At 32.4% G+C, this 72,089-nt stretch overlaps 1 protein-coding gene and 1 long non-coding RNA gene across 2 annotated transcripts; one reads left to right on the forward strand and one right to left on the reverse strand.

Moving 5' to 3' along the window:
* Nucleotides 1–1,748: 1,748 nt before the first annotated feature.
* On the reverse strand, nucleotides 1,749–6,319 carry LOC134695705 (uncharacterized). Its single transcript, XR_010102832.1, has 4 exons — nucleotides 6,198–6,319; nucleotides 4,332–4,446; nucleotides 3,181–3,240; nucleotides 1,749–1,835 (listed from the first exon to the last, which is right to left on the reverse strand). It is a non-coding gene; the product is annotated as an uncharacterized LOC134695705 (long non-coding RNA).
* Nucleotides 6,320–18,688: 12,369 nt separating this feature from the next.
* Nucleotides 18,689–40,359, forward strand: LOC134697745 (uncharacterized). The gene is made up of 9 exons (XM_063560031.1): nucleotides 18,689–19,188; nucleotides 32,604–32,775; nucleotides 34,285–34,388; nucleotides 34,999–35,124; nucleotides 36,017–36,199; nucleotides 36,936–37,048; nucleotides 37,500–37,638; nucleotides 38,815–38,823; nucleotides 39,566–40,359. Exons 1-9 carry the CDS (start codon nucleotides 19,122–19,124, stop codon nucleotides 40,048–40,050), a joined length of 1,398 nt encoding a protein of 465 aa, XP_063416101.1. The 5' UTR covers nucleotides 18,689–19,121; the 3' UTR covers nucleotides 40,051–40,359.
* The last annotated feature ends 31,730 nt before the right edge of the window (nucleotides 40,360–72,089 follow it).

The raw sequence follows: 72,089 nt of genomic DNA on the forward strand, positions 1-72,089 counted from the left end.
ATTGCTCCGATCATGATAATACTAGTATTTGATTTTACATTTTTGATCGCTGCTCGTAATTGACCGCGTACCAGGTTGTCCTTAAAAGTAATTTGCTGAATAATTGTAGAACCAGTAGTCAAAATTAGGTAATATGAAAAATTATCTATTATAAAGGGTAAATCTCTTACGTGTGTGTGGTTTCACCTTTTTCATTTCAGGACCTTTCTAAAAGTTTAATGTGCAGCTTCAAGATTTTTTTTCATGTTCAAGTGAATCACCAGCCCAGTAGTCAGCATTTCGTTGTTGGCGCATGGAAAGCAATTATATGGTCCTTTTTATAAAAATTATTCTAGTTGACAACACTTACAAAATTTCAAAAACTAAAGATTTTCTTATTCCAGGAATGTATTTCCTAAGCCGTATTTGTCACAACTTTTTTTGAAATTTGGGTCCTCAATGCTCTTCAACTTTGTACTTGTTTGGCTTTATAACTATTTTGATTAGATTTTATACCCAGTTTTACGGTCCACTGAAGATGGAAAATGATAGTTCGAGTGGGGCATCCGTGTACTTTGAACACATTCTTGTTTTTGGTATCCTTCTTATATCTGTTTTGTACGAGCAGGAATAATAGTCGAAAACGCTTCTTGTGCAGAGAAATTGGTACCGTCGATGTTATTACAACCGCTTTGTTGATACCCATGTAAGTGGAATATCACTTGCTCAGGGGTTACACATTAGGTATTGGCATTAAAAGAAGTTAAGGATATTTTTCATTGCTGATACAATTAGGTATATATCTCCCACTTACAAAGCAAATATTCCTTGTTCGGTTCTGGTATATTTTAGGTCCTCCTATGGTATTATCAGCTTTGCGACGATTGTATAAGGTTTTGGATTTTCAGGTTTTGAATTTCAAGCATCATTGAAAGCACATCAGTTGTTGAAATACACATCTGGTGCAATAACATGTGTACGGTTAGATATTTATCAACTGTTGCATTGGCATATCCTAATACGAATATTGTTTGATTGAAATATGCTGTTATGAAAGTTTAATTTATAGTAATTTTTAATTAATGAATATATCCCTATCATGCAAGGCTACGATTCCCTGTACGAAATGTATTCTTGATAATTTACCAGCTTGTTAAAAAGTATGCTCAGCGTGTTGGTATAGTACAAAACAGGGGTCCAGTCTTACTGATTTATAAACTGATTCCCACTGGATGTTCTATACTTCATTATCTGATTGGTTTCCTTTTTTTTTTTCTTTCATTTTTTGATTTTACATCCTTATTCAAGATATCTTTAAAATATTTCTGAACCTGCAGGTTATGTAAGCAAGAAGGTTATTGTAATGAAAGATTTTTTTTGCTTACTTTCAAAATAGGTATAGGAAGATGTGGTATGAGTGCCAATGAAAAAAAAACTCTCTAAAAAAACAATTTATAAAAGTTAACAATTATAGGTCAAGGTATGACTTTAAACACGGTACCTTGGCTCACACCGAACAACAAGCTATAAAGGGTCCCAAATTTACAAGTGTAAAGCCATTCAAACGGGATAACCAACGGTCTAACCTACATAAAAAACGAATTTTGTCTCTTTAGTGATCAATATTCGAGGACAAAATATTTCAAAGTTCAAAACCTAACACAAACTTTTAAAAGAGATGATAAAACTAAAACAGTTAAAGTTGAGCAAATACCAGAAAGGCAATTAAAGCTATGCACAAAAGAGATCATACAAGAACCGCTGAACAACACATTTAAATGATTTATTAAAGTTAACTTTCATCATTCTGCTCATCAGTTTCTTTCTTGTAATTTGGTTTCTCATCATGAACTCAACTGAAAAAAATAAATAAAGTAATAAAATCCTTTATTTTTGATGAACAAGAAATAATCAGAAATTAATTCATGGTTGGATATTTGTAGTATATATGTGACCCCCCCCCCCCCCCACACACACACACAATCACAATCAGCCTTAAAGTTGTAGTAGCAGATGCACACCTTTAATTCTCACCGTAAAAGATTCCGTTAATTTGTTTTCAAGGAGTTGAGACAATCTATATTTTTAAGCAATTGAGAGGATCTAGTTGACGAATGCCAAAATCAGTTTTTTTTTTACATGCGATTGTAAATACGGGATATTAAAATTCCGATATGGACCTCAGTAATACTGAATTGGCACTTTTATTCCTAGTTCCCTCTGTCTGTCACAAAATCGTATAATAACGACAAATCAAGAACTTTATTACATTTTTTTTTTTTACAAAATGTACAAAAGGCAAGTCATGAAATAAAAGAGTGAGATTTATTTGATTTAATTGATTTAAGTATAAAATTGAGACTGCAAACTGCTTCTACATGTACTCTTAAAGCCTTATTAGAGTTTGTTCCCTTGGGTATAGATGAAATTGAGATTAAGCATATTTTCATGGTTAAACCTTATACAAACCAGTCTAATTTGTTTTCCGAAACGATTTTAGTTCGAGATTTACGCATACGAATATAATACCTTATAGATTTTAACTACTTTAAAAATGGCTACAACGAAAAGTAATTATGATTCAAGAAACATTCCTCAAAACAAAGACTGTTTTCACATTACAAGTCGACTTAAGCATTGAAGCTACCATTAATTTCCAAAACAGCACCTGAGAATTGAACATACAATGGAAGTCACCTGTTAAGCCTGTTGTACATGTATTTATCGGAAGAGAGAGAGCGACGGGACAGAGAGAAATGATTTTTTTTAACATGGAGATCATGCCCGACATTGAACAGCAGTTTACACACATCTTAACATAACAATAACCTTGTGTGCATATCCATATGACATGGTTCCTGTGAGCCTGACCTCATTTGCATGGTTTTTTTTGGCGAATGTTTAATTTATACGATTAAAAGACTCAGGTCCATGTCTCATACGCAATAAGCATGTGGTAAAATTTCATTGTTCATTTAAGATGTGATACCTGAAATAAAATCATTATCAAATGAAACGTTCAACATAAATTCTGCCCACGATCAGTGAAGTACGAGATATTTCAGTGTGTGCGCATTGACTCTTTCTTTTATGATATGTACTGTTTTACGAGATTTGTGACTAAATTCAATGTTTCTTGATGCAGCAAAAACCTGTGGATTTTTTGGCTGTGGATTTATACTCAGTAGATAAAGTACCTACCAGATTACCTGATGGTCTCCGACATAGAAGTTGTGATTACATCCTCCACAATAGTTTGCCCTTTTCAAAGAGAATATTAACGTTTAACATATTTATACGACACATTTGGGTTCAACGACATCGGTATGCTAATACCAAGTCATGTCTCCATGGGACATGTACAATACTTAGCCGAGACTTCTCGATTCACATGCAGAAGAAGGCAATACTGTAGAATCTCTTAGATTTCTCCAAACACGATATATTAACAATGTTTGGTATTCATAACATGCGTAAATACCATTGAAGATATGATATCTCAAAGTTATTGTTATAATTTCATTCGGTTGGTACCTCTAATAATGTGGTTTCTACCGTTATCGTCCTTGCAAAAATCATAAAATATTGTCACTGGACGTTAAACAAACAATATCACGTTTAATCCCGCTGCAAATGTTTGCACCTGTCCTAAGTCAGGAATCTGATGTACAGTAGTTGTCGTTTGTTTATGTAATATATACGTGTTTCTCGTTTCTCGTTTTGTTTATATAGATTAGACCGTTGGTTTTCCCGTTTGAATGGTTTTACACTAGTAATTTTGGGGCCCTTTATAGCTTGTTGTTCGGTGTGAGCCAAGGCTCCGTGTTGAAGGCCGTACTTTAACCTATAATGGTTTAATTTTTAAATTGTTATTTGGATGGAGAGTTGTCTCATTGGCACTCACACCACATCTTCCTATATCTAAATATCAAGTTTTTAATAGAATACTAGTAATACATGTATGGATTTCTATCAGTATATTGATAATACCCAAGAGGTTAATACGCAGCTTAATTTTGGAGGTCTTTCCCAATAATGAATTAAGGCTCTGATCATTAATATTAGCAAATATGTCATGATTGATCATATTATTTTTTCTGCAAAATTAAAAATCCTTCGAATCACGACACAACACGTCATACAAATGTCTGCAAGTTAACTTCGATGATAATTAATTACCTGTTTTTATAAACATCATGGCTTTTGACACTCCTCTTCCCTAAACGTAATTTCTTTGACCACAGTAAAATATTTACCATTCCCAAATATAAAGATGTGTCTCAGGTTAATTACGAGAATGAGGTTACCGTGAAACGAATATCTCATTTAATTGAAAAATATCCAAGACTCACCTGCACAAAGCATCCGGGTTTCCAGGACATGTTTTACCCAAACATGGACTTACGAAACAGTTCACAAGGTTAGCACACAATGTGTCCTTGAGGAAAAACCCTTTCGCTAACACAACTGGAAAATTTATGTAACAGTAATTATAATACAGAATATTACATACGATGTGACATTTTTTTCAGTAGAGATATACATGTTCTTTTCAACTGAGTTTAAATGTGCTTATTGCTGTGTGCTTGTTTGTTCTAGATGGCTAGATGTATAGGGGAGCTCGAGGGTTGCCAGTGATCTCACTAAACATGTTTAAACCTGTCACATTTTTGCGCCAGTCCAAAGTCAGAGGACTCTGGCTTTTTTTAGTCTTGCATCTAGTCTTTAGATGCACGATTGTTTTATTAGTTGTTAGTGGCTTTGAACTATCTGACAGTAACTGCAAGTACTCTCAGATCATAAATTAGTGTCTTTTTGTTGTTGGATATACAAGTACCCGCCCACGTCACTCTGTGTTTTTGTTAGATGTATTTCTATTTATATCCATCTGATTAGTTTAGCCTTTTTCGACTGATGTTTTAGTTTGTTCCAGCGTTGTAGTGTTATACGCGTTTACATCAATGTCCCAGTTTAGGGGAGGGTTGGGATCCCGCAAACATATTTAACCCCGCCACATTCTGTATAATATATGTGCCTGTTTCTTGTCCTTACATATTTGTTTTTTGTTATTTTTTTGTACATGAATGAGGTCGTTAGTTTTCTCGTTCGAATTGTTTTACATTTGTCATTTCGCGGTCTTTCGTATCTGCTCATTGGTGCAGCTCTACGGTGACCTATAGTTTTTAATTTCAGTGTCATATGGTCTCTTGTGGAGAGTTGTCACATTAGCAAACATACAACATCTTCTTTTTTGATAATGTATGTCTTTTTTTTAAATTTTAGTTTATTTTCATGTTTCGGAGTTTAGTGTGACTTCTAAACAATTTTGTCAAGGGACCAGCTGAAACCCGCCTCTGAGTGTGGGAAATTTCTTTTATCTGTGTTTGTGAGTAATTTGTAGGAAGAAGATTGTGTTAAGATGTGCAAGTTTGCCAAGCTGCATCATTTTGTCACGGAAGCTAGCCATAGCGATCTTGTATTCTGTTGGTGTCTTCAACATGTAAGTTATCATGTCTATGATTAAAGTTCTTTTTTTATGTCAAACCTTCAAGAACTTTTATGGAATTTTGACAAAAGTTTCTAAAATCAAAAGATCTAAAGAGAAAAAATATTCATCTACAGTTTTCAGTATTTTACTGATAGATGAACTTATTTTGTTTTTGCAATCTGCCTTAAGTTCAAGTATTGCAGACATCAGTACATTCGTTCAATTTTCATTAAATTGATGAAACATGGACAGAAATTTTTTTTTGATCAGAAGGCAGTCTTTTATTTTTGTTTCTATAGAATGTTATCAAATTATCACTGAAGGGTTTTTTAATAAATTAAAGGTACTATGCTTCCCTTTTTCCTTATTCGACAGACAAAACCACTTTGTTTGTTTGCAGTTAACATTTACAAAAAATGTAATACAGATTGGGATTATGTTTTTATAGGCATCAATAACTTCTTGGATTGTTGTGATTAGCATTTTTCAGCTTCTTCAAGATCAAGAATTCAGTAGCATCTGAATAAAAAAATCTTGCAGATAAACCGACTTAGTTTTTGGCAGTCAATATCATACATTTTTATTGACAGCATCAATCGCAGTCGAGAAACAGGTTTCCGCGGAACCCTCTATACAAAAATTTCAGATTATTAATGGAGGGTTTTCTTTACATTTCACTTAGAATGAAACCGTTCTTAATTATTAAAATGTAAATAAAGTTGTTTCTTACCAAATGACGCTATAAAAAAGTAAAGCAGCAAGTATTTCATTCTCTCGAATCTTTTAGCCAAGGAGCGGTTAATTTTCTTATCTGTTTGTCTTAACCTGACCTTTTACTATCTTTCATGTCTTAATATCATCGAAGTTGTGTTGCCACCTTATGACATTTTACAAACTGTCGTATTTATTGGAGTGCAAAATTTGCAGGAAGATAGTATTAAAAGTTAATTTTTAGACATTTTTGTTTTTGATTTGTTGTAATCGTACAAAATCCAAAATGTAAATGTATGGTTTTAATATATTCCTATGTATTTGTCAATTAAATATGAATATATCTAATAAATCTGACAAACTATAAAACTATAATCATCCCATTTTGGCTTTTCATTCATATTTTGAAAACATCTGCCGGAGAATTGTCGAAGTTTATATTTCAATTACCAATCATTATACATGTACATGTACAATTTCATTTTACGAGTTGGTTTAAAGATTCATTTTGAGGAAACTATCAATCTCTTGTTACTGTGACCTATATTATGTACATGTACTTCACTGACTCCGATTAGATTGAAAATGAGAGGTCCGATCTCAGACTTGATCATTTACTGGGATATAAATGGAGATTAAGGGTAAACGCATATACTGTAACAGCATCCGAACAAAGCAATGAAACTAAAAATATATCTTTTGATAGAGTTTTTTTCTTAATATTGACGAATTCGTGTCTATACAATATGTCGTTTTTTAAATCCCATCAAATCTTGACAAAACATTAACAGAAGATATAACAGAGTGAAAAGATATGAAATAATTAAATCAATCCATAACAAAATGACCACACGCACAAAAAATATATTTTTGTGCACAAAGGAGCTAGGATGTAACAGGTGTTAAAATGAGTTTAAATGCTACATCTCAGATCCTTTGTTCTAACAGGGGTGATGAGCCGTATCACTCCAGTTTGAGTTTCTTTGTTATGCATGCTTTCCAATGTCCTGTTACATTTTGGCGGGAATGTCAAATCCACAATAAAACTTATAACTAATTATTATACGGAAAAGACTGTCTATCTAAATTTACGTAGAAAAAATAAAGTGTATACGCTGGGATTCGAACTAAAGACCTTTAGCATACATTGTATCAACTCAATGCACATAACGCTACATCAGAACGACTGGATTCCAACTAGCAGAACAATTTTTAATATACTTAACCGTGAAGCAAGATATTTTTTCATACGTGGGGCGAGTTGGCAGACCTTTATTCAGTGGAGTTTAAACCCTTTTCGTAAATAAGTGAGTTGTCAAACTGAGTGTTCAATTTGATTTTACACTTTTTTCAAAAGTGGGCCGAGTCGGTTAACAAGAGTAGGGCGATTTATTCATAAGGTGGCGATCAAGTGTGGACCGATTGCCCAGTGGAGGTCATAAAGGTACACATTATAAAGTAATACTTTAATTTTGGATGTAACGCGTGTTCTGATTGGCTAACGTTATTTTGTTATGAGCCCATGGACATTATTTAGTCATGTGACAGTGACGTCATCAACGGTTTTCCATGGTTTTCTACGGTTTAAAATGGAATTTAGAATTAAATTATAAGAAATGACTGTAATATTTTTTCTGTCTTCGAAATAACATAAAAAATGTGGTGCGCACTGTTAAATAACCCGCTACGCACGTTATTCAGTGTGCACCACATTGTTTATGTTATTTCTACATAGACAGAAAAAATATTACAGTCATAATATAACTTAAATATATATGGAAATTATAATGGTTGTGTGGCGTTCTAAACTAGATATTATGAATTGTAAATGTTTTTTCGTCTAATCTAAAACAGCTGGGATGTAAAATAGTTATCTATTCGGACTTGGTGTTCACGGCCGACACTCGGCTAACCGAGAGATAAGTCGGTTAATCTATATCGAGTATGCGGCTATATCGGCGGTGGGTCTGTTAATCAGGTTGGCTAAAGTCTGTTAATCAGGTGTTATCGTGAAAATCAGTGCAAGGTCAGCATGTTTCATTGTATAACTTTTTAATTATATTTATATCATAAAAACTATTCATGTCTGACAAAATGATTTGGAGTACTGAATCCAGTGGTTTAATTATATTTTTTTTAGCTTCAATAAATGATCTATAAAATGAAAAGGCGAGTTACTCATCAGTAAATTTATACACATTTTACACACACAAAATGTACACAAAAATGACAAGTTGGTTGAGTTTACTTGCATGCAATCTTTTGAATATCGAAAAAAGACTGGCATTATGTTTGTTTACCATATTAACATCAATATGTGAAGAATCAAGACGAAAAACTGTATTTTGGTGACAAATCAATTTTTGATAAAAATATGGTCTGTTAATGGGTCGGATGTATGAAACTCGGTCTGTTAATTGGTCTGTTAAGAGTTATGAATGACATTACAAGTATAATTTAATTGCTATATGGGGTGTTATCTGAATAAAGAGATAGGCCCAAGATTAGTGGCTAGAAAAAATGGAAACAACACATGAACAATGAAACATTAGTTTAGACAATGGAATCTGAAAATTGATAGAAATGGTTTTAAAAAGTGTAAAATCAAAGTAATATTAATTTCATCAAAGAATTGTCGCACATACATGTAGCATGTGGATTCTGTTACATTGATATGAATGGCACCAATTTGTCATTTACATAGTTGACAAGTACATAAATCAGAGATAAACTTCGTAATGTTTTGATTTTTTTATCAAATGAACTGAAATATAATGCAAACAAATATAGACAGACCTTTCAACATCAACCTTTCTCTACACCACCTTGAAGGTCACTCGATAGAAAAACAAGCAAGTTTGCGGACTGCGAGTTGGCTAAATGACTTACGATATCATAGGAACACATTTACAGGAATATAAAATTGTTTTGTTGTTACACATTAAATCAGCACTCCACCCTTATATAAAAAAAACTTACTAATGTCTATTTCTTGTTTAGAACCACGGTTTAGAACGCCAGACACGCTTTCGTCTACGAAAAACTCATCAGTGACGCTCGAAAAAATTGTTTAAAAGGCCAAAAACAAAGTTGAAAAGCATTGAGGAAATACAACTATAATACCGGCGTCTCACATCAGCGTATAGCTCCGGCGTGTTAAAAATCATTTACGCTGCCAATATTCTTTAAGCGTGTATTGGGCGTACTAGAAGCGTACCTAAGGCTAAGCGTTTATCCGGCGTTCAAGAAACGTTTGTTATATGTTTTTTTATGCTGCATAAAAATTTCCTCGGGTTGTAGCGTTCATCAAGCGTATTTACTTTCCTTCAGTGGCTAGAGGTATAGTGGGAGGGTTGGTATCTCATAAACATAATTATCCCCTCCGCAATTTTGCGCCTGTCCCAAGTCAGTAGACTCTGGCGTTTGTTAGTCTTATATGATTTATTTTAGTTTCTTGTGTATAATTCGGAGTTTATTATGACGTCCATTATCACTGTACTAGTATACATATTTTTTAAGGGCCAGCTGAAGGACGCCTACGTGTGCGGGAGTTTCTCTCTACATTGAAGACCCATTGGTGGCCTTTGTCTGTTGACTATTCTATGGTCGGGTTGTTGTCGCTTTGACACATTCCCCATTTCCTTTCTCAATTTTACCTTTGTATTTCGACGTACTTCAAACTTATGCAACGCGCTTTGACCGATTGCTAAGCGTTCCTATGGCGTGCAGCTAACGTATACCGACTTTGTCAGTTTTCTCTGTACGTTTGGTGCACGCTGGTCTATCCGCCAATGTGTGACGCCGGCATAAGGTAATCTATTCCTGAGATAGAAAAACCTTAGAATTCCAAAGTAAACGCATGGAATTTAACCAGCTGAATTGTAACACATGACAGATTCATAGATATTACAGACTTTGAACAGACAAAACAATAAGGCTGATTGATAACTTGGCGTAAATAATAATAAATTCATGCGAATTCGAGCGGCCAATCCGTCCATATAACGCTTATTTGAAGTTACACACACTTTTAATGAAATGCAGAGAAAAATAATTTAAAATAAAAGTACTCTTTCTATAAGGATACTGTTGCACCGTATTGTAATTTTTTCGTCATAAGTACATCTCATTCTTTTCAACGGAAAATATAAACTCAAGGTAGTAGGACTATTGCCGTGGCTAAATAACTCTTAACTGACACGATTTAAATTGTCCAACCCATTAACAGACTGTATTCCCCTAATATTCATTAAAATGTGGTATAACTCAATATATATAACAATTATGAAATATTTATCAATGACAATTGATTTTTTAGAACCAAAGTACTACTTTGTGTCCTTTAAATCATATCTAAAAATGGTTTTTGGCCTTTTATCTAAAATATTGCTATGCGTACAAGCATAAAAACCACATACTTGCACGACGCCTTTTCGTTTTACTTAAAATTGCGCAGGCTATGCATTTTTTTTAATGGTGGAAAATGTTCTATGATAGATATCATTTTGTCAGACACATCCTACATACCTTCTTTAAAGAGGCACTAGCTACGAGATATATAAAAAAATCTTATTTTAAGTAATATTTTTTTTTGTTTAATCAATAATGAAAGTGAATTAGTCGACCTCTTTAAATCCGTATTCATGTGAACTTAAATTTAACCCCTAGCTAGAGATCGACAACGCATGCATTATACATGTACGTGTACAGGTTATTTACAGAAACAGAATGTCAACAATGAAAGTGAAATTTACTACGGTAAATCATTTGGTTACTGATTCGATCTATATACAATTATTCTTTTCTTAAAAACAATGTTTAACATAAATTTTTAATCTATAAGATAAAATCAAACCGACCTATAAAAATCCAATTGCACGTGTTGGTTTAATCTATTCATTTCGTTATTTATGTTTACATCGCTTATATGGTCATCTGAGGTCAAATCAAATATATATAGTTAATTAGATGGCGTCTGGACTAACATACATGTACACACGAAACGAACCTACATATTATCTACCCCATGCTCTGTATACTGTTTATTTTATACTTTTGGCAGTTCGGATAAATGTTTTACATTGTTATGAATCTAATATGAGAACTTGAGTCAAATCGGAGACCATGGATTTGACAGCTAGTGCCCCTTTAAGACAATATTTCATAACTTTGTAGCATGACATCAAGTTTGTCTTCGTCTATGGAAAAATGTATATAGACAATATTTCACAGATTAATACTATTAAATTTTGTCTTGTTAAAGGGAGGTTATTTTTTGTGTAAATTGAGACAATATTTCACAGATTAATACTATGAAATTTTGTCCTGTTAAAGGGAGGTTATTTTTTGGGTTATATTTTGTGAGTATTGAGACAATATTTTATAGACAGATTGTCATGGAATTTTGTCTCATATTTTAATGTTAAGGTACAATATTTCATAGGACAATATTCTGCTTTACAAGATCACCATCTGGCCTCCGAATGGGATAACTAATAACTATTACGGCAAAAAAAATATAGAACTACCTTTAAATGAACGGACTTTAACATAATTAGGAATAAGATATATAGAGAATAATACATGGCAAAATCCGTATCATATGTCGTATGATCCCGAGACATCAATATCAGCCCGAGGGCAAACGCGTCGCCAGTAAACTTAATTTGCGACCATCAAATCCCCAATTGATGCCGTCGGAGCTTAAAATACAATACAGTTATCTCCTAAATGACGTCATTCAAAAAATTTGACCTATTATGAGGAAATTTAAAAAAAAAAAAAAACTGACTTTATGTAAAAAAAAAAAAAAAGAAAAAAAAGGTATGCGATACGGGTTTTACCATGCGATACGGGGTATGCGATACGGGTTTAGCTATGCGATACGGGTTTAGCTATGCGATACGGGGTATGCGATACAGGGTAGGTGATACAGACTGGAAAAATTAACCTTTATTAGATATACAAAATAGCTGTATTTTGTACTAAATATATGATAAATATAAAGATGATATCAAGTTGTTATCATTATAGTTTTCCTAATAGACTCGTAGAAGAGGTTCTATAGAAGAAAAAATGCTGGACAAAACGTGCAAAATAAAGAGTATGCAAATAAGGAATAAAGAAAAATAGTCAAAAACATAAAGAATGGAGAATGAAGGAATGCAAAAAATGAAAAAAAATAAATAATGGGCAACATACATTCAAGAATACAACAAAAAAAAATTAGTCTAAGTTTTAAATTGTCAACAGTAATACACAGATATCATTAATTTTTGTAAGTGTGTCCGTTATCTACATGTACATTGTATTATAATAGCTTTAATCAGTGATCAATAAATAAATACTAGTATATATAGATAGATAGATGATATCATGTAATATCATGTAAATACATAAGTCCTGGTGGTGACACATCTACAGAACAACGAAAAAAATATAGAAGCATTCAAAATGGCTACAGCTGAAGTTAGTCAATCTTGTACAAATTATTACGATATAACAACATGTACAATTTGTTTAGAACAGTTTAATATTCCGAAATATTTAGGCAGCAACCATTTGATTTTTTTTTTGGGGGGGGGGGCTATGGGTTTTTTTTTCTGTGCAAACTTTTTTTTTCGCCTTCGGCCAAGAACAATCTATTTTTTGAGCGACAAACCGAAAACAATTTTTTTTCTTTCAACTTAAGCATTACATATAGTGGCAGCTGAGGGTAAAACAAACATTTTTTTTTTCTCAGGGTCCAAAACAAATTATTTTTTTCACCAAAACCTGGAAACAAACTTTTTTTTTCCAAAATAAACCATAGCCCCCCCCCCCCCCCCCCCCCCCGAAAATCAAATGGTTGCTGCCTTACCTTGTTTGCATACACTTTGCGAAAGTTGTATAGCGACATATATTACTTCCGCGTTTGAAAAAGACAATTCAAGTATTTGTTGCCCAGTTTGTAGAGCTACAGTTCCTGCACCTGCTGAAAGAATACCACCAGGATACTGGGCAAAACAGATGCCTTTGAATTTTCTCCTTGTCGGATTAATCGAAAAACATAAAGTAGAACGTACCGAAAAGATATGCATGTCATGCGAGCGACTTGATGTTAATACGAAATCAGAAGCGTCTTCCGTGTGCATTGATTGCTCTGACGCTCTTTGCGCAACATGTACACGGTGTCATAAAAGTAACAAATTAAGTTCATATCATGAAATTGTTCCAATATTAGACATTTCAAAAGACGGTTATGCTTTGAAATTTTTTAAGAATATGTGTTCCGAGCACAAAAATAAAGAGCTGGAATAATTCTTTGCTGATCATGATTGTCCGTGCTGTCCAATATGTGATTCAGTCAAACATAGAAAATGCGAAAATGTAGTGACTATCGAGGAAGCTGCTAAAACATTCAGAGAATCAAACATCGTAAGCAAGACTACAAACGAGGTTAGGGCTTTATTGGCTGATATAGATACTGTGTTGGAATCTGACAAAAGTTCTTTAGTTGATATGGGCGCTACTTATAACACCGAAATGCAAAAATGTGATCAATTTTGGAAAACATTGCAGCAACAGATTGAAGAACTTAAAATTAAATGGACAGAGGCATATCAAAACACATACCACAGTGAAAAGGCTAAACTCAAGTTCTCCATTCGTGATGCCGAGAATAGAAAGAAAGCTGTCACAAATACTAAACAAATATTGTAAGCTACATTGAAAGAGGCTTCGGATGTTCAGATAATGATTGAAATTCAAAAACTAAAAAATTATAGTGAAAAACAATTAAGCAGTTTTCAAAGCACTCAAAATACATACACAATAGAGTTTCAATTTATTAATAGCGTACATGTAGATGACATTGTCAAAAATAGGCATCAACAATGATAAAATACCAAAAGTTTTATATTTTTCTAGCTCCATATGTGTTACAAAAGATATGAAACATGAAACTTTGAACAAATTTGTAGCGGAAGTAGATTCTGGTTCTGATTGCAGTTCTTCTTCGAACACAGGTAATTCAGAGAGCATTTATTGTAAACGTCGGAAAATGGGACCACGAAAGTTGAAAGTAATGAAAGAAGAGAAAAAAAGAAAGCAAGAAACAAAAGAAACAAAAGAAAGCAGATTTAGAACAAAACAGAACTTGAACAAATACGTAATGATAATTGCAAAACAGAATTAAATCAGCTCTTGTCGAACATAGTATGTTTGATATTTAAAATAAAAGTTTTTTCTGTTAATTTAACATATTTATTTATTATAGTGGATTGTGAAACAACTTATTTTAATCCCTTTCCACTTTGCGGGTGCGAGTGTTGCCTTGTAGCGGTATAAGCCTGTTCTTTTTTCGAAATCTACATGGGTGTCTTTAACGTTCAAGAGATATGACTGTCTCTAAACACTGCTCAGCCATTTATTGTCCCCTTCCGAAAACTATCATTGTTTCCTCAAGACCATACTCGCAAATGGTGTCAAGGGAGAGCCGAAACTTCAGTCCCTGAAATTTTCATCCCAAACGGGAATCAGACCAGGAACCTTTGATAAGATAAGATAAGATAAGATAATTTTTATTAACCAATCATGGTGCCCAAAATTTGAGCTATACAATCAAATGAATGAATTACAAAATAAAGCACAGAAAATGATTAGAATGATTAAAGTACATTTAGACAACAAAAAATAAAAACAACACATGAATACACATTTACACTAATTAACCTGATATAAACCAAGTTATTAACAAAACAGTTGTTATGGGTGCCACTGTGACCTGGAGAAATGACATAATTCTTTATAGTACTAGGTCTATGGGAGACAACTCCTGATCAATTTTATTTCCTTTGTGTTAGTAGTCCGATACACTAATCACTACATAACGACTCACTCAAGTTTGTCCGTTATCATAACTAGAGGCTACATGTTAATTTATTTGTAGATCTTAGTTTTCTGAACATTATTCATGTTTACAGTTGATCGTTATCTATAGTAATATTCAAGATTATAACCAAACACTGTAAAATTTCCTGATAATTACCTATTCAGGGGCAGCAGTCTAACAACGCATTGTCTGATTCATCTCAAAAATGTAGGGCAGATTGATCTAAACCTGGTGAACTGTTTTACCCATATCAGATTTGCTCTAAATGCGCTAGTTTCAGAGATATGAGCCAAAAACTGCATTTCACCCCTATGTTGTATATTTAGCCATGTCGGTCATCTTGGTTGACAAGCGAGGACATCGGACACATTTTGAAAAGTACATATCCTAGTGATGATTGTTGCCAAGTTTGGTTAAATGTGTCCCAGTTATTTTAAAGAAAACAAGTTTTGTAAATGTAAATGAACGACGACAAGGATTAGAAAATTCACTTGGTCCTTTTATCCAGGTAAGCTTATAAAAGGAGCTCTAAGGACTATGACAGTTTCTGCATAATTTCTGGTATCTATACAGTAGTTTGGATCTGATTCTTGGGCAATGAGTACTTTCACATGAAAAGTTATATAGACTCTATCACAATTTACATGTAAGCAGGATACTGGAAATATTGTGGACTAAATGATAAAATATCAAAGTTAGAAAGCGATTCAAAAAAGATACAATGATAACATTATACTTCGAATCATTTCGCTTCATTCTTAGTATATTGAATTCTCAATAGGGATGCACTCTAAAAATATTGTATTTAACCTATTATAATAGCTGTACAATGTAACCTATGGGAATGCAACAAGAGTATACATTTTAATAACCGAAAATTATACCATAGTTATCTATGGTATAATTTTCACAACTATACCATGGTTTTGTTGTTAATGACTTTAGAAAAGAAAAACAAAGATGACAAGATCTGGACTAGGCCGCCTAAATTTTTTACATGACATAGGAACAACAGAGTCAGTGTGGGGTTACTAAGATAAACTGCCCGATTTGAACCAGTTGATGTAAATGGATGCCAAGGGTGGGAACCGAACCCACGTACACCAACTCCGTTGTCCTATATTTTTAAATGAACAAATAGTTCGCTTCTAGACCAAATTAAAAAAAAAAAGTATAAATGTGTTAAAATTATTAAATAATACATGAAAATGTAAGTTGATTTTCAGTGATTCAGATGTCTACTTTGATTGTAATCCCATAGGTTCCACTGTATAGCTACATGAATATACTTGTACATTTATATGTATATAGATGGCATACTTAGGGCAATAATGTCTATTAGAAGTTGTCTGGTAATTTTGACGTTTACGGACAATTGGTAGAGGTGAACATACTAAATATTTCTGCTACTGCCAGATTTTCTCTATTCATAAAGTTTTTTCAAAATATTGGACAAAACCTGCATTTTATCACTATGTCCTTATTGTAGCCATTCCACCCATGTTGGTTGGCAGGCGAGATTCATCGGACACAATTTAAACTAGATACCCTGAACAACATGTACCCGTTTTGTTTGTCATTTTTGCACATGGGATCTTAACAGACACTGTCAGTAGTTCAGAGTATTGCTTATCAAAGCCATGTCTACTAAGAAAGAACTTTTTCATATTCTTATTTTTAGGTTGCCACATATGTACTATGATGGACACATCAACCTTGAAAAATAGGTCCCTTCTATGATGCTTGGCCCTTGCAACCCTAAGGTATTTCTCTTTCTAAATACATATCTTTCCTCTAGACCGGCTTATAAAATATGAAAGCTAAGTTGCTTTAACTTTCTCCCATTCTTGTAGGTATTAAAATCTTACAAAGATTAAGGTTCATGTCCAGTGGCATATATTACAGTCATATCGGGATTCATCATTATACGATGCTGGAAAATTCCTATTTTCAAATTCAACTCCAAATGCATAGATTCTTGTTCAACAAGGATAAGATCTGTGTGTGAAACGTCTGATATAAACAAAATTGATTTATTCATTATTGGTCTTTAACGCCACTTTTATTATTAGTTGCTACTTCATGACGACCAGCTATATAATGGGGAAGAAAGCTGGTGCACCAGAAAAAAACTTCTGACATCAGGCTCGAAAATTGTCAAGCATTTAAAACAATTATAAAACATGCTCAGTTTTATTTTTTACATGTAAAAATCTATAATGGCTTAAAGTATTATTCATGCTAATAGTGAAATTTATGATATATTATTATTCTTAAGATCATTGAACCATTGAAGGACTACTTGTCAAAGTTGTACGAAGGGCAACTCTGCCAATTCAAGCAGCCACTTTTCGCATGTGTCTTGTGACTTCATTTCATATCTAACTCGTTCTGAATAAATTAATTTTTGAGTATACACCAAGACGAGCATCATCGTTTCGATTCTTGTTTCATTCTACAGACTGTGTACCTCAAATGTTTTAACTGAAAAAAAATATGTCTTCACTGGGAACCCCAGAGCTGGAAAATATATACAAATGTCTTCTAGAAAACTACTGATATGAATAGAATGAAACCAAACATGGCACGAATGTTCTTATGGGGTACTGACTAAGCGTTGTTACTTTTATCCAAACCTTTATCCTATATTACCGCCATCATAGGACTGAGTTTAACATAAGACCCTATGGGAAATGCATACAAATGCTTATTATCACTGAATGGAATGCAACCAAATATGGTGTACATGTTCATTGTGGGGTGCATGAAGATTTGCTACTCTGTTGTCGATTAACTTTGGGAGATGGCCACCCGTATATTTTATAAATTACGGGGCGAATATTAAACCAAATTTGGCCTCAATCATTATAAGGGTATCAGTTATGATTCTAATATATTTTTTCATGATTTCCAAAACACAAGGAGAACTAGGTGAACGATACAGTCTCGTGGGAGCCTCTAGTTTTATGTTTCCATGCCATTTGTCTGGTTCATTTTAACATGATTTTGATATACATTTGATGTCTTCGTAATGTTTTTGTTTTATTTCACCTAATTAACATACGTTCATACATTATATCTTTCATTAGAGGTTGGTCACTTTTCCATATTTTACACTTAAGACCGTCATTACTAACTTTTCTTGTAAACTATCGGTAGTCTTCACGGGCACTCCGGCTTCCTCCACCAATAAAAAGTACGAAATTGCCCCAAAATGGCGTTTAAATGACGTTAAAACACAAACAATCAATCACATACACGTTTTACTTAGTAAATTTGAAATATATTTCTTTAAAACCATCTCACTGAGTATCTTAACTTAAGATATGTTTGAACAGTAATAAACTCCGTCCAAATATAGATGAATCTGATATTAATTTTGTTAAGTTGTAACTACGAATTTTCTATATTGCAAAATCGAGCCTATCAACTTTAACCCCGATTTACTCTTTCAGAAATCGTAGCTTGCAAAAGAAATTTTCAAAATAAAAAATCTTTTTATAAGGTCACTTAATTATAAAGAGTGGGCGCGATAAACAAAATTTGCATATACTTTCACAAACAATAATGTACATGACATTGGTATTTAAGAATAATACCCACGTTTCTATGTGAAAAACATCATTGTGCATTTAACATATAGGGATAAAGAGTGTACAACAATTCATTTTGTAAATGTGCTTGGTATTGCACCACTGAGTTTAAATAATGGGGTTCAAATTCGCTATTATCCGCGGAGGTTTTGAAATGTGCTGTTAAATATTTAAGATTTCTATTGAGTGCTTTATTAATTACAGAGGATTAAAGAATAAGAATATAATCATAATATTTAGTGTATTGGTTGTTTAAAGTGTATTGATTAATTTCATTTTTCGCGTTGGGAGTCTTATTTAATTATTAAAGATCCGTAATTCAAACCAGAAGTAATGTTCAGACTCATTAACTGTGATTTTTATTCTGATCATAATTTACAATGATATAGCAAACTTGATAAGTTGTGAAGCTGGCGTGTTATTTTTCTGATTCTGAAAAAGGAACAGAATCATATTCACGCCTTTTCATTTAAAAGAAATGAAATTTTACGACACACTTGTGGACATTATTATTCTCCTCTTCATCGTCATCATTTCGTCTACTGGTAAGTACTTTTTAACAACTATTCCCTATCGTTTTTATACATTCATACATCCCTTGCTTTCAACTGTGTTGGGTTGAGTGTTTTTATTATGGTAATTCCAGAAAAGTACATCGACCGCAATTTTTCAATGATATTTCTATTTCTAACAAATACTAGGAATTTGGATATAGGCGCAGTATTCCCCACTGGACGTTAAGCAATCAATACACAATACATAACCGTTGTTTTAATAACATTTATAAGTGATACATAAATTTGATTCATTTAATGTGATTCTTGGCAATTTCTGAATCTGCATCGCTTTATTTAAAAAAATGAAGAGTTAAATTAAAGAGGTTATATAACCTCTTTGGTTAAATCAAGGCCTTTTTTCAATGATTGTTCGTTACACATTCTATTTTCATTTTCAACTTAGTTTCAATCTAATAAAGAATTTATGAACGAAAGAAATGTTACAATTTATTTTGTTTGAATCATTTCCGTTACGCATTCTAAAAAAAAAACAATAGACTGAAGACAATCTGCTAACTTATTCCAGACTATTAGAATAGGAGGGATAGGTTGGATTTGAACTGAAACTACAAAAAACTTTGAATACTAGAACATTGAAAACTAGAAAACAGTCAATATACCGTATAGCGGGTTATTTTCGCGGGTGTAAATTTCACGATTTTTATTGAATAAGGTAAACGAAATATTTGGAAGGTTTTTTATTTTGGCGATTTCAAAATTTGTTGAATACCTTTGCATGTACTCTTTTAAATTGGCGGAGTTTTTTTAATTTAGTTCAATCCGCGAAAATAAGCGAAAATTTGAACCTGCGAAATTAACCCGCTATACGGTATCAAATGTAATCTTATTTACGTGAAGATTATCAACAAGTAACTAGTAACGTTTTAATTGGTGCCGCACTATTGTTGAACATTTAGTCGTTAATTTATTTTCAGTTTTTCAAATAATTTCGAGAATAGTTACGATAGGAGTACCTATGATTTTGGTAATTTGTCCAGCGTGGTTTGGAAATACATTACTTTAATTATAATTTAAAAGCTAGTATCTTTAATTAAATATCTAAACATAAACTCTTTACTTTTATTTACATGTTATCAGAGTTGTCCTATTAACATGTATGAAATATTTGCCAGTGAACGTAAAGCAAACAATACTTATTTTCTTAGAGAGAACTTTTCTTAGAATTACTTTGAGACCCTGTCCCTTTTTCTGTAAGCAATCTTTCGGAGTACAGCTGCTGATACATGTATATTAATGATAGACATGAAGAATGCACATTAACAGGTTTTCCTCTTTCCCCTTCAGACGTGAACCAAGATACATGCTTATTATAAGGCCGTTAGTTTTCTCGTTTGAATTGTTTTACATTGTCTTATTGGGGCCTTTTATAGCTGACTATGCGGTATGGGCTTTGCTCATTGTTGAAGGCCGTACGGTGACCTATAGTTGTTAATGTTTTTGTCATTTTGGTCAATTGTGGATAGCTGTCTCATTGGCAAACATACCACATCTTCTTTTTTATATTATTGTTATATAAAAATTTGATTCAACATTGTTTATAAATCATTGTTTTATACCCGTCCATTAAATGATAGATAAATTTAAAACAGTTTTTATAATAATCTGAATATTTGTTATAAACAACAAACAATTGATTTCAGTAAAAAAAAATGCATTTTTCGATCTATAATATATACATTTGTACGACGGATAAATAATAAAAAAAAATTGGGACTTGCAAATTAACTTCATAGCTTACTGACAAATGAAATAAATTATTCGACGAAGCTCGGAAAAGATCGTCTAATTAGATAATTTTATAAAACCCACTTTTGAAATCTAATGACAAATCACTTCATCGTAATAAATGAAAATAAATTGAATAAACCTTTCTCATTTTGTCAAGTGAAGATAAATCCACAATGGCAAATTTATAATAAAAAGAATATCAAATTTCCGATTTATGTGCAGGTATTGTCTGTTTAAACGAAACTTTATTGCTCGACTAACTTTCTTGCATTTAAAAACAAATGAAACTATAAAGTTTTGAATGCACAATGCATCTTATATATACAGATGAGTTGTTATATTCTGATTTAAATATTTAACAAATTGTTCAAAACGTGCATTATATGACATAATCAATTGATTGAAGAAATTCCGTCCAAGTTAAATGGTATCGAATACTTTGGTACAAACGTTAGTCAAAATGCAGATATTAACGAGTTTTAAAAGTGTTTAACTTCTAACTTTAGAGTTCGGAATACTTGATTGAGTTTTTTCATTTACATTTGTGACACCCCCCTTCTCAGCCAGTTTTTTGTTTGGTTTGTGTTGCCCATTTGTTTTAGTTTTCTATGTTGAGTTTGATACTATTTAAACTGCTGCTTATCTTTTGATTGTTTTTTCACCGTTTTTTTGACTTATGTGATTGACTACTATATAGTATTCATTAGTATCGTGTTTGCCACTCTTTAACAACTGTTGACAGCTTTCTTAAAACTACTTTATATTCAGTATTTTATCAAGCCTATATAGAGAGTATGGTGTAAATCGGGCACGTGCTTGTTTCTTTTCAGCACCACTCATCGGTCGGCTTCCTGACTAGGTCTATTCTCCTTTCTTTCTTTTACACCTGACGGAATTGTGTACAGCTGATTTCTGATACGAATAACTGCGGGTTCTATATACCTGCACGTATCATTCTATTCGGTGCTAAACATATAAATATCATATATAAAGGAGATATGGTATAATTACAAATTGACAACTATCCAATAGAGTTTTAAAAAAAGTTGATCTCAGCAATTATAGGCAACCGTACTACCTTCAACAATGTAAAAAGCCATATAGTCGGCAATAAAAAGCCCAGGCCTTGCGGTCATACAACTTTCGAGCACGATTTTTGTTCTCAGACTCGAGAATCAACCAATCAAAATGCTGGATTTCATATTTCGAGCATGATATGTGTGCTCCAAGCACCGAACAAAGTTTTATGACTTCAACTCCTGATCTTGAGAATTGTCAAACAAGTAAAACTAGAAACTAATGTACTAACTTTCAAGTTCAACTAACATCAATTTCGCTATTTTTTAAGTTTTAGACTATTCAGTTTATGTTTGACTTTAAAGTAATTTATTATCGATAACTTTTATTTTGCATAAAGTAAGAGTTAGTGTTGTGATTTATCCAATCTTTAATCTTGTTAATCTAAAAAACGTTTCAAATTTCCGATCGATAAGGGTATTTCTTTTCTTTTTCCCATAATCCCATTACATAGGTACAAATAACAAAACTATTTCCTTAATCACTTAATCGAGGTTGAACTTTGTTTAAAAGATTAAATTGGTGGGAATGAAATAATTGCTCGTCATCAGATCTTGAAACCGTAGCAAGAGTTTTCCTGTTTTTTTAGGCGTTGTTGATGTTAGATTGCTGTTACACGTCCAGCAGCAATTATCATACTTATTCAGTACGAGAACATTTTAATGCGATCTGATCATGAACTCTGCGTTTTACTAGACGGACACACTAAGCAGGATATTTAACGTGCTTGTCCAAGGAAGATCTGTAACCCTATCGGGACACTTTATTTTAAATCCGAACTGACTAATCTTTGCTCTTTCTCCTCATTTCCATGCCATGCGTACAAAGTACCGATTTTTAAGTCTTTGGTTTGAACCAAACGAATATCGAACCCATGATCTCACTCAATCAATCGAGGGGGAGGGGCAACGCTACTACGGTGAAGGTGCTGTTTATAATAGATCCAGTATGCTAAATTTGTACAAAAGGACTGTTCCTTTAATGAGCGTATAAAATATTATTAATATATCGTAATAGACAAGCAAATGCTATTTGAGTACACTTGGTGTTAATCTTTGTTTCAAATATCTCAACTTTTGCTGGTACTTTCAAATGTGACATTTTCGCTGTCTTTTCACACTATGAGATAATAGTTTCTCTAGCCATCTTTCCTCAAATAATTGTCCGTTACTTGAATGATACAACGTCCTTCCTTTTTGATAGTTCCCTTAATTGCTGAGTGAATGATGAACTCAACGATCAGTGATAAACATTTTCTATATTTTTATACTTGTTGCTGTTGAAAATATGCAATACACATGTACAATGTACATGAATTACAATAATGACTGTGTAAATAAATATCAAACTTCATTTTAAGTATAAAATGAAGAAAAAAGTCAAATAAAATAAAAAAATAATTGGGCACAAATCAATGATCTTTAAAACATTACTAGCATTGTCATTATATATCGTATGATTGTTTAGATGTGCATCACGAAATTTGATCAAGTTATATTTAAGGTACAAACAAATAAACAAATATATGTGTTAACAACATATTGTTTAAGGTGTTTAGTTTATTTCACGGATCATTAGCACACAAATTCTCATAAAATACAGTCATTGATAAAACTGACTAGTGACATAGATATTTGATTTCACTAGAGCATGTTTTAAAGTTGATGTGGTACAAACAATTGTTTACTTATTGACAAATTATTGTTGTCTTACTTATTTTATCTAACATCTCTCTTTGTTATATTAACAAACACACAAAAACAAAAACAACTTTTAACAAAAATAAACATGTTTCAAACATTTTAGACATGACAAAAACTGAAGTATGAAGGTTAATGATAATAAGATAGCTCGGCAGCCACCAAAGCAACGGTTAATCAAGAGTGCCTACGAAAGATTTGCTAACATCATCTTTATTAAAATTAAATTTTAGAATTGAATGCTTCTTTTTGTAACTTTGGGGGTGTAAAAGCGTTGACCGAAGTACATTTTGTATTAAGCGCGGAAGTGCTTCAAACTAAAAATGTGCACACGGACAACGCTTTTACAACCCTATGCTGTTACAAAAAGAAGCATTCAATACTTATAATTACATTTTTTTATCTAGGATCATGAAAACACGATTGTTATCAAGTTTTTATCTGATTCACCTGTGCACTTTATTGTGGGACAATATAATTAAAATATTGATCTCTGATGTAGTATAACGTAATCAGAGATCAATATTTTAATTAGACTGATTGTGGGACCTCGTGTTATCAAAAATGAAAAGTTTTATTGAGTAATGCAATTGTTTAAGGAAAAACACGTGATGTGCAAATAGCCAATCAGAATAACGTATTATCATGAAACAAACATCGGATGTAATTATTAGGAAATAATATTTTGCGTTAATGGTATATAGGTACATTAACAATCGAGGAAGAACACCACGGATTCATAGGTCAATAGATTTTTATGTTAAATTCTGCAAATAGCTATTTTGGCCCTTCAAACAAATTGACAGTCATTTCATGTGATAACAATGCCTTTTCTTGACTTTTGCGAGGATCAAAATCAACACACGTTTGATTGAATATTGGAATGCACTGATTAACGGGAGTCTGATAGTACAAATACGGTTACGTCTTATATGAGCAATAGGACACTATGCCGTGCTAATACAAATGTTTCACAGTGGTCCAAAGTCCGTAAGCTTTCGTTTGATATCAAAATGACTTGAATGTTTTACTTATTGACACAGTTACAGCTACATGAATACTTAGGAATTATTTGGCTTAAACTATGTACTACTTTCCTAAAGATTTTTCTGACAGGGCCCGACTAAGTTACGTTGAGTTCTAACAAACTGAGGATGCCCTGTCGAAACGTGTGAAAATTATATTTTTTTAACACTAAAATACGTTTAGAAAAACATCGCTGTCTGAAAACAAAATTTAGTTTTTGTCTAGTAATATTGCGATAAGGGCCTACTTGACGTGCTCTATAATAGTAAGATAATAATGAGATGTAGCCAATAAGACAACTCTTCACAAGAGACAAAAAATGACCTAGAAATTAACAACTACAAAATGTATACATCTGTATATTCTGTTTATTTGTGTTCTTTGTTTTAATCACCATTTTTACCCGTTTTCTCCGATTTGAATTCTTTATTGTCACCTCTTGGGTCTAACCAATTTACGAATGATTTTAACATGTTAACAAAATGACAGTAAAATATTAAAGAATTTTATCAGCTACGTGAACTCGAACGAAATAAGATAAGATATCAGTTTGCATGATTACACAGATAGCTTATACTATTGTCATTTATAGAATCAAATTACATTGACTGTCAAAAAGGAAAAGTGAAGTCAATTGTCTGAACCATTGTCTACGACCTTTTAGCTTCGAAAATTTATTAGACCGGGTTCTTCTGAATTATCAATGAAACCACCTAAAATATGGTTGTTAATAACATTAAAACAAAAACAAAAAAAAAACTTGTTACTTAGATAATAAAAACAATATAAGTGTATCCTGAAATGACTAATAGATATAAAGAAAACGTGCTAAATCGTGATCAAAGTATTAGGCACAATGTACATGTTTGTACATTCAATATCATTCCATAATTTCACATTTGAAATTATTCATTATTATTACGTACAAAAATAAATATGACTCTTCAATTATTACAGAACGCTTCAAATGATTTATAATTTATCATACAAATATTATGATGATTATCGTTTGTAGACATATATGATAATGTATCAAATATCAAATAAATACCAAATGATCCGTCTATGCTAGATAAACATCCAAATACTTTCCATTATATTCAAAATATCTTCAAGATCATATTAATAATTAAATTGGATCGTTATATACCTGCTGTGCTAACTGCTGCATTAGTATTGATTGTCAGATATTTTCTCAGTTATGGTGCATTTCTAAAATGAAAAATAATGAAACTATGAAAGAAGAGTATTTATAAATCCTGCAGTAATAACAAAGACTAATAAGGGGGATCGTGGCTGGGCTTCTAAAATGTTGTAAAATTACAATTTTTTCAAGAAAAAAATATCTCACAAACAGGCTTTGAAAATTTTGGCATAATGCATGCTTCCAAAATGTCGTATGTGAACTTGAAACATTTTTGTAAATAGCAGTGAAATGAAAACTTTGACATTTCTGGATTATCCAAGAACTCAAATTATTTTCACAGAAAAAAAAATGTACAATTATTTTCTCTCAAAGCCATTCTACAACGATTTTCAAGTTTGAATACAACATTTTGGAAGCAAACTTTACAAACAACTGACATTGGCAATTTTGTAATATGTCCTTTGTCACACGTTTTGATTGGTCTAACTGTATACTATTTTGTAAAACAAAAGATTTCCTCCCGCCAGATCATTAGTGTCAAAAAGTATTTTTAGCCAAAAAAGTAATATACGACATTTTAGAAGCCCAGCAACGCTATAATTGTTTGCCCATTACATTCTTATCGTTATATTCTAGCAGCCTTTTTATACCTCATGTATTCCTCATTGTTTATGCCAGATTTTCTCTTTTTTTTTTCTTTTTTTCCTACACTTACAAAATGTAGTTCACTTTTTTGACCTCTCCTTCTCTTTTTGGCAAACCACATCCATAAAAAAAGACACTACAAATTATCAAAAAGTTATAAGATAATTTTTTCCAGAGGAAATTGAAATCTTAGTTTCTTATAATCTATAAATTTATAAACAGACAAAAGCCTTTGTGTTTCGAAAATTCAAAGTTTTATAAATAATAAATTTATAATTATGACCATATCAATGATAACTCATGTCAACACAGAAGTGCTGACCATCGGACTAAGCTTAGTTCTTTGTTTTGTTGGAAATCTTCTTTGCCAAGCATTTTCTAACTGATAATTATTACAGTTTGTTTTTAATCTGAATTATGACAGGATCAAAAACATGTTCAGGGGATTATTTCATCGTCCCATGTAGACAGTAATACCCAATCAAGAAAACCCATCCTGGAGTATTTTGTGCAAACTTTCCACTAGAGAGTTCTTATTTAAGTACATCATAGAAGTCTGTGAATGGCCATACTCATGTAAAATTTACTGAGAAATGTGATTATTGTATCAAATGTATGATGACAATTTTACATAGCCCATTTTGTACTATTATGTATTAATATGGATTGTTGAATGTAACTATTGTTAATTATTGATATGATTTAAATACTAAAATATTATTTCAGTCTGTTAATCTGCACTAAAACCATACCCACGTAATAATATTATTTATGTACACTTACCAAACAGATTTAAGGGACTAAACATAATTTATATAGATCTTGCCTTACCCTTTAAAGGTGAACTGATTCGGGTCAGATATCGACCAAAAAGTGCATATAGAACTTTTATTTGTGCAATATTCCATAATTAAAAAATGCATTAAAACTTAATATTAAAGGCATTGTAGCAGACTTTTACATTGTTATAAACGTTTGATCCTTTTTAACAGAGATATATCAGATATTTGCCAATATTACACAATTTGATATTATGGACTATCATACTTTGTTTGTGAAACATAGTTGAATTAATAATCCACAACTTTATACGTAAGGAAATTCATGTACCACGCCATTAATACAACAGTTGTTTTCCATTTGTTTGAGGTGTTTGATGTATTTAATGTCTTAATTTTCCCTTTTTGTACCTTAATTTTGTAGGAGTTTTGTTAATTTTTCTTTAAAATATTTCCTTGTTTTTACAGCGTGTTTAGTTAATGTATCCTATATTTCATTTCCGGGTAATAAACATATAATATCTTAGGTACTTCAAAGCACCGAAATTTTCGATTTGGGGTTTCTGTAGAATATTTTTGAAACTTGAGATTACATGGGTACTAAACCTTGCATGCAGGTTTTAAAAATAGAGATGAAAATGTTATTCAATTTGGTTAACCTCCAGTGATGGTTATTTTCTTATATGCAATGAAATGGGATGTGCAATTTTGTCTATGATACTCATGATACTGGACAGGAAAACGCTTTACTTGTGACAAGTAGCTCTTTATTTGAAACAAAGATTAACTCTGCACATTTTTTTTATAAAGTTCAAATTTAACAAAGACTAATAGGGGAAAATCACTGGTGGTATTACCATATTTTGACTATTTTACCAATTATGTCTGTTTTGTTCACACATCGTTGTAAGAATATCGGAATTTAATGCGATTGTCATATAAGTTAGAGGTTTAGCGCTTTAAAACCAGGTCCGATCCACTATTTTCTACGTTTGAAAATGCCTGAACCAAGTTAGGAATATGACAGTTGTTGTCCATTCGTTTGATGTGTTTTATCATTTGATTTTGCGATTTGATTATGGACTTTACTTTTTAAATTTTCCTCCGAGTTCAGTATTTTTGTGATTTTATTTTTTCACCATAAGCAAATAAGGACGTTTCCCCGGTATAACCTACAGCATATTGTGTCTGTAGCGAGTTAAGCTATCTTGGTCATGAGTTGTTTGTTTTTGTTTGTCATTGTTTGTACGTCTATCGTTTTGGAAGAATATGATTTTGATTTTGATGGTAATGGTTGGCTGTTAAAATGTATACTGTTTAATATTTGTTTGAAGTTTATTCCTTTTTTATGAATAATATGTATATTCATAAGACACGAAATAGTATTATTGCAGAGTTTTTTTTCAAGAACAAAACTACATACATGAGACGATGTGAGATTGCTTATAAAAACACACTTTATTGAAATAAACATTTTTTTAGTCTTTTTATTAAAAGTAAATTTCTTAGCTCTTTTGATACCATGACGGTTATTAAAAGTTAAATATCTGCTAAATGAAAATAAAGGTTCAAAATAATATATTAGAAAAGTACCAATTAAACTGAAGTTCCAAGTCTACACCAGATGATTGGCTTGATAAATTTTTTTTTCTTTTTTTTTTCTTTTATATGTTTTACATGTATCTGGCTTCAATCATTGGTTTCGAGCTTACTCAATGACAGATGTTCAAGAAACATATCTTATGCGATTTGAGTTGATAAACTACATGCTCTTGTATTCTAAATCATTGTTGCTATTGAGTTTTAAATGGTAATTTTCTCGACACCTCTGTACATACAAAGTCAGTTATCGACTTCTTACTCTGGTTTTTGATTTTGACACAATTACAAAAATGCTTTAATGTTATTTTGTTCATTTAAAAAAAATGCCGTTTGTTTGAAGTGTTTGATATAGGAACAGCTTATCGAAATGAAACGAACAGATCTTATCTTGTATAGGGAATTTATTAACATTTTCTGTAAATTGAACGTGATGATTCTTCAAGGAATGTGTATGAGTAAAAATTTGCAATATAATCATTTATGAATATTAAAATTGAATACAGACGGAATTCTACTTAAAAGTACAATGAAATAAAGCGATTCTTTTACATGATAATGTTTTAATCTGAACAGATAACAAGTACTAACAATTCTGCAGACATTACCATTATTTAACTTTTCATAAACCACACTGAAGAGCTACCTTAAATAGATTTGACTTCACCGTTTATCACCTTTTATTCATTTAAATTTGATCATTTAATTCGGAAAGTGAACATTTAAATACAATTAGAATGTCTCAACACAGACAAAAAATTTAAAATTTTGTTTAATATATAATGTTGCATTCGAAATGTATTAAAACACTTCAAGTTAACATATTGTAAACCTAGTATACTTTCTGATGTATTAAACTTGGATTGACACAGTTCTATTTCAAATATAAATGAATTAAACATTTGTTTAAAGCGAAATGTCAACACATGCATGCATTATATGAAATCACATGTTATTAGTATATATTTTATTGGACTTTCATAGTCTCGATTTATATCCAACATTGATTTTGAATATTATATTGCATACTATGCAAACAACTGGATTTGAAAATAACAGATTGAACAATTCCTGAATACAAGGCACCGATAAATATAAGAACGACTCAACATCGATATTACGTTTATGTTAGTGTTAATACACAATGGTTGCTTTCAATAGCGTAGTAGCTACATAAATCTTCATAGGGCTACGTAGCTGTTTGACTACTGAACATGCAGATAGCCTAGATGCTAAATATGTCAAGATAGCAGCTAGGCAAGATATGTAGCTGCGACAAGATTGAACGCAACTATATTTCTGTGTGAAGTTTTATGCGATGGTAAACATCGATAATACATCTGTGTAAGGTGTTATGCCATAATAAACCAAACTATGTTAACTTTGTGTAAGTGTTATGCGAAGGTTAACATTGCTACTACTTTGCTGTTAGTGTAATGCGATAGTACATATCCCATGCATACTTCAGCAACAGGTTTTTTTAAAAGTTTAATTGAAAGCACAATTATAAAATTATAGAATCGCAAGGTTTTTTTTGTTATTTTGCTATTTAAACATGCTGTTTGTTTGTATGTTTATTTTTCGGCTGACCGAAAAAAGACGAACTGATCTAATCATGTCTAGTGTATTTGTCAAAATTTCTGTAGTCATGAAATTGAAAGTGGCTGTTCTTCAAAGAACGTGCATAAGGAAACATTTGCAATATAATCATTTATGAATATTAAAATTGAATAAAGACGTGTGCATTATACTTAAAAGTACAATGAAATAAAGCGATCCCTTTACATGGTATACTGATTAAATCTGAGCAGATAACAATCCTGCAAACATTACCATTAACTTTTCATAAACCACACCGAAATAGATTTGACTAAACCGTTTATAACCTTTTATTTATTTAAATTCGTTCATTTAAATCTGAAAGTGAACATTTAAATACATTTAGAATGTCTCAACAAAGACAAAAGATTTAAAATTGCTTTGAATATATAATGTTGCATTCGAAATATATTAAAGCACTTCAAGTTAACATATTGTATAATTTCTGATGTGGTGAACTTTCATTGACACAGTTCTTTCTTAACGAATACATTTGTACATAGTGAAATATCAACAAATGAATGCATTATATAAAATCACATATATAACTAATGGGACTTTCGTAGTCTCGAATGATATCAAACATATAATAAATACTAGTACTATGCAAACCACTGGTTTTGAAAATAACAGATTGAAAAGTTACTGAATGCAAAGCACAGATACATAAGAAGAACGGCTCTTGTAAAGCTGTCATTTCCTTTATTAAAACATTTACAAGATACCCTTCAACGCGGGACTATAATATATTGTGTCTAGAAACCTTACGTACTATCAATTGATTAAAAAAATGTGTGACGTTTTTCATTTAATTCCATCTCAGTGCCAATAGGATAGAAAAACATCAATGTTTAAATTGATGAATCAGCTCTTGATTGTAGATTTTTGTACTCCAAGTCTTCGACACATTTCCCCATTGTTTGATAAAAAACGATTTTTTTTTCTTTGTTTGTTTTGAAACTCATTTTCGATTGCAGCGCAGGTTTTCATATGTCCGTCAGATATGGACTAACTTATCTTTCATGTACGTATAAGTTATCTCAAACTTTCCTCAAGAGATTATTGATTTGCGATATGCGCATCTGTTGCAGTCAAACATAGAACGTTTATGTTTCGAAAATACTTGTGAACCTGTAAAAAATCTCGGGTTAAACTAAACCTTAAATTAAATGCTTCCTTTTTTTAAACATGTAGTACCAAAATATATATTTAACTTAAATTAAGTACTTAGTAGCATTTAAAGCCGTTAAAACACGAACGTTGTTAAATACCAAATAAAAACAATATTGTTTTAATCCATATTAACCTTATACAGGAATGCCATGATCGAATTAATCCGCACTTCTAAGCGGTTTAAACCAATACACGTATTAAAAGGATCAGACGCATAATAAATAAAAGAGAAGAGAAAAGAAAAGATAGCAAGGGGGCGTTAAAAAAACAGCGTTAGTCTACGAAAAACAGCGAATAGCGCAGCTTAAAGAAAATAGAAAAAAAAGTTAATTAAATTAACTGGTTTTTATTTAAATTTCTTTGTGACCAGATATCAATAGAGACACGTTTTATATAGAATCTTCTGAGTTTGGTGCTCGTTTCATGAACACCTGCATTATACAATCCTTGTATTTTATAACCCTATTTTAATTTCTTATATTTGAATTATTAGTTGTTCATGCCGCTGTGGTCTTGTAGATTAGTGTTATTCAAAGGGAAATATTTAACTGAATGTGTTTTACCACTGACCGAAAGTATATATACCAAAATAAGCATTTGCGAATTTATATAGGAATCATTAACTGCTTCACCGTCTCTCTGAATGGTTTTTATCGGATTACGAAACTTATTCATAATATTTGATAGGTTTCAGAATTTTTTATTTCATTGTATATTTCCATTATTTTCCTATACTTAATTTGATGACAAGCATGCATGGTTTTCAATGTGCGTACATCGATTAAGACTAACTCGAGTTAATTAATTAAGGTTGTTAATGTCTTGCTATGTCTTGTAAGTGCTGATCTACATATTTCACACATTCAAAGACAAACTTAAATTCATTATTCTTATTTCTTCAATTTTTAGATGCCAGTTGTTCATTTCCAAGTGAGATATCAGGCGTATGGCACAGTGCCCACAAAGGGGCGTTAACATTCAACGACACCCATCTTACAGGGTATCCTATATACATGTCTGTTTCAGTGCAGTCATTAAACTTTTCATGCGAAGAGAGTAGCGGCGATTATTATATGCTGAAGTATGTATAAACACATGTATTATCACAAAATACCACACTCCAAGCTTAATTATGATAGGGGAAGTTTATAAAACATAGTGAAATAAAACGGTCAACAAAATCAAACAAACGGAACGAAAGAAAACAACTGTCATATTCCTGCTTGGAGCAGACATTTTCCGAACAAAACCTAAATTATACTTTGTTTTATAGCTAGTTAGACCCCATTAATATTACAGTTCTGTTATATAGACACAATTATGTTTTATATAATTTTGAAGAGATAATGTACAAAACTAAAAACAAATCAACCAATTTTCCCCAAGAACGAGGGGGAGGGGGTCTTGAACCCTGAATCCGCCTATGGGTTGCATATGGCTAGTAACAATTTGATGAAACGTCTCGTTCGTTGATGTCAATTTAAGGTCAAAGGACGGAATTGTGAGAGGTTTAGCTAGTTTTAAAACCAGGTTAAATCCAACATTTTCTACCTAAAAAATGCCTGTACCAAGTCTAGAATATGAGAGTTGTCCATTCGTTTGATTTGTTTTAGGTTCTTTTGATTTTGCTATTTGATTAGGTCTTTTTCTTTGAATTTTCCTTAGAGTTTGATATTTTTGTGATATTACCTTTTGTGCGGGCAACAATCAGAGAATATCAGCGGTCGTCTGATGCACCGATATTACATAACTGTCGACCAAATCATGATGGATTCTACAAACGTTCCACGGCATGACTTCAACTTTTATCCTTGGTTAAATAGCTTCCTCATTGCTAACAACCTTTTATCGAAAGTTAGGCATAGATCTAAGGTTTACTACCATAGATCTGCCATCTGCACCAAAGACTACTGAAGGCAAATTATGAATACAATAAATAAAATGTAGATGTGACAAACAACCAGTCAGACTTATAATTGTAGCGGGCTAAAACAGTTTTTCTTATCTTTTCAAGAAGCTAGCTGGTACTAAAATAGAAAAAAAATACTGAGTATAAATTTATTTGATCGAACAAAATACACATTGCATTGATTATAAGCAAAATCAAATCCGTTATCGTTTTCAGAAGGTATTTTGGTTTTGATCCGTGAAACATTTTTGTATATGCACTCGTAACCTATTTCATGCTAGCTCAATTTCCATTTTTCTTTTACAAATAGCTGTCTTCAGCAAAGTAAGGCTTTTCCTCTTTTTCGGTTGACTAGAACAAAATTGCTCCATACAATTTCATGTTACTTTTGCTTTTTTCAAATTTGAAATTCAAATTACAAACATTCTTTGATCACATGGTATATTAATATTTTAAAATAAATAAACAACAAAATAAACTAGTAACATTTTCAATTAAACAAAACCAACTTATATAAAATAGATATGTTCAACTGTTGATTTGCAAACTGACCTATTTTTTTTATTCATTTAGTTATGATATTTGTTTTTGTTGTTTATCATCAGTTACAATTGTTGTTTAAAAATCACCATACTTAAATTTCTCTTATTATGAATATTCTGTATTTTTTTTTGTCCACAGAGCAACAGAAACAGCTTTTATATTCAACAATGATATAAGAGCATACTTGTGCTTGTATATGAAAAGAATATCTGAATATAAATATTATTATCAGTTGGGTACAAGTAAGTAACATTATATTCTACAAAACTTTACAGGAAAGATTGAAAACTATCAGAACAAAATTATTCATCTGCTAATTAAGAAGGACGAAAGAGGTATAGTCAAACTCATAGATTGAAAATAAACTGACAACGACATGGCTAAAAATAAAAAGACAAACAGACAAATATTTATTATAGTACAGAAGACACAACATAGAAAATTATCGACTTAGGAACACAAACCCCACCCAAAACTGGAGTTGATCTCAGGTGCTCCGGACAAGGCAGATCCTGCTCCACATGTGGCACCCGTCGTGTTGCTAAGAGAGTGATACTATCAAAGTTTTTATATTTTGATTGAAAAGGATTGGAAATGAATCAAATCTAATTGTGAGGCTAAAAGATTCTTGTCGTCACTCTATATATTTCCCCATGTCCTCTTTACAATTCTGTAATCTTAGACGGAGTACGTACTACATGTGAGATACACATGCCTAGCATACTGAACGAGTGATCACATTAACAAAATTTCAAAAAATTATTATGCACTTATTAAAAATCATGTATTTATTTAGGTCTTGCTAATATAATTATAGTTATAAAACAATTATATACCTATATCCCTTTGCAGATGTGGACCTTACAAACAATGATCATATCAAAGGTACCTTAGAGGGTTCAACTGTAGTAATGTCAGATGTCTGTAATAGGGCAACACCCTATGAAGCTAGTACTTATATAGTACTGGTTAAAGATGGTACGTTACATCCAAATCATACAATTAAACCTCATAAAGATATAAAAAGAATTCATCATATGATGCAGCTTAAATGTAATTGTTCATGTTGCAGTTATTATATAGTACATGCTTATCTCCGCCTACTTATATTGTTTGCAGATGTCAATTTTAGATACATTGCTTCAGCAAACTTAATTACAAACAAAGCAAGCAAGCAAACCAAAACCTTTAGCTAGCTAGCATTATGATGACAGTTGTAAATATAGGAAGGATGTTCGATCTTTTGTTCAAAAAGACAAGCGTTTTAAAAGACTGTTATAAATTGATAGTATTTACAAAAAATTGGGCTGGAAATGATTCTCCCCATATGTGATAAAATTATGAAAATGAAAGTAGGGGTTAGGGGAAACAAATTTACTGGACCTTCATGGACAAAATTAGAGGATTTTGAAATATCTGACAAAAGGTCAAACTAAGAGTAGCTGACATCATTAAATAGATCAGTGGTTTAAACACAAAATATAACAACACATCGAAAAAAATTAAATACGTAGTAGTTTATCGACATTCAAAGTGAGAAATACAAGTAGCAAACACACACTAATACAATCACATGAACTCCAAAAGGAACAAAAACGGGTGTGTCAACTGAATATTTGTCTCCTAATTGCGTAAAACGCCACCACGTGAATACACACACTCTGTTAAAGTGATCAGTCGTCATTTTTTAAGTATCTAAGCATCAATAACAACATATAGCTGCGCTAGAGAGTTGAAACATCGGAATGTCGTAGCAGTCAAACGATTTGTGATGGTGAAAAAAAAAACTGATGAAGTAACGATTCCAAAGAAATATTTTAAACATATTGTAGAATTATTTTGAATATATATATTTGTTTTCCAATTGTAGGTTCCCCTGCTTCGGGAATGGGTGAAGCCACTTGTTCGAACGCCCTATTGGCAAATTACGGTTCTGTATCAATAACTGCTGCTTCCGGGACTTCTTGTTCTAGCACAACGTTCGATGGATGTACTGTCAAAACTGGACAGACTTATACCTACGACGGAGGATGCTCTACAATCCCATTTTCAAGTGAGTCGGATAATTGCTAAATGGAATTCTAACTCAAGGCAGACATCGTATCAAATACCAAATATAGCAGTTAAAGATATTATAAAAATACTATCTATTGTTGGTCATTATCGTCATAATTGTTATACTCTTTAATGTTAGAATATTTTCAACAAAGAGCAACAATGAATTAATCATTTGATTTTGACTTTGTCAGGTGATTGGGGACTCTCCGATTTCTTTTTGAGTTCATTATTTTTTAAATTTTACACTCAAATCAGATGAAAGTACATCTTTCTTATATTTCTACTCTTCGATTTATTGAATGGCGAAGGAAGGATAGAAGATTGTCATACAAGTGAGAAGTGTTGTTAGCTATAATCTGGGTTTAATCAACCATTTTCTACATAATGAAATGTCTGTCAGAAATACTATCGTTGTTTTTCATTCGGATGATGATGTGTTTAGACTTTTTATTTTGATTTTTTAAAAGAGACCTTTGTCTTTGAACTGTCCTTGGAGTTATGTATTAATTTTACATTTTTCAACACTTAAACACCATATCAAATATCACAAAGATCTGAATTTATAAAGAATTGTTGAAAATGTTCAATAATGCATGCATTGGCAAGATGCTTTGCTGTCAATATTGTTAATGACAACATTCTTAGCTGTCCGTTGTCAAGACAAATATTCGATGCATTTAGGTTTTGATCGTGTAATTTTAATGTCAAAATACATTTTTCTAATATCCTAGGTAGTGGAAACTTTGTATGTATGAAATCTGTTACAAGTAATGGGTATGCATATTTATCTGTATGGAACAACGACACCAGCGTTGCGAATGGAGACTATCAGTTTTCCTGTCTAGTAAGTTCTTTTTTTCTTTCTTTTTTGAAGACTTAAAATACATTTATTGCGCATCACCCGAATATACATGATATAGTCTACCTTGTATAACCCAGGGAAGCATTCAGAAGTGGTCTTGTGTTTACAATAAAACATCGTCCATGAATAAACAGTGGACCCTATTATAAAAAACCTATTTTATATTGTTACATACATATTAATTACACAGACAGAGTTTGCGTATAAAAGATTTATAACATTCTACAGTAAATAAAATACATCAAAGTCCTCAAAGACACACTTCAATTTACACAATAATTTACCTTTATTTATAATTGACATTTAAATATTTGTACTGTTAACACCTGAATTACATTGTTATGTTTCTAGTAACATTAGTCAGTTCTTATTATATAAAATGTACGATTTATTTTAGAGAGAATAATCTGTTTTTTTTTAAATTTCCTTGTAGGTAATAAGTCAATCATCCTCAGGAAAAACTACGTACGCTACAGAGGTACCCAATTATTGTTCCGATACAACACAAACTTCAACGGCTCTTCCTTCAGGTGCAACAGAAGGGAATATATATGTGTTTTCAAGTCAAACGGGTATGTTTCCCACAATAAAAAAACAAGATATTCACGCTATCCTATGATTTTTTTAAAAAGTTATCAAACATAAAAAGTAGATAAACACCAGGATTAACATTTTACACTTACGCCTATCACGCGTTTCGTCTACAAAAGACGCATCAGTGACGCTCGAATAATGCAAATAAAGGACAAATAAATTACGATGTTGAAGATCATTGAGGACACGCATAGCTGCTTGTCGGAAACAGTGAGTAAGTTATATTTGAATTAAAACTTAAGCAACTATTACCAAATCTCCCATATTCATATTCTTACCATTCCTTACAGCAACTATTTGACACATGCAAAGAACTGTTCTGGGTTTTCTGTTTAAGCTCCATTGTGTTACCAGATTGAATTCGTGGTAAACAAACACAATGTAATATTACCGCGGGATTACAAACAAATGTATGAAATTGGACCGGAAACACTGAGAGTGTTTTAGGAAATAGACAGTTTAGTTGATATACAACATATTAGTTGAATATATATATGTATGTCAGGAACCTCTGGCCTTTGTTAGTCTTGTAATATTTTGATTTTAGTTTCTTGTGTACAATTTAGAAATTAGTATGGTGTCCATTATCACTGAACAAGTATATAATTGTTAAGGGGCCAGCTGAAGGACGCCCCCGGGTGCGTGAATTTCTCGCTACATTCAAGACCTGATGGTGACCTTCTGCTGCTGTTTTTTCTATGGTCGGGTTGTTGTCTCTTTGACACATTCCCCATTTCCATTCTAAAATTTATGCATAATTATGAAATAAGTCTTAAAGTATTTAAGATGGTTAAGACTCGAGCCTAATACACACATATTCTTCTAACGTTTACACTTAGATATAAATAAGTTACTGTTAAACACACATATGCATGTACGTCCGCAGGCAGTTCAAACACAAGGCAAAAAAAATAAAAATGTAAATATGTCAAATTCTAAATTTAAAAAAAATATTTGGTGAAACATTTTTAACAATGTTTAAAAGGGGTATTTAGTTCCAAATATAAATTTGTTTGTCTCATACAGCAAACCTTTATTACAAAACAAATTTAGCTCTGCAATGACATTTATTTTCTACTACTTTTATTGTAGAATTTTAAATAGAACTTGAAATATATTGAACTTTTAAAAACTCAATATTTTTATTATTTCAGAAACCTGTGGTAAGTGGAACTATATAGCTACATTGATGATTTTTCATACATAGTTTCATCTCTAAATTATTCAGATACCCATTAAAGGACTTCGTACGGATATCATTTTACTATGTCGACTTAAAATATTAATTTGTTCAACGTTTTAAATTTGATAATTACATAATGGAAATAATCTGATAATGTCCTTGGTCACTCGAGTATGAAAACCAGCATTTATTTCACTTTTTTGTGATGATGTATGTGCACAATTAAAAATTGCCTGCTCCTTCAAAGATAATTTTATGTTTCTGTAATGTAAGAGCTATTTAACTGTTTACATTTGCAAGCTTAAATAATATTTCCTCATTTATGTGTGCATGTGTCAGTTTAAAAATGATGCATATGCTGTGTCCAGAAATAACTAGACTATATTTATAGTTATTATTATGAAACTTTAAAAACATATTTGGTCGTGCCCTATCTCAGAAAGTTTATCTTGATCTGTTTGGGAACAATTCTACTCAAAACGGTGCAAGGAACCGTTTTAAAATTGAGTTAAGGTGAAAATTGTGTTTTAATTGCTCCTTGTTGATAGCCTAAGTAGCAGCCTTAGAACATAAGTTAAGGCTCTGTTCCTTACTACTTTTGTAGTCTTTTTTTATTGTGCTTGTACTGATATTTCATTATGGATGGATATTCTTTGATTGTCGATTTTTGAAAATGAATACAATACTAGTAATCTACATATTATATAATACTCTCATTTCAGCTACGATTGTTGAAGGACAGTCAAATGCAGTGTTTTATGCTACCATATTTTTTGGAGCTTTAACATTAATTGCCGTCACGGTTTTGATAGTTGTTCTCTTGAAAACAAAAGGGTGTCCGAAATGTTGTTGTCCACCGTGTTCCTGTTTTCGTTCATGTCCGTCATGTCCATCATGTTCCTGTTTCCGATGTAAGTCTTGTAAAAGAAACAAAGTGGGAGATAGTGGTGAGCACGATCCGGAATCTGGTGAATACCCACAGGAAGACGGTAGGCCAGATGACGTGGCGAATACTATATTTAGATTGCCACCATTTGATGCGTTCAAACCGAAAAGACCAATTCCAATTGGTCCAGTTGTGGAGGCAAGTATAATGCCGTTACCTAAGGTTGAGCCATTGTATGCTAGATATACAGACAATAGAATAAAACGAACTGCATCAATGAGGTCCATTGGAAGTATTTTTAGTTTTAAAATGAAGTTTTGATACAAGAAAACATATTTGGTGCGCTTAAAGGACTCAGTTTTATTTGCATTTTGTATTCTGTTATAACATATATTGCTGTACTCTTAACTTAAGCCCTACTGTATATCAACTATGTTATTCGACAATGGCATTTGTTTACTGTGTGTAAAGATGCTTGCTCATCATTCTATGCATTTACCGGGTGACTCATTATTGTGAAACTTTATATATTGCATATTATGAATTTTTAATAGAGCCAATCATTTTGTTGAGGGACGTCGTTAAACAAAAAACTATGAAATGATATAGATTTAATTGCTTTCGAATTAATTGAACGGATCTCACTTTGCAAGATTTTCTTTTACCGTTGAATGTATATTCATGTGTACTTTCTTTGACCTTTGAAAAAGAAAAAGGAATATTTTCGAAAAATGAATGATTTCATTGGAAAATGAATATATTCGAAAAATTAATGATTTCAGATTGTACTGGTTAATTGATTGTTATTTGTTATACATTTGAGTTGAACATTGTTGTATTATTATTTTGATTATTAAATATTAATTCAGATTTGTTGTTCTAATAATAAAAATTGTGAAGTACATTGCAATACAAACTACAAGTTTAACAACAAATTAAATATAAAGGATCTATTTAAATGATGTGAATGTTAGTGCAGTCGCACGATCCAGGGCATAATGAATAGTTGACCGTAAAGGGTTCTGGATAGCTTTAATAAGAAAGTATCAAGCGAAACTATATTCAATCATTATGTAATTATCATATGGAATACTAATATAAAAATATTACTAGCGAATTATTTCGAAACATGTACAAAACATGTATACTATCGATCTGATCATTACACTTAAAGTTTTCAATAACAAAACATGCAAAAGCTCACCAATTAACTGGAAAAAGATCAGAAAACGGAATAAAATGCAACTTAACCTGACCTAATCAAACATTTTCATTCTGTGAACTTTGAAATAGTAATGACATAGTTGATATTCGCAAAAACATTTTTAAAGAAACTTCTGACAACAATCATAATTATATAGTAATATATCTCGTATCAAACAGAAGCTTTAAGAAATTGCTAAGGAATTGTTTTTGTCCGGATAAAAAATATTCAAAAATGTAGAATCATAATTTTTTGAAAAACAGTTTGTCAGTATTTTTCATCAAAACTGTTCGTTGCACTTTTGAATTATAGTTAGAAAACTGGAAAATCCAACACGACTTTATGAAGAAAGTCATATACAAGTCAGAAACAAAAATCTTAGTTTTCCAAAAAAATGGAAGGAAGCTTGCATCAAAGGATATACACAATTTACTAAAGTTTCATGAAATTTGGTTCAAGAATTTTTGAAAAATTGTCTGACGTGTTCTCAACGAACAACAGTGTAACATTATACATTAATAACTGGCCAACACGATTTGAGTAAAGTGTGTTAAACGAGGCCTTTAATACCAACATCAAGTAATCAATCCGGAATCCGTATAGTTGTTCACAACTACATATTTTTTGTTTCATTATAAATATATGTTGTAAAGTGCTATTTTTTCCCACAGAAGGAACTTTGATGTATTGTATGAGTAAACTTTCTTCGATGATTTATAGTTGTCTATGTGCTGTTTAATTTCTTGGTGATACGGAGCTTTATTGTAATCCTTTGTATTTTACTAATTGTTTGGTACTTGTTGAAATATGTAACTTGAATTTTTTGTGTCGATGCAAACTATGTAATAGTAAATAAATTAGCGCTGCTATTTACAACGTTTGATTGCTAAGGAGCAATTAGTAAGTTTGATAACTGGCTTACTTTGCAGTATAGTTGATCAGTTTATATATCTATACATTTGTTCCTTTGCTGTTGAACAGGTTGAATTGGAGAGGAGGAGGGGCATTAAGGCCTAGTTTTTGCCCAAGAAAATGAAATGTTTGATAACTATTTCAAATTGGCACATAATGTTTAGAAATGCATAGGGTGAAGAAATATAAATGAAAAACATTAAGGTTTTTATCTGATGACGTCACAATTACGTCATAATATGTACTGTTTTCACAAAAATTATGAAAAATACAGAAGTTATGCAGTTTAATTTCCGTTGTGAAAACATCATGCGCAGCCGGGAAACAACAAAATAATTTAACAAAAGCTTTATTATACCTATTGGCATTATCTCACAAAATATAAAATTGTTTCCTGGGTGAAGAAAATCATAAAATTTAACAAAATATGCAAATTAGGTTATGATTCGTTGCCATGGTAAATTGTTCGATGTCAAATTCGTTTTGTTTTTCTTAGTACGTTAGTTATACCTTATACAATCTTTCAGTTATTTAAGAATATGTATGATAATTTTAAAATTTGCAGTAATTTTTGGGCCAAATAACACTAGATTCAAGCTATACATTTAGCATATATTCGTTAAGGCTTTGCTATTATACTAGTACTCTAGTGGGGCTATGAACTTTTCTTTTTGCCGACGGATTCTTTTTTGACTGTACGTATACAAAATCATTAGTGATTATAAATATCCTAATAAAAAGCCTTTGACTTATGCCCCGATACCACTAGACCACGATCGCACCACGTTCACCGCGATCTTAAGTACATTCAGATCGTGGTGAGCTCGCAGTATAATACCACAGTTCCACTAGGCCACGATCGAACTACGATCTGTGAAAAAAATGCAAATTTTGACGATCGAAGTGCGATCGTGTAGATCGCATTAAGGTCGTATTACGGTCGTGGTGAGGACTTCAAGATCGTGATGAGCTTGGTCAACTTTGAAAATGTTGAACAGTGGTGGTGCGGTCCTGGAGAAATCAAGTCGTCGTCGAAGCGTAGTGAGAGCATAGGAAGGTGGTAGCGACGGCGTAGTGAAAGCGTGATTCGATTCGGCGAGACTGCGCGACGATCTAACAAAGATGTTCTTACGACCTCACTACGACCAGCACGTTCTCACTGCGACCAAACTACGCTTCCACTACGACTTTACCAAGTTAACACCACGCTGTTGAAGATGATAGTACGATTCTAGCACGCACATGCCGTCCTCATCACGCTCTTCTTACTACCTGACTACGTTCATACTGCGATCCTCATTGTCACATAAAATGTATCAAAGCTCTTCGGGTTGTGTTTGTCTGTATTTAATTTGGACCTCTTGTCCTTTTTTCACTAATGGATCAACCATGCTTAAATGAGGCCGTTAGTTTTCTCGTTTGAATTGTTTTACATTGTCATTGTAGGGCACCATTTTTGTTCAGTTGACTGAATGTGACTTTTTTTCCTTTGTAAAACTTGATATTTCATGCATTTCTGTCAAGTTTAAATTTTGTTATAATCAGTTCAATAGTTTTAGAAAAATCTAGTAAAATGAAAGACGACATCTACAGCGATTTGAGCAAAATTTCTTCGACAAATCCAAACCAAACCGCATCAAGATATAGTGAGGACAAATAAATGATAAAATTTCTATCTTATCTGCCTACAAACAGTAAAATATGATACACTAGATGATTTTAGGATGATAAATGATACTAATGGATATCTTTTTCTTCTTTTTAAGGTTCTTCTTGTCAATTTGTACCTCTTATTTCCTCCAAATTTCAACTTTTCAGGCCAATAGTTAAAAGTAATGGGATAACTTTCACTCATTTATGGTACAAATGTTATAAGAAATGAGTAATGAAATCATTTTAGCAGAATGAACAATCCATATACAAGTTTCTGTCTCCAAGGAGGTTCCAATAAGTCCCTACGTTAAAATCAAATTTACGCCGCCTTCCAGAGAGGGACCTGAAAGGCTTCTCTTTTTTCTTTTAGAAAATGTTCTATCATAACAGAACATAAGAAATAAGAAGAAAAAGCCAGCCCCCCCCCCCCCCCCCCGTTAAAAAAACAACAAAAAAAAACAAAACCAAAACACTAAGTATGGATTGTTCTATCAACTGAATATTCTGGGTCCTATTTCAAGACAATCTTCTCATAATGTGTTTTGGAGACTCAATCCGCTCAGAATATTTTTTTTTATAATATTTCACTCAAATAGCAATAAATGTTAACAATTGGGATAACTCACAAGGTCAAAGGTGCATATACAGCTTCCAATATTAGGCGTAATACCACCATTGATTTTCCCATATAAGTCTTTGTTAAAATTGCACTTTCAAAAAAATGTGCAGAATTTATTTTTGTTTCCAAAAAAAAAATACTTATCATGAGTAAAGTTGCATCCTGTCCAGTACTACAGAAAAAAAAATCACATAACATTTCATTGCATATAAGAAAATAACCATCATTGTAAATTAACCAATCAAATTTCTCCCTTTATTTTATCTGTATATAAGGTTTATTCACCATGTAACGACAAGATTGCAAAATCTTCCAATTTCGTATACCGCCGGATGTGACGTACCATGATTTGGTGGTATTACACCTTTATAGCTGACTATGCGATATGGGCTTTGTTCATTGAAGACGGACGTACGATGACCTATAGGTGTAAATCTCTGTCATTTTGGTCTCTTGTGGAGAGTTGTCTCATTAGCAATCATGCCACATTTTTATTCAAAGTTTATATTGACACGTCTGAGTCATCCCTGCTATCATTTGCTAACATATCGTCATTTGAGCTTGATGGACCAGCAATAAGTCTGTGATTCAGGTAAGATTTGTTGGTCCGACATATCTGCTGGTTCAGGATTCATTACTATCAAACCTCCCTCTGCCTCTATCACCCCACCACTTCTCCCATGTGTTCTTGTATATTTTGGCTGGATGACATGTTGTTTCCAAAAAATCAAGGTTTTACATGTAATCAGAAATAAAAAGAATGGAATTGTATTGATATGGAACATGATGTTGACGACAATGTTGTGAGCGTACTAAGATTGTGGTATGAACTTGCCATAATCGTGAAATGAAAGTGCCATAATCGCAGTAGAAGCGTGGAAAGATCGATTTGCAATCGCATAACTCGTGGAATGGTCGTAGCAAAACATGATGAGCGTAAAAAGATCTGGATAAGCGTAGTGAGGTCGCCGAATAAGCTCGCTGAGAACGTGATATCATCGTATCGGGTCATTGTAGAAGCGTAATGAGGACGTAGAAGCATCGAGAAGGCAACGAAAAAATATTTTATCATGCCGCTTATTCCGCGACCTCACCACGGTCTGAATTTATTTTAAATCGCGAAAAGCGTGTTGCGATCGTGGTCTAGTGGTATGGACTCTGTGGGATTGCGACGTCAAAGACGTTATATCTGCCACTGTACAAAAAATAAAAATAATAACTCTCTTTAAACTGCCGAATCAATGTTTTGGAGGCAGAAAATGTGAATATAAGTAGATATTTAGAAAGCTAAGAATGGATTTTGTTTTAAACTGTAATATACGTGCATGGAATAAAATATTTTTTTCAGCTTTATTTACGTTCACAAAGTTTGTTTATCGCGACGTTCGGGTAAGACGGCCGTTTTTTAGCAGCACTAGACATATTTCGTCTGTTTCTCGCTTAAGCCAAGTTATCAGAACTACACCAACGATAGCTTTAATGAAATTCTTTTAGCTCATTAAGATTTTTAGTTAGGTATAAATCATCAAATTAAGGAATAACAGTACTGTAGTTGAAGAATTGCCACCGTCAGTTGTAGATTTGACGGTCGCAAATGCAGTTTTACTTGCGACGCGTAGCGACCGTCAAATCAAAATCAAAATTGACGGTGGCAACTCTTTTGCTACAGTACTGTTATTCCGATTCTAATGCATTACAAAAAGAAAACAATACGATAAAACTTGACAAAATGTCTGAATATGTCAAATAAAAAAATCTTCACGAAACTTCATGAATGATTTTGGCACAAAGACGTCATGGCTTAACTTGACGTCATACAAATGAAAACTTACAAAGTGGACGTTTTTACGTTACATGTTCGGATAAAACTACATTAAAACGGCGAATTCGAGGAAGGTGTGTTTTATTTTTGATTATATAGTAGTAGTAATCGAACATATTTTGATTCATCAATTCAAAATGGCGGATCCCTCCTTAGTTACGCCAGGTCAACTGTGGATTTGACGGCAACTTTTAGCCAATGAAAAACATTGTTACATCCAAATTGCATTAGAATCAACCATTCACTACCGTAAATTTACGATTTTTACAGAATATCCGTAGCTTATACCTAGTTCATTCGATTGTTTGAATTTTTTTTAGAAACCGGTCTTTTACAGTAATAAAATTTAAAAAGATAAAAGTGATCTTTGTTTGATATACCGAATGTCACTCTAAAAAGGTGAACGTTTTCGCCAATAACGTCGTCCTGATGCAAATTTAAAAGTTAAACTTAAAAATTACATTATCGGACATTTCGCTTGCACACATATATTATTGGTCTAAGCATTGTTCAATTGCAAGCATGGACAATTAATTATACCAACAATTAAACTTCTAGATTTAAAATTGAGATAGATCCGACAAAAAAGTAAAGTATTAATTATAAGGTACGACATTTATTCATATATATATATATAATCTCCATCCTTTTTATGCAAAGTACTGCAAAAACAAAGTGTCGCGTAAATCGATTTGTTTACGATAGCTTAAGCAACCAATAAATAAAATAAATCTCGTTTCCCCGATCAAGACTATTTATAGACGAAAATAATAAGTTGTATTCATACATTTATATCATGAAATAAATAAAATAAAGGAAATTATAGCATATTAAATTGTTTTACAAACATATTTACGCAAACATTTAATATTTATTTCAAAACTGTACTGGTCAGTGGTAATTCAAATCCGTTTTTTCAAGAAGACGAATAAAAAGAAAAAGACATGTCAAAAAAAAAAAAGCAAACCAGAAACTTTTTTTAATTGAAATACTTCATTAAAAAATAAGAAATTATAAAAAAATATATAGATCTACATGTTGTCTATTACTGAAAAGGTATGTTAAAAGAATAATATTGTAAATATTTATTTCAGAGAGCCAAAAATAAAATGAAAGAAAAATATGGGATGCTTAGGAACATTGGATTTAATACTGAAAAATATAAATCATTTATTTAACACTGACTGAAATAAATTTTAGCCAAATTGAAATCAACTTATTTACAAATGGGGTTTTGATTGAACTAGATCAGTTACGCAGACAGCATGGAGCGTCACTTCGCTATCTCCTAAAATGGTCGTTTTAGCTCCTGTCAATTAAAGACGACCTTTGTGATAATAATATTCGTAAGCTTAACTTTGGTTTGCGTAAACTTTACAAAGAAAAATTGAACATGTTCAAAACAAGAAACGGGACTTACCAAAACAGATAAAATAGGTTCCTCCATAAAGTTTACTGTAACTATTCAAATGAAATAATTGTTGACAGGAACGAATCAACAGAAAAAAGTACTGTAAATAAGGAAACTCTAAAGAAGTTAGAAAATGCTTTAAATAAAGTAACAATACAGAGCAAAGTAACAAAAACAAAGAATACAAAACTAAAGATAGAAAATATCAGCCGTGAAAAGATAATACAAAACCTAGAGAGAAAATTGAAAATGTCTACCACTGCAAAACAAATTAACTACGAATCTAACTAATAAAAGAGACGCGAAAAAGAACATACAAGTCCTAAAAACAAATATTAAATCCTTAGAAAAAAGGTTGCTCCTTGAAAATATGCATATTTAAACAGTTAAAACCAACGGCAGAATGGAGAAGAAAACGCTGAATGGAAAAATAAAGTATTGGGAAGGTAATGCCAATAAAACCCGTCACGAAAAGCTAACAGCAATCAGCACTCAAGAAAAACAGATACAAGAACTCAGAAAAAAAAAAAAGGTTAATGAAGACGAAATTAAAAATTATTCAAAAATAGTAAAAGTGCAAGCTAAACAGAAGTATTATCTTACAGATTTAAATGACCGTACAATTGATCTTACTACCGAATCCAAAAATGGTCAATACACTTTTAACAGTCAAACAGATCAGTGTATAATGGACCTTCTTGACTGTGGCCTTTCATTTGAGAAAGTTGGACCAGCAATTAGAAATGTTTTATATATGTGCGGATTAAGATCAAAAGACGACCGATATCCTAAAAAGGATTATGTTTCTACTTGTAATATGAGACGTTTAGCAATATCTCAAGTAAAGACTGCATAAATTTGTACAGCAGCTGCTAATCAGACATTGTACACCGACGAAACTCGAAAGTTTGGACACACATTTTCTTCTTTCATTACAACGGATGAGAATAAGACTCCTTTTCTACTCGGTCTAAAGCAGATGTCCAACAAAGCTACCCAGACACAATTAGATACTTTAAAATGTATTCTCAATGACATAGAAACCAGGATTAATTGTCTTGTCGGCCAGAACTTACAAACATTTACATCATTTAACATACTAAAAAACATTACATGTACAATGTCTGATAGAGCTGCTACAGAGATAGTTTTTAACCAACTTTTAAAGGACTACCGAAAGAAACTCTTAAAAGAACATGTAGAAAAGTACGATGATTTGCCCGATGTTGAAAAGGACATTCTATCGCGAATGTACATTTTTTTCTGTGGTCTACATATTACGGTTAATATTGCAGATGTTATAAACAAAGTGTTCATGCAAACCAAAAATATTGAAGATTTTGATAGCGATTTCATTCCTGTAAAAGCAAGTGAGGCCGATAATCTTAGAGTTTTAAGATGCATTTTCAAGGCTTTCGCAGTTGGTGGTGTTGACAAATGCGGCACATCTCTTGAATTCAAAACTTAATCTGAATCGTAATGACATTAAAACTGTAGATATCAAACCATTTCACGGAAACCGTTTTATTAATATCGTTTTTTTCATAATGGTGGAACAGCCTTTCATTCACGAGATTAAATTCATAAATGACAGAAGTCAAGTCTGACGGACATGTATCCAAGTTGAATTACAGGATTTCGAGAACTTGATATATTCAACAAATTTATAACTACTTCTCTATTGAAAGTTCTAGAGAACAAATCTACCCGTATCTTTGATATGAACCAACGATACCAAACTGTTGTCACTTATCTTGAAAACGTATCTGTTGACATTGAACGTACACAGGAAGTATTGACAGGAGAATATGTACCTTTCCTAGACATCGCCATGAAAAAAAAGATGATGTTTGGGCTTCTTTGGTCCATAGCGAAAATGATGCGCCCTGCGTAGCTCTTCTTGTTGAAATGTGCTCATCTGTTTGTAAGGCTTTGAAAGATAAGGTTGCTGACCATTTTACTTTAGAGAACAGTCCGATTTGTTACCTGATATTCAACATTGAAACCATGTACAGTGGAGATCACTTCTAACCTCTCATTAAGTCTGTCAGAATCTGTCAGGAGAACTGTTCTAGGACAGTACGTAGAACTGTCAGCCTGACACCTTTTAGTCAGTTCTAGGTTAGAACAGTTCTAGCTAGAACTGATTTGGTCAGTTCTACCTAGAACTGATCCTGACAGTTCTACCGTAGAACTGATTAGGACAGTTATGAGTCAGTTATACCTAGAACTGATCCTGACAGTTCTACCCTAGAACAGTTTTAGACAGATCTACCTAGAACTGACCAAATCTTTGGTCAGTTCTACTTCTAGAACAGTTCTGCGGTTAGAATTGATTACAAATTCTACGGCTAGAATTGATTTATAAATTCTACGGCTAGAATTGATTTATAAATTCTACGGCTAGAATTGATTTATAAATTCTACGGCTAGAATTGATTTATAAATCCTACGCCCCTAAAATTGATATATAAATTCTAAGTCTAGAATTGAATTATAACTGACGTTTTAAGAACTCTTTGTCTAAATATAAAGGCTTCGGCAAAATATCGATTTCACATAACAAAATTATCTGACCTTAATGTAATACATGTACGTGTTTCCGTCCCAAAACACCAGGGACGGATCCAGCAGTTTCAAAGGGGGAGGGTCCCAACCCAGAAAAAAAGGGGGGGGTTCAAATAAATAACCTCATTCAAATGCAGTGATCGTCAAAAAAAGGGGGGTCACCACCCGCTCTAGATCTGCCATTGATCCACTCAGAGACATATAATACATGTATTATATGTCTCTGATCCACTATAAACTTAAAATTAAACTGCTAATATTTGATTTCATCATATAAATCTATATACATTTAGCTGCACACCGCAGGAATCCAGTTTATTTTTAGGCAAGGATACCAATTATATTGGAAAACATTAATGATTTCAAAATTTTATTTGCACTCAATTTATAGTACTACAGTAGCTTGTCCTAATTTTTTTTTTAAATATCGTAAACAAATGTGATATCTGTTTACAAGTAGTTTTCATTCCTCTGACGGACCTGTTAAACAAAAATCTTTTGACCACATCAAAAATAAAGTATTGAATCGTAAACAAATATCAGTAGTTTTCATACTTCGGACTGAGTCGTGTAATAAAATCTTCTGACCGCATCAATCTTAACTGACCTTATTTGCTCTTTCCTTTCTGCAAATCTATATAGCTGTACAGTTATTCAGTTATAATTTTAGGTCAAGAGGGACTGTAATATACAAGTTACAGCATTATTGGAAAACAACAACCTCAAAATTTTGTTCGCATGAATTTATAGTGACAGCATGTCCCCTTTTTATTCAAAGTATTGAATCGTAAACAAATATCAGTAGTTTTCATACTTCAGACTGAGTCGTGTAATTAAATCTTTTGACTGCATCAATCTAAACTGACCTTATTTGCTCTTTTTTGCTACAAATCTATATTGCTGCACAGTAATTTAGTTATAATTTTAGGTCAAGAGGGACTATAATATACAAGTTACAGCCATTTTGGAAAACAATGACCTCAAAATTTTGTTCGCGTGAATTTATAGTGCCAGCTTATCCTCTTTTTATTCAAAGTATTGAATCGTAAACAAATATCAGTAGTTTTCATACTTCAGACTGAGTCGTGTAATAAAATCTTTTGACCGCATCAACCAAAACTGACCATATTTGCTTTTTTTTATGCAAGTCTATATAGTTGCACAGTACTTCAGTTATAATTTTAGGTCAAGAGGGACTGTAGTTTATAAATAATTGCAATATTGGAAATCAACAACCACAAAAAAACATTCGCATCGATTGAGAGTGCCAGCATTTCCTACTTTTATTCAGAATATCGCATCATAACAAACATCAGTTAGTTTTCATACCTCAGACTGACTCATGTAACAAAAATATGTGTCTGCATCAATCAAAACTGACCATATTTGACAGCATTAACCAAAACTGACCATATACGATACAATGTAAGAATGGATTGTATAATACAAATGACAGAAATATTGGAACACAATGCTACCTAATTTCTTTTGCATCAATTTAGAGTGTCAGCTTGTCCTCTTTTTATTCAAAATATTGCATCATAAACAAGTATCAGTAGTTTTCATACCTAAGACTGATTGGCATGGTATAACAAAATTATTTGTCTGCATGAAACCAAAACTGATCATATGTGACAGCATCAACATAAACTGACCATATTTACACTTTATTATGTAAATCTTAATATATAGATAATTATATAGCGGCATACATGGCATAGTAAATCACTTATAAAATTGAGAAAGGAAATGGTGAATGAGTCAAAGCAACAACAACCCGACCATACAGCAGACAACAACCGATCACGATGGATTGTATAATTCAAATGACAGCGTGTCCTCTTTTTATTCAAAATATTGAATTGTTATAAACAAATTTCAGTGGTTTCTATATATCAGACTGAGTCGTTCTAACATTTTAATAACAAAATTATTTGACCGCATCAACCAAAACTGAACATATATTCTTTATTATGTAAATAAATATGACCTCATTGTAAACCAATAATATTTCTATGTCAGGACGGACAGATATTGTATGATAAAGAGTACACCAAATTTTGTCCACATCAATTAAGAGCGCCATTATTTCCTCTCTGTATCGATAATATTATTATTAAAGGAATGACTGTAATATTTTTTCTGTCTATGAAGAAATAACATAAAAAATTTGGTGCACACTGAAAAATGTGCGTAGCGGGTTATTTATCACAGTGTGCACCACATTTTTTATGTTATTTCAAATACACAGAAAAAAATATTACTGCATGTCATTTCTTATAATTTAATTCTAAATTCCATTTTAACAAAATGTTTAAACCTTGGCAAACCATGAAAAAACGTTGATGACGTTACGGTCACATGACTGATTCTTATGTCTATGGGCGCTGATAACAAAAAAACGTCAGAAGACCCGTTAAATCCAAACTTAAATTATTGAATAATGAACCGTCACAAAAGTGACTTTTAAAGTCAGAAGTTCATGTTGGTTTTTTTTAACAAAACTATTTAACGGCATCATCCAACACTCACATGACTGATTCATATACTTTATTTTAAAATGAAAAGTACATGTATGAGAAATTTTCTTCTTGGAATAGTTTACTGACTATACTGTTAATATAATTTGAAGAAGGACAATGATTGGTTTTGTTTGTAGCCTAACGTACAGTGGCAAATATTTCATTCATGTTCAGATCGAGTATATTTTCTGACGTTCCAGACTCCCAGATATTATTCATGATCGTTATACTATAGATAAGTGTGGCAACGAGATAATGCAAATGTACATAGTTTTTTAACGTTTAACAACACTGTATTCATCAATCCCATAATTCATCCACTGTACAATTTTCGTTTGAACATTTGTCAAAACAGAATCCTTAATCATGAATGTAAATCCAAGGCAAACAAGGTAAATTAAGAATAAATTTCGCAGAGTTATATTTACGAAGAGACTGTTGAAAACGGGGAACGAAGAAACCCTACCTTACCTCTGTATCTTTAACCTCATATATAGGAGAACCACACCAGTGTCTTCATAGGCACCAGTATGTCTAACATGTGCAGCAATATCCTCCACCTGTGTGCTTTATATATACGTGTAGTGCAGTCCAATACCATCGAATTTGGTTTAATATATACAGTTTATTTACACATTGTTCACAGCACTGATTCTTGGTTATTACACCTTTACGTTTTTCTTGTCCTTTTTCCATCCTTTTGACAGGAAACGATATCTGGTGGTGTGAAACAAAAAGAGAAGTCGGCGGCTACAATATTCAATTTCGGCCATTAGTTGTGCATCTAGTTTTAGATTTTCCCGCAGCATTGTAATGTCCAGTAGAATTTGCATCTTTACTTTTGATGATTGCTTATGAAAGTCTACATTTCTTGAATCCTTCAGAATGGCACTAATTTCATCCATAATTGAATTCCTAGTATCGGCTAACCCTTCACATTCCAGGATAAAATGTTCCAGCGTTTCGTCTCCTTGGTGACATATAAGACAGATCGGGTCTGTTTCATTTTCATACATTTTGATTCTGTGTGACTGCAAAATGTATGTGCCGGTTAGCATTTTTAGCTTTGGAGGAATTCTTGCTTTGTCTCTAGCTGATTGACATTTGATTTTTAGTAGAGGATGTAGCTTCCCTTGGTGAAATTCCGTGTAATTTAAGTGTTGTAGGCCTTTGTAGTAAGGAACCATTCTTGTTATTGACTCGCTCCAGTGTTTTTGGGTTATTCGGTTTATCAATGTGGTCCATTTTTCTTTCTTCATAGGTATATCAAGGTAGGTGTTGATTTCATCCATGTTATATTTTGAAAGGATCTTTTTGAGTTGTATAAACCAGCTATTACTGTCCAGCGATTTAACACTGATTTGTCTCCGCGCCAGTTGTTTTTCCGTGCTGCTTTCATCTTGGTTACAGATGTTGTTAAATAATCCCAGTGTTCTTTTGTCAATTTGCGCTTCGACGGGTAGTATTCCTGATAGTATGTACACCGCCGGGTCTGGAGTTGATGTAGGAAGTGAAAGCAGCTGTTTCAGTAATCTTTTCTGGAATTTTTCTAGTTGAAGTAGCATAGCTGTTTTGGGTAGTAATAGTTCCATTCCGTAAAGTAACACAGGGCTAATGTATGTTTCAAACAGGTGTACCAGTGTTTCTGGGTCTAGTCCATTATGTCCATGGAAACCACCACCAAATAAGCCGTATGCACTTCTTCTAGCTTTCTTGATATTTTCCTCCACATTTAAAGTAACGTTTTCCTTCATTGATGTTGTTCGAATTATTCCAAGATGTAGTGCCTGCTTGACATTTGGCATAACGTTATTTCCAATGTTGAATATGCACTCGTTGGTATTGTTTCTTTTTATGAGTTTTTGACAAGAGGTTTAACGCCACACTTTTTTGGGGCTGTAGCTCATAGCCTTCCATGTACGCAAAATCGTGCGCCATATTAATCAGCACTTGTGTGTCATCTTCTTTTGTACTCATTAAAGCTATATCATCAGCACAGGCGCTGGCATTGCATGTTATATTACCAATCCTTATACCAAGATTTGAGTTTTCCAATCTGTCTAGTAGTGGATTTACGTAGAGCTTGTATAGGTCCGTGCTGAGTATTCCACCTTGACGAACACCCAATGAGACTGGGAAGCACTCAGAGATATTTCCTCCCCATTTGATGGTACTGGCAGCGTTTTGGTGCAGACTACTTATTAGTGACCAATGTTTGTCTTCGATACCTGCTTGGTACACTCTTCTCATCATATGGGTATGTATCACTTTGTCAAACGCTGATTTTGCATCCAGTAGTATTATTTGTGCTTCTGTTTCACCGTCATGAACTTCTTCCACTGGTAGTGCTGAGTTCATTGGTCCTGAACCACTTGTGAATCCACGTTGGTATTTATGTTGCACGGCTTTTACTGATGGTTGTGTTCTATTTTTAAGCACTGTGTCTATTATTTTGCTCACTACAGGCAGCACTGTTATTCCTCTGTAATTTCCTGCATCATTCTTACTCCCTTTGTTTTTGAAAATTGGTGTGAGAAGTCCGATTTTTAGGAGATCTGGCACATATCCTTGTTGGAAAATTTCATTTATGATGCTTTGGAGCAAGATGACCATGATTTCTCCCGCATTAACTATATGTTCAATTGTGATGCCATAGTAGTCAGCAGATTTACCCTTGTTGATATTTTTGATTGCGTTTGAAATTTCTTCCATTGATGCATCTGGAATGTTCTTGTTCCATAGTATTTTTGATAAAGTTCGTAGAGTTGGTCAATACATTCTAAAAATTCCTCAACATGGTCTCGACTTCCTTTGGACGGTAAGTAAACTGACACAAGCAGCAAGTTGTGCGCACTATTGCTTAATATTTCTATGCATTGCATCGTTTCTGATCCTTAAACAATGATGTTTCATTTGCAATCTTATAAAAATATTTCTCCGATGAGTTGGATAACCTCCTATCTCCCCTGACTTCGATATTTGTACATGTAACTTTTGATCAGTTAAAAATATAGAAAAATCTGCTATTATATATAGTAAAGTAATTGGAACTGATTTTTTCTTCTAAATTCTAAAGTGCCCTTTCTGCAGTGACGTCATTTAGAACTGTTTTTCAGTCCTGACTGATTTGGTCAGTTCTGCTGACAGTTCTACGGTTAGAACTGATTTGGTCAGTTCTACCTAGAACAGTTTTAGACAGTTCTACCCTAGAACTGATCCTGACAGTTCTACCTAGAACTGATTTAGTCAGTTCTACCTAGAACTGATCCTGACAGTTCTACCTAGAACAGTTCTGGCTAGAACTGTTCTAGGACAGGTTAGAACACTTCTATGACAGAAAATTCTGACAGTTCTAATGAGAGGTTAGAACTGATCTCCACTGTAATTGATTGTTTTTACAAGCAATTAAATGATTAGGTTAAGTGCTTCTCTCACAGTTGGTGCCCACTGATATATTTAAATGAACACAGATAGTCAGCTGGTCAATATTATTTTATTTCCATATCCTCTGCACTAAATACATTTTATATTCTTGTCTAAAAAAAATATTCTCATGGTCAAGGAATTTTTTTAATGAAAAAATGTTTTCATCAAATCAGTTTAATAATTTATAAATTTAACTTTTCTTTAGGATTTCTGCAGCTAATTTGGAAAGGCTGTAATAAATATTTTAGCAAATTTGATATGTTTTATTATTCCATATTGATAAAATATCAGTAGGTTTTTCTATATGAATTGGATTTGGAATAAATAAGCATATTCACCTGCGGAAAAAGGATATTCACCGCGCAAAACGTCGCGTGCTTTTACGTGTTTAATTTTGGTAAAAAAACGTTTGATGTACAATTGGTTATGGTAAATATTTTCCATTTCAATAATTTCTCTCGGAATATGGAATAAAACATTTAATGTCTTTTATTTCGGTAAATATGTGGTTTTATTGACTTTTGAAAAACTGATATTCACTTCGGCCGTTGGCCTCAGTGAATATCAGTTTTTCAAAAGTCAATAAAACCACACATTTACCTCACCAAAAGACAGTAATTGTATAATATTTATCAATCGGGTGACCAATCCAGTCTATCTTATTATAGTTGTTTGTTATTAATTCCATTTTTCATGTGCATATATTTGAAGCTGGTATATTCAGTGAAGGATAAATATTTCTTGTTAAAATAGTTTTTATGGAATACATTTTTTAGCATTTAGTGTGATATTTTAAAAAAAATACCACTTGCAAGCTTGCAGTATATTTATTGTGTGTAGATATAGAAAAGTGTGATGTGAGTGCCAGTGATACAACTCTCCATCCAAATAACAATTTTATAAAAGTAACCATTATAGGTCAGTGTACCGCCTTCAACACGGAGCATTGGCACACTGAACAACAAGCTATAAAGGGCCCCAAAATTACTAGTGTAAAACCATTCAAACGGGAAAACCGTGTGTGTATCTAGAATAGAAATCAAAATCTGGTCTGTGTTTCTAATATACTAAAGGAGGTGTTTCTGTTTCGGTCATGTAGACCTAGACATATCCTCATCAGGTATCCATAACCTATATGTTTCCGTTCTTGTAATACTTAGATTTTAGAATGGTTTGAATTTGGTTTGCTTTTGGGATACTTAAATAACTGTATTGAAATCAATCGGGTCCAGGGGTGGTGTTCTCGAAGCTATCTTAGGATTAGGATTAGATCATATCATAGTGTACTAAGTTTCAAGTTGATCTGACTCCAACTTCATCAAAAACTTAATTTAACCTGAAACGGTACAGATGGAAGGACAGACGAACCGGCGTACTAAGGGCGCACCGACCAGGAAACATAAAGCCCCTCTTCTATTGTAGGTGGGGCATAAAATAATAAAAATGAAGCTGTTCCATGACCTCGAGTGCATGATACGCCTAACGGTTTTCAAGTATACAGTTCAATAATTTCTCAATGTATATCAGAAATTTATAAAAAGGGGGGTTATCTTAATAGATATAAATCAGTCAACAAAGTTAAATGAAAAATGGTCAAAGCTCCTGAAGGTTATATTATTGTATGAAAATTGGAGAAAAAAATCCCATATCTCTGAAATGTGAAATTCTAAAATTAATAAAAAGAGAAAAGGAGCTTTAATAAACAGATATAAACAATTAACCAAAGTGTCATAAGTTTTTCTCAAAATACTAGAAAATCATCATTTTTTTTAATGAATGAAACCATAATAACTCCGAAATGATAAATCTGAAATAAAAAAAATAAAAAAAGGGAGCTCAATTTTTTCAATAGATATTAACAATTCACAAATTTCATTCAAATTACTTTAAGAGTTTTTAAGTAAATGTCTGACATGTTAAAGACGGACAGACAAAGATTTACCATAAGACGTCCTTTAAACGGGTGTATAAAAGGGGGAGTGGTGTTTTTATCCCAGATTGTCTTTGCTTCATGAATATTTTATTATAAAAATTGTTTAAGGTGGTACCTAACACCTGAACTAAAATTAATTTGGCTCGTTTAATTTTCTTAAAATTTTGACAAAGTATTTACTTTGAACTTTTGACAAAAATAAAAAAAAAAAAAAAAAATGAACCAACCGTTTAATCAGAAAAATTACACTGCTTATAAAGCAGTTTGACAAAAACTTATTTAGATCATTGAGAAGCTTAATATTCCCTTAACAGCACAAAGTCATTAAAACGTTCTGCTGATTTTACAAGAGTTATCTCCCTGTAGTGTTAGGTACCATATATAATTAAACAAAATGTGAAAATTACAAAGAAGATTCATTTCTTTAAAATGACAATAATTATCAATCTATTCTTCATTTAAAAAAATGAAATTTATTAAAAAAAAAAATGATTATTTGAAGTTATTGGACACGATTGATAAAAAACAGTGACTTGATTGTTAAACTAGTACTTTTATGAAGAATATACATGCATAGATAATAATGTTACAAGAAGTAGAAATATTTATTTTTCAAGTAAAGACAGAAAATGCCAAAATGTTGACTTTTTATCAGATAATCTATGTGTAACATCTGTGGTCAGTTTATTGGGAAGAGTGATATATATAAATTACAAGGACTTCAAACTGTGAAGGTAATCAGTTGTGTAATTTGAGATTCCCTCAAATCTGAGGGCATTCTTCGGGCTGTACTATAAAGTAATTTAGCAGATGGGTAATTTTTGTGAAACAATAAAACTGACCGTGAGCAATTTTCATTAGTTTTGCCCAAAAATAAATTGCCAGAGAGGGTGTTTGGGCAGTTAGACTGGTTACTAAGACACCGACCTAACGCAAGTAAGATAGCAAATGAGGCACATATAATGTACAGCATGAATCGGATAGCCAACTGGTTGCAAAAAAAGACGACGAAAAAGTCGAGGAACTCATTTCCTGGTCCAAAAAAATTTAAAAAGAAAGAAAGAAACTGAAAAACTCAGAAATACAAGAACTTGATTCACAATTAAGACAAATTAGCATCGATAAGGAACACAGAACAAAAGCTTTGGCCGCGAAATCAAAGGAAAGAAAAGAGTCGTTGACACAGGACATTGTGAAACTTGGCTTTTGGGATAAAAAGGGTGTTGTAAATGCTAAGTTAGAGATTAAAGACACAAACAGCTAAACATAATGCGTTGAAAGCTCAAATAAATTTTAGGAACTATGTTTTGGAACAAAAAGCAGACATAAAATATTTCCGAGTCACCAAATACCAAATACAAACTGTCACGATTAATCAGTTGAAAACCAACCTATTGACTCTGATTTCCATGACAACGAACAACTGTGAAAGTAGAGGTAAATATAAGTTTTTTTTATCGTTTAAAATGTTTAGAGCATTTGTTTGAATATTCAAATTACGAAATATAAAATAAAATCTAAACAAATATTTGTAAAAAACATTAAATAAAGACTCATTAAGACTTTAACATTGGTTTTTGCTGCTTCGCCGCTCAGTTTACGAATATTTAAAGAAGGACCCATTAAATGATCAGGTGTAATTCATGTAACACTATATTAATCAAACTTAGTGTGTCGTGTATATCGAGTACATCGCAGGTTTCGTATCAATTTTTATGTTTTTATAGTAGTGGGACGGGGCTTAATCTGCATAACAATGAAAATTGTCGTTTCAATCACGTTGCTACTACGTCCTTATTACGCTTGTACGACGATCCCGCTACGATTATATAAGGTTCTTATCATGCTTATTCTGCGACCGCACTACAATTACCACGATATTTCTACGCTCATCACGTCCTCACTACGACCATATCACGATTTATCTGACTGCAACACGATCTTACCACGCGTCTACTGCGATAATAGGCTCTTACCACGACAATAGTACAATCATACAACGTTCCTACCGCGTTATTTCTACGCTCCCAGCAATAAAGTGAACATCGTGTTCTATATGAATACTGTATCTTTCCTTCTATTTCTAATTGAATAGTAGAGTTTCTCGGAAACAACACACTTATGCAACTAAAAACTACATAAGGGTTAGAGTAGATATAGTGATCAGCAGTGACGCTCATATCAAAATATTTATAAAGCCAAACAAGTACAAAGTTCGAGTGCATTGAGATTGAGGATCCAAAATTCCCCCCAAAAATGTGTCAAAAACGGATAAGGTAATATATGCCTGGGATTAGAAAATCCTAAGTTTTTCGAAAAATTCAAAGTTATGTAAACAGGAAATTTGTAAAAATAGAGATAGAGGTAGAGGAAGATCTGATAGTAACTAATTATAACCCAGCATATATGTCTGACCGACCAATCCAACTTATTGCTTTATCGAAACTTATTGCTGTTCCATCAAGCTCAAATTATGATGCGTAAGTGAACAATAGTAGGGATGACACAAATGTGTCAAGAATGATTGAGCCATTGTAAAAAAGGACAAGAGGTCCATATTACATACAAACAAACCAAACTTCGAGGGCTTTTAGGAATTTTATAGTACAATGAGCATGTTAATTGTAGAATGAATATAGTCAGGACGTAAGAACAGCGTGATGAGGATGCACTCAGCGTGCTTAAATCGTACTATGGGGTTGAACAGCGTGGTACATGTATAAGCGTTGTATAAACCTGGCAAGGTCGTATTGAAAGTGTGTTTTGGTCGCGGTAAGAGCGTGATGGTCGTAGTGGGGTCCTTGTAAGGTCGCTGTGAGATCGTAGCGCAGTCTCCACAACTAAATTCGCGCTTTCGCAACGCTGTCGCTACGATGGCACAGCGACCTTTGCGATCTTACCAAGACCTTACTGCGCTTTCACTACGCACCACGATTATTTTGAACAGGCTGGCAACGCTGATCAAGATCATGATGACCTCACAACGACCAAAATACGACTTTACTGCAATCTGCACGATTACACTACGATCGTCGGAATTTTCATTTTTTTCACAGATCGTAATGCGATGTGTGACTGGTATTACTTAGTCAGCATAAATCAATTGTTATCGATAGTCGACATAAGAGTTAAAGAATAGTTAGTCTGTAGAGATAACAAAGTACGGGTTCCGATGATAAAGATTAAAGATAACATTTTTCTTTGAATAATTTATTGAAATCAGTAACATCTCATTCTATGTTTATTATTTTTTATTGATTTTTGTTTACGTATGCATGAAAATATCCTTTTAAATCGCAAAGACAGATATTTAGTAATCAGTTTAAACTTACAATTATGGGAACATTAACGCTTCTTTTAAGACTATTTCTATTTTTGCTGATATCACAAATTCAAAACTACATTTGCAAATCAACCCCTCATGGAAAATATTTGAAATATGCCCCTGGGAAAGTCGAAGGGTTGCCTTTTCATGTGGAACTGAGTAACACTACCTTACAATGTGCCGGAAAATGCCTTCAAAATAGGAAATGCAAAGTAGCTAACTTTCATTGGGAAACCAGACAGTGTCACTTCTTCAGTGTGTGCTACGACGAAACGGAAGATATCGATGGATGGGAGATACTGAGAGTTATAGATGACCAAAGTAAGTAAAACATATAAATAACCTAGTTTGCTGAAATTGTTTAAATCTGTAGATATGAAGGAAGAAAATTATGTAAATTTCGCGCTTTATTTCATCAAAATAAATACTTTGCACTTTGAATTCTCCGTTTGATCTATTCATATCTGTATTTCGACAATCCTCATACAGCAGTGACGGAAACGTCAATTGGGGCTTGAACGAACTTAGCTGTCTAGCTAATTACACCACTTTCATCTGATACAGTACCATTCTTATTCATATATCAGTATACACAAACAATATATATAGGTACGTCTGAACCAGTGACAACTCTACAACAGATTATAAGTTGTAACTGGTTCAGACGTACTTATGAATATAAATATTTCTGTGACTGTATCTTACCTTATTTGTTTAGGATCCTTTACTATAGACATTTCTGTTCTTTAACTATTCCATCTTCATGCCTAATATATCATGTACTGTAATACGACGATAGATTAACACTGACGAGGAAAGATAAAACCCGGCCAACGGAAGCTTTATTTTTGTGAAGCGCAGGTGGTCGAGTGGTCTAGCCCGCGGGATACAGTGCAGGCGATTTGGTGTCACGATATCTCAGTAGCAGGAGTTCGAATCCTGGTGTAGGAAGAACAAAAAATTTGCGAAAGTAAATTTACAGATCTAACATTGTTGGGTTTGTGTTTCGACGAGTTGTATATATATATATATATATATATATGTGAGCGTTTTTCAATAAAAACGTGATTTCTTGTCCCAGCCACTTTAAAAATAATCTTTTTTTTTGTGCAATCAGTACACTGAATTAGATTTAACACTTTAAAGCAAAGAAACAGTCTATTGTTAGAGAGATTGATAAAATATCGATTCCTGAATGGTCCAAAATAACAAAATGGACATGTCCCTAGACCTCCTGTTCGACATTAATACTCTAAAATGTTGTAAAAAAAGGTAGAAATAAATGTTTTGTTTACTTGATATAAGTTCTTTAAGAATTCAAAAGTATATTTAGAGCTAACATATTTTAATAAACAGCTTTTGACAAAGGATAATTATTTTCAGAAGGTGTGTCCTTGACAAAATGTCCACCACGAAACGAAGTCATTAAATTTTGCTAATTAACAGTTTTATCAATGATATTTGTTTGCAAGAGATATACCGTATTTTTGTTAATGGCCAATACGAAACGGGTCAAATCCCTTTCAGTATCTTGTGTTTTAAATTATAAAAAACAATATCAATGTACAGCTTAATACGTGCTTTGATGAATACAACCAGTATTGTCACTATTGCAATATAGGGATTGTAGGGAGAGAAAAAAAACATGTGAATATTTCCACTACGAAACAGTCACCTACGGAACGTTTCGTAATGGACACTACCACTGCCATGCAGTCTTTTTTTTTTACTTTTTTGTTAATTATACTCGTGCAAAACAAATAACAAGGGTTTGTTTCATGTAATTTTCAGTATGTTTTGATTAACATAGAATAGGATTGATGTCAACAACGAAACTTTTTGTCAAATACGAAACGGTTTTGTCATCTACTAAAAACATCAAACTGTCCACTATGTAACATGAATTGTAATTTCATATTTGAAGTACTGTCTAATCTTTATCGATAACAAATGGTTCTCAAATGATTTTTTCTAGATCTTTCTAGTACATAATGTAAAACAATCTGGAATTTCTATAGGAGACATTTAAAATTGCAATAAGATGTGTGTTTAGAAGCAGTTTCGTAGTGTACAATACAGAACATTACAAAAGTAATGAAAATATTATCATTTTAAAGATGATTTAAGATTTCCATTTTTGTTTACAATCAGGTCTATAATAAAAGTATTCACAATAACTCTTGAAATAAAATTTTAGACCAACTGATTTTTCATTTTCTAAGGTCTGAAATTCAGGCTTTTATTGTAAAACGCCCATATATATATATATAGTCTCTGAATGATTGTATAATAAAAAGTATAACATAAATTTCCATACGTTTCGGTCATTACGACCTTCTTCATTGGAATAAATTACATCATTGAAACAACAATTGCATCGCTTGGATACATTACGTTATAATAAAATCTACGACGTTCATTTGCCGCGTTTTTCTCTTTTTTAATATAAATATTATATAATCGTTCATAAATTGTGTTTAGTACTTCAGGTTCTATAGTAGCATTTAAATGCGATGAATACAGAAAAGATATCTTAGTGCACAAAAAGAATAATTTACTATTTTATAAACAAACCAATAGATGTGGACCATGTGGTAAACTTTGTACATTATGATCACACATAAATAAAACCAAGGGATTTTGTGACAACCCCGGGAAAGAATATACCATTGAGGAACAAATAAATTGTCAAACCGTAGACGTAGTATATGCAATAAATCGTTCAAAATGCGAAAAAGCTATATATGTAGGACAAATGGGTGATACACTATATCAACGGATGCTATTGGACTTTTCAAAAATACGAACAAAGGAAATAGAAGAGCCGGTAGCCAACCACTTCATTCAGCACAATCATTCGATGAAAAATTTAAAAGTTACCGCCATAGAACAGTCAGGATTCTACGTCAAAATTACCTCCCCATTACGCCAGTTAATTTTAACAATCGTAGAAATGGAACCATTGTTGGGATGACGCGCTGCCAATTTTGCTCATTGAAACCGATAAATTTATCCACATTGCACCATTACGATCCTTATATGTCAGTTGTATTTTAGAAGACAAATGTACCAACAAACTAATGAGCATCAGTTAGTGATCTTGTCTGCATTGATTCAACTTCAAACTATTGTCTGATCGGTTGTCAGGTGAAATTTGCGAAAATTCATAAACATTTTTTTTTTCAATTAAATATTTCGAGGAGGGGCAGACTTAGATATTTTAGTGTTTGAAGACAATAAAACCTTGTTATCAAACACAAAAAAAATGAAATTTTCGAAAATCGGCATTTTCATAATCCAACTTGAAAGACTGTCGTCAAGTACTTTCAGTAAAAAAAAAACCTATTCGAACACACCAACTCTGTTTTTGTGATTCATTAGATAGATGTTTCACTTGACCCATATATTTATTTTTTTAGTTCTGTGATTTTTTTATGTTATAAAGTACACCTGTAGCTTAGATATACAAGAATGAAAGAATCTGAAGCGAGACAGTGTATGAAATTTTCTTGTTTTGTACGAAATCAAGACTAAATATTCAACTTAAACACGCCCTAACATAAAAAGGTGCACTCGATTTTCTCTTTTCAATACAATTGAAACCCATTATTTGGAATTTTCACATTATAGAAGGGCAGACACGAACATTACTAAACTAATAGATTTATATGTTTTTCGTCCGGGGAAAAAAATAAATCGGAGGTTATGCATTTCCTACGGTCAACTTGATATCTAATTATTCTGCTTGAATATGTACTAGATAAATTGAAAACTTCTGCAAATGTTGTTTTTAAAATAAAACGCGTCGTAATTGAGAAGAAAATTGTAATTTTGTTTGTTTCTATTAACTTTTAAATTTTTGTCACTATAGTAAACATAACAGTAAGCATTTATCGCTTTTTCTTACAAAGAGCTTCGATTCTTTTGTTCTATTTCAACCGGGTTTCCGACTGAGAAAGAATATTTGGAACAGAAAGTTACAGAAAAACGTAAGAAGCCTTTTGGATAAAAAAAAATAAAAACGTTAGAACCTGAAGTTATCAACACAATGTATGAACAATAATACAAATATTTATATTAAAAAAGAGAGAAAACAAAACACGGCAAATGAACGTCATAGAAGTTATTATAACGTAATGTATCCAAAAAATGTAATTGTGGTTTCAATGTTGACATTTATTCCAGTGAAGAAGGCCGTATTTATATATATTTAGATAGAGAGGTGGAAATAATCATTTTTTAAACTTAAAATGAGATGCAAAACGTACGTATTCAAAAGGTAGTTGAGGCGCACATAGCAACCGGCCGCGTTTCATTTGAATTTCCTACGATACTTTAAGTTTTTTTTACCTTAATGTGTCTCTTTCTAATAGATTGACGAGATTTGATTAGCGGTAAGCTACTGTCGCCTTAAAGTCTCTCATACTAATCAATTGACTATATTTGATAATCGAAAGGCTACTGTCGCGTTAATATGTCTTTTCCTAATTTATTAAAGATATTTGATCAGCAATAAGCTTCTGTCGCCTTAATATGTCTATTCCTAATCGATTGACTATATTTGATCAGAGGTAAGCTTTGTTGCTTTTAACATGTCTCGTCCAAAAAGGCTCAATGCTATTTGATCTGCGGTAAACTTCTGTCACCTTAATGTGGCTCGTTCTAATAGGTTGACAAGAGTTGATCAGCGGCAAGATACGTACTTGCCCCTTAAGGGCATACGATACAGTTACAGGGAAGATAATGACGTTGCTAACGTATTTGTTTTTTTTCGCGACGTCAAACTGTGACATATCGGAAAAAGATGCATTTTTCGACTGATTTTTATCATTCAAACTGATTTAATTTGAAAACAAGTTCATGGACCCTTATTTTTCAAATGCAGGGAGATTTTGTGACCCAAATTTGATAAAACTGTAAATACAGGATTTTTTTTAATTTTGATAAACATGCAGTAAAAAAGGACGTTTTTTCCTCAAATCATAAACATTTGATAAATATGAGTTATTTCGGAATAAAAAATTGCATATTGTTTTAGGATATTTATAAAATACAGAAATTAACGATTATTTAACAAAAAACAATTTGTGTTTATCTTTTATAACAAAAAAGTTATGTCTTTCTTTCGAAAAAGAAATTACGGCCACAAATCTGAATTTCAAGCAAATATACAAAATTTCGACCTCATTTTACTCAAAAAGTAGCACATGCAGGTATATATGTTATTACATATTTGATTTAATCAGATAAAAAATAGCCTATATGCAAATTTGCATGAACTTGTAAATACAGGATCAAAACTGTATCGTATGCCCTTAATGTGTCTCTTCCCAGTGGATTACCTATACTTGATCAGCGATAAACTACTGTCGCCTTAATGTGTCTCTTCTAAATGGATTAACTATATTTGATCAGCGATAAGCTACTGTCGCCTTAATGCGTCTCTTCCCATTGGCTTAACTATATTTTATCAGCGTTAAGCTACTGTCGCCTTAATGCGTCTCTTCCAAATGGATTAACTATATTTGATCAGCGATAAGCTACTGTCGCCTTAATGCATCTCTTCCCACTGGCTTAACTATATTTTATCAGCGTTAAGCTACTGTCGCCTTAATGCGTCTCTTCCCACTGTCTTAACTATATTTTATCAGCGTTAAGCTTCTGTCGCCTTAATGCGTCTCTTCCAAATGGATTAACTATATTTGATCAGCGATAAGCTACTGTCGCCTTAATGCGTCTCTTCCCACTGGCTTAACTATATTTTATCAGCGTTAAGCTACTGTCGCCTTAATGCGTCTCTTCCAAATGGATTAACTATATTTGATCAGCTTTAAGCTACTGTCGCCTTAATGCGTCTCTTCCAAATGGATTAACTATATTTGATCAGCGATAAGCTACTGTCGCCTTAATGCATCTCTTCCCACTGGCTGAACTATATTTGATCAGCGGTAAGCTACTGTCGCCTAAATGTGTCTTTTCCTTATTAATAACCAAGATTTGATTAGTGATAATCTACTGTCGCCTTAATTTAATACTTAAAACTTTTTTCGGCAAATCAACCTCATTAAACGGACTGTCATTCTCTTCACTCAGAATCAAGAGGAATAACTCTTAACGTTATCGTTCTTACTTCTCAGAAACCGCGACGCAAAAACACGTTGACGGCATAATGCTACTATGATTGTATGTGTGCCTAAACTATAAAGGTACATGTATTTGTCTTAAATTCATTTGCTTGTTTATATTGAAAACCACAGTACTGCGCTTACTGATGACGATGTTCGTTTGTTTATCTTTTGGTGACATCTAGGCTATCGAACTTCCTTTACTTTTTCACTTTCCTGATTTAAAAGAAGACCATTTTTGACACATTTGTAACTGTTTATATTTATGTTATTTGTCTACTAGCGAAGGTCTTGAGGTTAAACATGTCACGCAAATTAATTGTTTGAAAGTGAATAACTTTTAATGTGTATATGTTACAGTGAACTTGTATCATCAGGGATTATGTAGAATCCCTGATTTTTCAGGGAATATGTAGAATCACTGAAATGATTAGTAATTATATATTATCCCTGAAAATTACCAGTGATTTTAAATAATCACTGAACATTTTAATAATTAGTCTACATATTAACTAATATGATTTCAGGGATTATCAATAATTTAAGGATCCTCTGTATGTTAACAAATAAATAGTATAGACAAATTATCATTTTTTCTTTCATATTCCTTGCAAGATGAAGTAATTTTGCTTTTAAACACAGAAGATAATCTTAAAGATATAACTAACACAGTGTTTCGAGATAAAGTTGAAAACTTCAAAGTGAATAATAATCAATAGTCCCTTTATAGCGATAACTAAATTACATGTTTTGTTTGTAGCGTAAAAGCCAGTGTCAGAAGGATATTCATGTTTTATTTGTAAATCCACAGATCATGTTATTTGTGGTAAAGGAGATCAGGAAAACCTGTTTTGTGGTTATTTTTTTTCTTCTGTCAAATGAACAAGAAAATTAAAACTGAGAAAATTTACGCAGCTATATGTCATGGTGATAAAACAGGCACTAAGGATTGATAAATAGATTTTTTTATAGGAAGTTGACATTTTGTGTAATATTCTCATAGCAATTCCGCAGGGGTAAAAAGGAAAGGGAAACCCAAAAAACATAATCATTGGCAATTGTTCACAGAAAGTCTGAAAAAGAATATTGCTTGACCTCAAAACATGGTATTTTGCTCGGACAGGTTTGAGCTTGCTATTCCATTTTTTTTATACCTTTAGATGGTTTACTGAACACTTTATTTTTCATAGACGTGTCGAAAAATTTGATTCAATATGTGAAGGAATCGGTTGTTTTTTTAAATGTGGATATTGTGATAGAAACAGATGTGAAGCATATTATTTTAATATATTGTGTTTAATATTTTAATATATTGTGCCCAAAATTAAAAAAAAATAGAGTCTTTTAAGAGCCTGTATCGCTCACCTGATTCTACTTGGGTGTTTGAAATCATATAAAAAAATATAAAATTTGGCTAAAAGTAACAACACAACCTTATAAGGAAAGGAAGATGAAGGTTCTGTTTGATTTCATTAAATTCAGTGGTTCTCAGAAGACTGTTGTATGCATTTCCCATCATGGGTCCTATGTTAAAATAAGTCCCCCTCTGGCGGCCATCTTGGATGATGGATCGGCTACAAAGTAACAAAACTTGGTCAGCACCTCATAAAGAACATTCATGCCATGTTTGGTTTCATTCCATTCAGTAGTTCACTAAAAGAAGACATTTGTATGCATTTTCCATAGGGTCCTATGTTCAACTAAGTTCTCGGCTGACGGCCATTTTGGATAATAGATGTGCTACACGGTAACAACACTTGGTCAGCACCTCATAAGGAACATTCGTGCCATGTTTGGTTTCATTCCATTCAGGGGTTCTCTAAAAGAAGTCATTTGTATGAATTTTCCATAGGGTCCTATGTTAAGTTAAGCCCCCCCGCTGGCGCCCATCTTGGATAATGGATCGGCTACAAAGTAACAACACTTGGTCAGCACCTCATAAGGAACATTCATGCCATGTTTGGTTTCATTCCATTCAGTGGTTCTCTAAAAGAAGTCATTTGTATGCATTTCCAATAGGGTCCTATGATAAACAAAGTCCCCACTGGCGGCCATCTTGGATAATGGATCGGCTTTAAAGTAACAACACTTGGTCAGCACCTCATAAGGAACATTCATGCCATGTTTGGTTTCATTCCATTCAGTGGTTCTCTAGAAGAAGTTTAAAATGTAAAAAGTTAAAGACGACGACGACGGCGACGGACGACGACGGTCAACAGACGCCAAGTTGTGAGAAAAGCTCACTTGGCCCTTAGGGCCAGGTGAGCTTAACATGGAATTATCCCTTTGATATATTGTGCTTAACATTTTACAATTTATGTTTATAATGATGTTTTTATATGATTTTATATAATAAATTATTTGACTTTTATTCACTTTTTTTTTTTTATAAATGAACGTTTTTTCTAGTGATTATACACAATCCCTGAAAATTTTAATGATTATATATGAGGCTTACACTAGCCAGTGATTCTACATAATAACTGACAATTTCAGGGATTCTACATAATCACTGTTTATAATATTCACTGTAACATATAAATATATATATATACGGTTAAATATACGAGAAAAAATATTTTTGCTATTTGATTATTCACTAAATATTAACTTTTAAGTATCAAATTATCTAAAACAGTGATACATTTAGATTTTAAGTTGTCATTCATTTGTATCTAGCATAAGCATAAGATTAATTAAAAATATGAACGTCTTGATAATAAAAGATCTGTAGCTTAATTCAACAAATACAAATTTAACCAACATGTGTTTTTTTTTCTTTGAAAGGCAAACATATGTCGTGTTACCAAGTAGCAATAGCTATACAACATGATTTTGTTTCAATTCATACTTTTCGAGTTTTAAGGAAAATATTTTCAAAACAAACACTATGTTAATAAAGGCACTTTTCAAAATATAATTGTAGATACAAATTTTATTGGACCACCATTCACTGTTCACAGTGTAATCAATTACACGGGAAAAGATTGCAGAAATCCTTCGTCGGCAGTTTTCACCTGTCCGAAGATCACTCCTGGAAAATCTCAAGATCATTGTCCAATTTCGGTATTCAACAACACCATGAACACATGGTCTGACTACAATTTGTCTTGCACAAGTAAGTAATGTTTTCATTGGTTAGAAATAATGACTTAGAGGTGTCTTACACATGTAAGAAACGTTTTCATTGGCCAGAAATATATATAAGAAGTACAATATACGAGAGTCCAATAAAGAAACCACTCATGATTATTTAGTAACTCAATGCGAAAAGCTTTAACTGATAAATTTTTTTTTGATTCTTTTTGACACCTTCAAAATTGTCGGTCAGGTAAATATGTACACAATTTGCTAGTAACCTACCCCATAGTCTTTGTTAATGATATACGAGTAATCAGTAAATGCTATATGAACTCGAGCCACTTGTGGAACTGTTTGAACCCGTATTTAACACAAAAGGTCACTTGCACATTGTTGTAACTCATAAAATGATTTTGGTAGTAACAATCCAAACTTTGAAATTAAAATACCACTGCTTAACATAAAAAATATTTAGGATAGTAAAGTGGAATTACCTTTACTGAAGGTTAAGGTTAAAATTGTAATACGTTATGCCAATCCTAATACAACCGCATACCAAATATCATTGACCTTTTATTATTGTGCATCTGAAACTTACCTTATTATCAACTTCAGCATGTAGACTTTTCAATATTTTCAAATTATATAGATCATGACTGATTCGATAAGGCTCACTAGTGACAATATGCATGGAAATGAGATATTTTCAACTACATACCAACTATCATTCATTTATAATGAGTGGTTCCCCATAAACTGACATAAACACAAATTTTGACATGGAAAATATATAATTATTTCAAAGTCATTAAACTATGACTCTGGCGGCAATACTAAAATATCTCCGTCAAAATGAGATGTGTTAAAACATATACAACTGCATACCAAACATGATTGACTAATTATAAGTAGTTCCCCGTAAACTGACCTAACCAAAAACTGAAGTTTGTGACGACACAGCCGATGAACTGGCATACCTAAGACCCGTTAATTTGATTCAATCAAGGCCAGATAACATTGTGAAAACGATATACTTTTTATTAATAATGTATACAATTTAATCACTGTACTATGCAGAACTGAATAATTCATTAAAAAAGAAATACGATAAATATAAATATAGGGACTAAAAACATCAACACACGTATCAAGTTTTTCTTATCGCAACTATTACTATTCGAAAGTATTCAATTTCTATTTATTAATTCATATAATTCTACCAGCTAAACAATTATATTTCACAAAGTACACGAAGTATACAAACTTGTCTAATAGTGAAACGTTTTTGGACCTTTTAAAAGAAAATGAAAAAAGAAAGTAGATACTTTTAAGGTTATCTCGTTAGGAGAAATACAATATTGTTTTGTTGTTTTGTGTATTGCTGTTACAATTTAAATGACAGCAATTACCCAAAATTCCCAAATAATGTGGCATCCTATCAGATCAATATATATGAGATATGTATAGTTGATGAAAATCCATATCGATTTTGAAAAATTAAAGAAACAACTAAAGATGACTATCTGAATGTAATCAAAACTGATAATTCTTGCTCTTACCTATTGATTAAGTGCAATGCACCTATCCACCAAATAACCTGAAATGTTGTAGATCATTAGGTATTTTAGTAAGATGGACTAACTCATGCAAATCAAGACTATTTAAAGGCTAAGACTAGTCGAGACTGGTCGACACCAGTCTAGCCTTAATCGAGTCCTTTTCACACTACGCCAACATTATCAAGTCCTGAATCAGACTT

The sequence above is a fragment of the Mytilus trossulus genome, chromosome 14, assembly GCF_036588685.1.
Source record: "Mytilus trossulus isolate FHL-02 chromosome 14, PNRI_Mtr1.1.1.hap1, whole genome shotgun sequence".
In the NCBI taxonomy this organism is placed as follows: Eukaryota; Metazoa; Mollusca; class Bivalvia; order Mytilida; family Mytilidae; genus Mytilus; species Mytilus trossulus.

What these genes read in the sequence shown, in the direction of transcription:
- LOC134697745 (XM_063560031.1), top strand. Translation starts at nt 19,122, where the DNA reads ATGAAATTTTACGACACACTTGTGGACATTATTATTCTCCTCTTCATC. An exon ending in TATAGTACTGGTTAAAGATG is followed by an intron (nt 35,125 to 36,016) that starts GTACGTTACATC and finishes TTCCAATTGTAG; the next exon opens with GTTCCCCTGCTTCGGGAATG. An exon ending in CTCTACAATCCCATTTTCAA is followed by an intron (nt 36,200 to 36,935) that starts GTGAGTCGGATA and finishes CTAATATCCTAG; the next exon opens with GTAGTGGAAACTTTGTATGT.